We start from the raw sequence: 72,089 nt of genomic DNA, 5'->3' as shown, positions 1-72,089 counted from the left end.
TAATTTTGCTACTGTTAATGAATCGTAATGTAAATATCTGTGTTTTCTGATGGTCTTAGGCTCTACAGCAGCGGTTCTCAACCTGTGGGTTGCGACCCACAGGTTGGGACGCGACCCACAGGTTGAGAGCTGCTAGCAGGGTCGCCTAAGACCATCGGAAAACACAGATATTTACACTATGATTCATGACAGTAGCAAAATTACAGTTATGAAGTAGCAACGAAAATAATTTTATGGTTGGGGGTCACCACAACAGGAGGAACTGTATTAAAGGGTTGCGGCATTAGAAAGGTTGAGAACCACTGTCTTAGAGGAATGGTAGGGAATAGGATAGGAATTCAAAGACACATGTAACATAATGATAAAAACATCAAACAGATTCAAGACTGTTGACACTGAGCATGTGTCTACACCAAACAGGAGGCAGGGCCCAGGAGGATCCTACCATCTCCGGCTGAGACTAGAGGTGGCACAGTGCAGTGATTAGAGTGTGGGTTCTGGAGTCAGTCTTCATGAGTCCAAAGCCCAGTTCCAACACATATAAGTAATGAGGCAAGTTAGCTCCTCTGTGCCTGTTTTCTTACCCATGAAACGATAATTTTCTAACTTCAACGATTTGTCATAGAATTAAATAAACCAATATATAAGCCAAGCAGAGTGCCTCATACATGGTAAGTGTACGTTTACTATTACTATGTCACCCCATTTAATTGCTGGAATTAAAGCCCATTATTTAAACAAGGTTAAAGATTATGGGAAATCGATACAGATGAATGGCCTGCATGAGAGCAATGTACTCATGCAGCAAACTTCATTTGAAGCCATTATAGGAAATAACAAATCCCCAATAGTTATCATCAGCTGTTTCCTTAGCTGCAGAACGCATCTGTGCACCAGGGAGTCCCACGCGGTAATGAAGCCAGATGCTATGTCCTTGAAGTGCTGGTTAAGAAACAATCAGACACGAACGTAACTTCACTTTAACGACGGGCTGATTTTATTAATTTGCACATCAACGAAAAGCTTGGAGTATTAAATACTTGCATGGCCAGATGTGCTCTCTCTCTTCTGTTCAAGAGGACTTTCCACATTGAGTGCACACTCAATTCAACCACCTGTACTCTGATCATGGTTTTGAGGCTGAATGAAGTCGGGGACAGAGAAACCCATCTTTCCTGACATCCACCTACGTGCTTGAGCCCTTCCTAATGAGGGACACCTCGAGGGAGACGCTGCTGGGACCCCAGTTGTGCCTGCAGCTGGCAGTGCCGCCACCGGGTGCCGGGCGGGCAACAACTGCTCCCCCGGTGAGAGTAGGCCATTTGCTAAAGACCTGCACTAAGCCATGGTTTCCTTTAGTCTCCCAAAGTGTTCTTTACTTTTTTTAGGCACACGGTTCACAGCATCCCCCTGCCTATGAAGAGAGCGAGGGGCTCGGAGCAGCCGGGACCATCCCAGCTGCAGTCACGGCCTCGGGACGGTTGAAGAATAGCGGGCTCCATTCTGATAAAGCGGTGCCGTGAGTTTTAAAGAGGTTAGTTTTAATGCTGCTATATTTAGTGCAAAATCTCTCCTTCTGTTTTTTCCTTTCAGTGTCCGGACCTGCGGCCCACTGAGTGATATGGTTAAAATAGACTGGGTGTGGTAAACGGCTTTGAAAGTGGCTTTCTTTCAAAGCAACAGACCAGCGATAAAGAGCACTGACCACTGCAGTGTTACAAACGTCAATGCTTCTCTTAAGGCCAAGAGGTTTCGAGATTGGCTGCAGAAACGTACTGCCCCAAACCTCTGAACCCCTGTAAGTGTCTGAGGAGGAGGCAGGCCTGCGCCTGCGAAGTGGTTTGTGATTGATCCGGCTGCTGGGCGCCGGGAGGACAGGTTGCTTGTCACGTTAGCAGTGAAACGCACCAGCACCGCCACACACGGCCACGCCCGGGGCTCTGGAAGCTGCGCACGGGCACTTGACAGGTAATGGTGATTGGAAACACCTGCAGGAAATGGATCGCTTTTATTAAGAAACAGTGATTGCACAATCCGAGATAAAAAAACCAGTGTTCGACGAGTTGTTTCAGAAGGTAGAAAATTGCTCTTTATCAGAAATCACGGTAAAAAGACTCAGTTTATTTGGCAAGACATTTTATTCACGAAATCTCCCTTTCCTCCTCCACTCTGCTCAGCTCTGCAGGCTGGACGCTGATGTTCGATATTTACACAGCTCAGAGTTTGAGTACCTGCTAACGTCTTTTCGCTGTTCTACCTACTGCTCTCCAGTTCCCTCCTCCCCCAACTCGGTTCTTAAAATGTAGCACTGAGTGAAGTGATCAGAGCTGGATAAATCAAACCCTCGCCGTCCCTCCCCAACCCCTACAGGACTAGTCAGGAAATCCTACTTTAAAAACCATCCTTCTTTTGGGAAGAGGCTGTTCCCTGGAATGAAAGCAACTAGCAGAGAAATGACTTGTGGTTGCAACTGATGCACAGACGTTTTTACTGCACTGGGGAGTGACCGTGGCTCCTCTCGTGGTTCAGAGGAGTCTTCTCTACATCTCCGACGACATAAATAATTCAGTGTGCCCAAGGAATCATTACAGCCTCTTTTTTCTTAAAAAGTATGAGTCTTATTTCTTCCAGCTGTAGAGCAAGCTTTTCCCCCACGTATGTCGGCTACCTTGCAGCTTGTCTTACTTGATTAAAGTTGGAGAAATGTGGTAGGATGGTTAGCGATTTAAGTAGGTAAAGCTCAGAGGACGTGATACATGCGCACAGTGAGCTCCGGGCAGCATCAGTACAAACCAACTACCCCAGCTATGGAGACAGCCTGCTTCCAAAAGCCTTAAGAACCTTTAATGCTGCCTGGCTGGCATCTCCTTGCAGGGAGCATCACATGATGCGAGGTGCTAAATATATAATGCTCTTCCCGCCCACCATCAGAGAGCAAAAAGCCAGAGCCGATATCCCTGGTGTGGGTCCTCCTCTAGCCCTGCATTCCTTCTCCTGCTTGGATCTTAGGAGTGTTTCCTCTTCATTGCCTCCTAGCCGACAGCTGATGGAGAATGGGAACAGGTATCAGGGACCATCCGAAGACTTCTCAGACACTTGAGGGAATAAGCTAGCTTGGCGAGCGTGCATTCATTCCTGTAGCACCAGTCAGACACCATGGGGACCGGCAGTGCTGAACTGCGTGAGACAGGACCCTGGTCCCCCTTGGCACGTCTACCGCAGGGAAGCTGCTGGAAGGAGCACCGCCTACCAAGTCTCCCTCCCGTTTGGTACACACTGAACACATCCCAAAGCTTAGGGCTAGTTCTTTTACTTACAGATATTGTTTATACTGTTCTCAAGTGTCACACCGGTGATCATAATGGACTTTATCTCTTTGACAGTTCTTTCTACCCACCATAGGTAAGTCCCACTCACACTTTTCAGGATACAGCTGTTGAGACCCGAATGCTTTGCCTATCGAATTGGGGCAGACTTACTCCTACTTCTCTTTACTCCAAGCCAAAGAGAAACCAGCTCCACAAACGTAGTATCTTGATTTCAGACTCTGTGACGTGGTTCTTCTCGTGTGTGTTTGTGTATCTGCTCCGGTCTTTGCCACATTCTCTAGTGTGTCAGTGGGCCCACTGAGGGGCACCCCCAGTCCAGAGCTCATTCATCAGTTTAGAATCATCCCTGAGCTAATGCATTCCCTCCCTCTCAGGGGCATTTGACACTGTTGTGAAGTCAGCTAGAGGCAGGGTAAAAAGAGGGACAGGAGAATCGTTTTCCAAATATAGACAGAGATTAAAGATTCTCAACCCCCTCAGAGCTGTAACAGTATAGAAACATTTTTGCATTAACTTTCCATGTTCACACTCACCTACACATACATTCATACACTCTGCCTAATATTCTCACCTCTACTGCCAATGCCTATAACAATGTGTAACAAATTATATGCTCCACCCATACAAATACTCTGTGGAAATTCACAAAACATCCAGAACCCCCAAATAATGGAGACATGAACTGATAAATTATTATAGGTGTTGTTCAGTAGAAAACCACACAAGTGAATGGAGGTGGAGGTGAGAAAGTATAAAACAACAACAACAAAAGGGCAGAAAGTAAAAAACAAAACAAAACAAACCCCCACCAATAACAACAACAAAATGGGCAGAAGGGAGGAAGAGATTTATTAGATTAAGAAAATGTCAGGTAATCTTCCCAGAAGAAGCGGTGTGTTGTGGTTGCCTCGGATCAACTCAGCTTTCACGATCTTTCCTCACTCGTAGCTCTGACCAAATTAAAGTTCTGTAGCATTTCAGCTTGGATAACAGGGCAGGAAGAAGGAAAGAAACTTTGGATTGCGGCTAAATACTTTTGAACTTGATAGAAACTTATCAAGTGCATTAATGGTTGTTTTAGTTGGATGAAAAAGAAAATAAAGGATCAAAGATTACTAATAAAAATGGAAAAGTTAGCATTTATAATGTGATGATAGAATTGTGGTAAAGGATATGTAGACATTACGTTAATGTAATTCAGATATCCACCATTTTCTCCTGTTACCTTATCTATAACCCAGGTCAAGTGGTTCAATGGGCACACATGTATGTGTACACACACACACACACACACACACACACTACATTTTCTAGCTGGTGTCATCTATTTGATCTTTGCTCTCAAAGACAAGAAAATATATCTTTGATTTTAAAAACAGCTCTAAAGGAATCCTTACAGCATGCAAATACTCTGGCCATCGGAGCAAAACATGAACTTAGTCCATCTGATAAAAACATAATTCAGATCCAATTTTCTTTTTGTTTTTTTGAGTTTTGTATTTCTGTGCCTGGGACACATAAGCTAGCATTTTAAAATGAAAGTTAGGAAAGTGTGGTCTGTGGTGATCTGTATGTTTATATCTGTCTATGTATTTATGTTGTAGATATGGTATATTTCTACAGGTGGATGGTATTGCCAAGACTGAACTATAATTGCAGAATTGGGTTGTAAAGGAACTTACCCAATTGGCTTAAAACAGGCGTCCTCAAACTACGGCCCGCGGGCCACATGCGGGTGTTTTTGTTTGTTGTTTTGTTTTGGTTTGGTTTTTTTTACTTCAAAATAAGATATGTGCAGTGTGCATAGGAATTTGTTCATAGTTTTTTTTAAACTATAGTCCGGCCCTCCAACGGTCTGAGGGACAGTGAACTGGCCCCCTGTTTAAAAAGTTTGAGGACCCCTGGCTTAAAACAAATGAGCACTTATATGAAACAGAGAGAACAGACATGAACCCATTCACTTCCTAATGTGTGTGATCTAGTATGAGTCTTCAGTGAATGGAGTAGCTTAAGGTTGTTGGTTTAATTAAAACAAGCATTTCTTTAGAGAGAATGGCTAATCACTTTGAGGTCTCATGAAGCCTTTAAGAAGTAATTTAAAAGTAATTGCTAAAGGCAAATGAGATAAGTGGGATACATTTTTAGGTGAAATTTTGTCAGTTTCCAATAAATCTTGGGTCACTTGTGACAAAGCCTGATCGGGATGTTACAGTGACAGAAAAAGATTTCACATGAAACTAAGAGATTCATGCTTGGAGGAGAAGGTATGAGGAATGAAGACACATTTTGTGGAAGGAAAGAATAATTTTGTCCTGGACTAAAATGATTTTTCTAGAGTAAGAAAGGAAAAAGAAAAAAAGCTGAAAGGCTTATGGGAGTTGATGGAAAAGGAATCTTGAAATCATATGTATGGGTCAGGTTGGCTAGGATTGAAATGGGTTTATTTAAGTGAACTTTCTTTGATTTAAAAAGTCCCCTGATACGGAATTGAAATTTGGGGTTTTCTTGTACCGATGGTATGCTCTTGGTAGAGATTACAAAGGGAAAGGAAGGATTTTGTGTTTGGTAAGATTATTTCCTATGTTCTGTGTGATCTGGTCTTTGATTGCTTCAGTTACCCAGCCTTCTTAATATTAAAGGAGTTAAATTTTGCTCCTAATGACTTAACTTTCTATAATTGCTTGTTAAGTCTTTAAATGGATGATTAAATGGATAACTAAAATAAGGAAATCTCTCTTTATAAAAGGGAGAGATGAAACTAATTAAGCCTATTCGATATGCTAAAATTCTGAATTTTGGAAAGTAGGTTTTAATCCAATTGTCCCTTCCCAAGGATAAAGGTGCCCAGTGATGATTTATATGCATTCTCATTGGGTAGCATTCCCACCTTGAAGGGCTACAGTTGAAAAAATTATTAAAATACTTGCAGAAAGGGTTTTGTTTTTTCTTGCTTGGAAAATCACCATGGAGCTCCACAGTGATCAGGGAACCCACTTTACAAGACAAAGTCTACTACACCAGGGGTGCCAACTTTGGCCAATAGTGCAGCGTATCATCCCCAGCCTTCTGGTTTTACAGCACAAACATGTGAGATAGTCAAAATTCAGTTGGTGAAATCTGGTTGAATCTTTTAGTCTACCTTGGCCTCAAGCTCTTGACTTGGTGTTGCTTAATGTAAGATCTACTCCCTTTGATAAATGTCCATTGTCCCCTTTTAAAATCGTTTTCGGAAGACCTATGAGGCTATGTATGAGCCTGCCTTAAGGAGACCTTCTGACTTATTGCAAAGGACTTATAAACGCCCTTGAAATGAATTCACAGCTTGTAGAGCAATCTTTCCACAGCACACTCCCAACATATGAAGACATTGAAAGTCATGGCGCCCAACCTGGATACAGGTCCATCAGAAGACCTCCCAACAAGGCCTCTCTCCAGCGAGGCTGGAGAGACCATACCAGCTATTGCTAACTAATCCCTGCACTACAAAGTTAAAAGGTATTAACTCTGAATTCCTGTTTCTTATTTAAAAAGGCTTCCACACTTCCACCTCATCCACCTGATTGAACATCCCAGCCTATAGGCGACCTCAAGTTAAAGTCATCCAGAGTGGACAACCGCTCAGACGAGAAGCAGACGACCTTTCCCAAGATCCAGGACCAGGCCAGTAAAGTCAAATCCCGCCATGCAAAATCCTATGCTTATTTCATTTCCACCATAATGATTATATTCCGGGGTGTATTAGTAATCTTCATTTCTTGTGGTCACCTTACCTGGTCTAGTTATTCCTTATCATTAACCCTAAACTAGTGGTTGGCAAACTCATTAGTCAACAGAGCCAAATATCAACAGTACAACGATTGAAATTTCTTTTGAGAGCCAAATTTTTTAAACTTCTTCTAACGCCACTTCTTCAAAATAGACTTGCCCAGGCCGTGGTATTTTGTGGAAGAGCCACACTCAAGGGGCCAAAGAGCCGCATGTGGCTTGCGAGCCGCAGTTTGCCCACCACGGCCCTAAACTATTCAGTACACCCTACTTTTTGCTGCTTTAACCCTTATATGGGACACCTTGGCATAGAAATACAGGGTTTCCCCCCCCCCAAAAAAAAAATGTATACACACTTTAATATCTGATAGCTCAATTTTGAAAATGAAGTATATTTTAATAAACACTGCCGTTATAATTATTCAAAGTGTGTCTATACATTTTGGGGGCACCCTATATTATAGTAAGATACCCTCAAACCTTAGCTTCTTCAGGGAACTGGCTGGAATGCGGGATTTATCATCTGATGTCTGCCTCTACCTTTGGTAAAACTGATGATTCAAGTTGATTTTCTAAAACCCCCTCTAAAGCACTATGCAGTACCTTGCCTCTCTACCATCGAAGTTGATATTCCAGTAGTTTCAGACACCACCTAATGGGGAAATAATTAGTTATTAAGGAAAAATTATAGCCTTGTACATTTCCCTTGTACAGGAACTTGTTTCTGATCAATGAAGTCAAATTGGTATATCCCAGAATGCAGTTCTAGTACGAATTTAGGAAAGTACATTGTTTTAAATGTGAATCATTCCCTTCATCTTCCTAGAAGGATTTTTTAAGTTTTTCAGTTTTTTTAAAAATATGTTTTTATTGATTTCAGAGAGAGGGAGAGAGGGAGATAGAAACATCAATGATGCCAGATAATCATTGATGGGCTGCCTCCTGCATGCCCCCTACTGGGTATCAAGCCCACAATCCAGGCATGTGCTCTGACTGGAATCGAACTATGACCTCCTGGTTCATGGGTCGATGCTCAACTACTGAGCCACATTGGCTGGGTGCTAGGATTTTTAATCCCAGTATTACTATTGGTCAGTTTTTCAAGTGGAAAGGACTTGCATCTCAACTGAGGTGATTTAAAGAAACATGGACAGTAAGGCAGAAATGGATGGCTATGAACACTGTTGTGTACAATCTTAGAGTGTGTGTTCTTCTTTCCCAGGACTTAAACTGAAAGAGGTAATTTCAAATATAAGAACATTTCCTTGAGGTAGGACTAATATCTCGAAGCAGCCAGTCTGTCAGCTTAAGGCTGCAACCTTTCTTATTTCAGTCTTGGGGCTGATTATATTTCGAATCGAGTTCAGTATTTTGAAGACTAGCTCCCTTCATGAGTTCCTTATCTCCACCTCATGACAGTGTTAAAAACTGAGGTGCATTTTAAGTGATGGCAGAGAGAATAAGCCAAAATACCTATTCGTATGGATAACATTAAACATAACTTTTAAAAATTAATGATTCAGTTAATGGTATTATTGTAGTTAAAATATGCCATGTGATGAATTGGTGTTTATTTGAGGCAGAAGGAAAATCTGTCCTCAGATATCATCCACCAAATGGTACTCATGCCCACAACACTTTCATAGGTGCTATCAAGGATACAGGAAAGGAAGGCAACCTGGTCCTATCTACTAAGAAGTTTTAGTTTTTAATTATTCTGTATGTTTATTGAATTTATTGGGATGACATTGGCTAATAAAATTATATAGGTTTCAGGTATGCAATTATATAATACATCATCTATATACTGAATTGTGTTCACCACACCAAGTCTCCTTCTATCACCATTTAGCTCCCCTTTACTCTTTTTTACTCCCCCAACCCCTTTTTCTCTGGTAATCACCATGCTGTTGTCAGTGTCTATGAGTTTTTTTTCTTTGCTTAATCCCTTCACCTTTCTCCCCAAGTTCCCCAACCCCTATCCCCTCTAACAACTGCCAGTCTGTTCTCTGTATCTATGAGTCTGTGTCTGGTTTGTTAGTTTATTTTGTTCATTAGATTTCAACATACAAGTGAAATCATATGGTACTTTACCTTCTCTGATTGGCTTATTTCACTTAGCATAATATTCTCCAGGCCCATCCATGCTGTTGCAAAAGGTAAGATTTCCTTCTTTTTTATGGCTGAGTAGTATATGTACCATTGTGTAAACGCACCACAGCTTTTTCATTCACTCATCTACTGATGGGCGCTTGGGTTGCTTCCACATCTTGGCTATTGTAAATTATGCTGCTGTGAAAATAGGGGTGCATATATTCTTTTGAATTAGTGTTCTGGGTTTCTGCAGATATATTCCCAGAAATGGAATCACTGGGTCATAAGGCAGTTCCATTTTTAATTTTTTGAGGTAACTTAATACTGCTTTCCACAGTGGTTGCACCAGTTTATATTCCCAATCACCAGTGTGCAAGGGTTCCCTTTACATCCTTACCAACACTTATTATTGATGATAGCCATTCTGATAGGTGTGAGGTAGTATCTCATGGTGATTTTAATATGCATCTCTATGATGATTAGTAATGTTGAGCACCTTTTCATGTCTGTTGGCCATCTGTATGTCCTCTTTGGAGAAGTGTCTATTCAGGTCCTTTGCCCATTTTTTAATTGGATTTTCTTGGTGTTCAGTTTTACAATTTCTTTATAAATTTTGCATATTAACCACTTATCAGATGTATTATTGGCAAATATATCCTCCCATTCAGTGGGCTGTCTTTTCATCTTGTTGATGGCCTCCTTTGCTTTGCAAAAACTTTAGTTTGATATTTATTTTTTCTGTTTCCCTTGTCCGAGAAGATATATTGACAAAAACGTTGCTACAAGATATGTCTGAGATTTTATTATCTACTAGAGGCCCAGTGCACGAAATTCGTGCGGGGGGTGGCAGGGGAGGTCCCTCAGCCCCGCCTGCAACGACGCCAGCATCCTTCGCCCCGGCCTCTGGCCAGAGGCCCCTCCCCTCCTTCCATGCAGCTGAGGAGCGGACACTGGGCTTGCATTGCCGGAGCGATGCCGCCAGCATCCCGCCCCGGCCGCCGCCATCTTTGTCGCGGAGTGATGGTTAATTTGTATATTACTCTTTTATTAGATAGGATGTTTTCTTCTTGGATCTTTATGGTTTTGAGTATAACATATAAGTTTGGAATTCATTTTTTTAAAAATATATTTTATTGATTTTTTACAGAGAGGGAGAGGGATAGAGAGTTAGAAACATCGATGAGAGAGAAACATCGATCAGCTGCCTCTTGCACACCCCCTACTGGGGATGTGCCCGCAACCAAGGTACATGCCCTTGACCGGAATCGAACCTGGGACCCTTGAGTCCGCAGGCTGACGCTCTATCCACTGAGCCAAACCGGTTTCGGCTGGAATTCATTTTGAGTTTATTCTTGTGTATGGTGCAAGAAGGTAGTCTAGTTTTATTTTCTGGCACCATTTATTATTATTAATCCTAACCTGGTATATTTTTATTGATTTTTAGAGAGGGAGAAACATCAATGTGAGAAGCACCGATTGCTTGCCACTCATACATGTCCTGCCATGGATTGAACCCACTACCTAGGTATGTGCCCTGACCAGGAATTGAACCTGTAATCTTTTGACATATGGGACGACACTCCAACCAACTGAGCCACCTTTATTGAGTAGACTATCTTTACCCCATTGTATGTTCTTGCCTCTTTGTCAAATATTAATTGACCATAAAGACATAGGTTTATTTCCAAGTCCTCTATTCTGTTTCATTGGTCTATATGTCTGTTTTTATGGCAGTATCGTGCTGTTTTGATTACTATGTAGTATAGTTTGATTTCAGGTAGCATGATTCCTCCAACTTTGGTTTTCTTTCTCAAGATTGCTGTAGCTATTGTAGGTCTTTTGTGGTTCCATATACATTTTTGGAATAGTTGTTCTGAAATACACAATTTTCTTGTTCCTGATTTTAGAGGAAAATCTTTCAGCTTTTCACCACTGAGTGATATTAGCTGTGGGCTTGTCCTATTGATGTTAAGTTCCTTTTATACCCACATTGTTGAGAATTTTTATAGTAAAGGATGAATTTTGTCACATGCTTTTTCTGTATCTATTGAGTTGATTCAAAGGAATTGCATTGAAACTATAGATTGCTTTTGGGTAGTATGGACATGTTAATGATGTTAATTCTTTGTGTCCATGAACACATTATATACCTCCACTTATTACTATCTTCAATTTCTTTCTTCAGGGTCTTATAATTTTCTGAGTACAGGTTTTTTACATCCTTGGCTAAATTTATTTCTAGGTATTTTTTAAAATGCAATTATAAATAGAATTGTTTTTTTAGTTTCCCTGATAGTTGATTATTGGTGTATATAAATACAAATGATTTCTGGATATTTATTTTGTATCCTGATTGTAGGTTCCTTTCTCTTAGCACTTTAAATACTTCCTGCCATTCTCTTCTGGCTTGTAAAAGTTCTGCTGAGAAATTAGCTGTTAGTTTTTTGGGGTTTCCTTTTAATATAATTCAATGTTTTCTCCTTGCTTCCTTCAAGACTGTTTTATATTTTTTCCATTTAATTACAGTATATCTTGGTGTGGGCCTCTTTGGGTTCATCTTATTTGGAATTCTCTAATGTGGGTGTCTGCTTCCTTCCCTAGTTTTCGGCCATTATTTCTTAAAATGAACTTTCTCTCTTCTCCTTCTGGGGTCCCTATAATGCTGTTCCATAGGGCCCTCATACTACCCTTATTTTCTTAAAATTCTTTTTTCTTTTTTTTTGTTATTATGATTGGGTGATTTTCACTATTCTTCCTGGTTGCTGATCCATTCTTCTGTATTAACCAGTCTGTTGTCAATTCCATCTAGTGTGTTTTTCATTTCAGTTAATATAATCTTCAGTTAATATAATCTTCATCTCTTATTGGTTCTTCATTATATTTTCTTTTTTGAAGTTGTTCCCAAGTTCCTCTATTCTACTCTCAAATTTACTGAGCATCCTTATGACAGTTTCTTTGAATTCTTTATCAAATTAGTTTTCTCCATTTCATTAGGTTTTCTCTTGTTCCTCCATTTCATTTGACTTTCTGTGTCTGTTTCTACGAGTTAGATGAAATAGCTCTCTCTCCCGGTCTTGAAAAATTGGTCTTCTGTAAAGTGGCATCTGTGTAGACTAGATGGCTTTGGCAGGCTGGTTGGAGCTGGGGCGGGCATGTGCAGTGCCCAGGGTGCTATCTGGCCAGAAGGAGCAGGTTGGGTGTCCTGTTGTTTTGGTTGTTCACAGCTGCACTTGTGTGTGTGCTATAGAGCCCTTCTGGTTCTACTCTTGATCCTGGTGGGGCTGCCTGGTGTACAAAGGAGCACACCCAGTTGTTTTGATTGATTGCTGCTGGTCTGAGAATACCTGACCATGGGCACCACAGCACTCTGTTTCCCTCCTACTCCAGGCATAGCTTTCTGCTGTGCATGGCTCACCTTGTAGTTTGACTGACTGCTGCCAGCATGGGTTGGGGTACACTCTGCCAGCTCCCTCCCTCTATGTGCACGGCTCACTCTGGGGCCTCTCTCTGTGCACTCATAGATATGTCCTATTGCTTTGATTGATTGACATGGAGTTCTGAGCTGGACTGCCCGCTGGGCAGGAGCACAGTGATGCCCTGCTGAGTCCCTTTCACTCCAGGTGGGGTTATCCAGTGGGTGTGCACAGCAGTGGCTGAGCCTCAGTGCCCTTTTGGGCCCAGTGGCTCTAACTCTGGATTGGTGTGTAGGGGGCAGGGGCTGTGCATGCTTGCTATGCGCCCCTTCCTGCTGGAGCTAGTTATAGGAGGGGTGATTGGGGATGCACTACTGTGGCCTTGAAGGTTGGCCAGAGCACTTGGGTAGAGCTCTCACCACTGCTACCCAAGTGTAAGGAGAATGTGAACAGATGCTTACCAGCTCCTCTGATTCCTGGTGGGTTCCCCGATTCTGGAGAGCTCCTGTAGTTCCCCATCTTCTCCAGGTGGCCTCTCCCTCTCCTTTGTTGTGCAGAAGCTGTTCAGTTGTCGCTTAGAGACAACTACTCGAAATATAGATGTGCATTCAGTGTGTTCATGGGAGGGGCAAGCTCAGTGTCCCCTTATGCTGCCCTCTTGGACCTGCCCAAATTCAGGCAACTATAGTGACTTCCCCAAAGTAGCCCAGTTGTCCGAGGACACTTATCTCAGGCCCCACCATAGAATAACTCCAGGTATTAGAATATACATACTCTACTATGTGTGAACCCAGGGGACCCGTACAGCCACATGTCGATTTATGAACATAATCTGTATCCAGAAAAAAAAAAAAAAGGCCTTTGTGTGCAAAAAAGGAGTGCCTGGTAAGTTTAACCACCTACAGAAGAGCATGTACTCTGTGAGGTCAATTAAGGTCCAGGGCTAAGTGAAGAAAGAGGAAATGAAAGAACTCTGACTTTCATGCTCTTCTCTCAAAATTATCACACTTACCTACACACACCACACTGACATGGTTCCTCTGCCTCAAAATTATGCCATGGGAGAAAAACCAGATTAGAAAAAGGGGGAGGCACCTTTCCACATGTAATGAAACACGTACACCCCCCACTCTGCAACACACACACACACTAGAAAACTAGAAAACTCCAGGTAGAAATCACAGAGCATGCATGTCATCAAGAACATTAAGATACCTTATAGAAAAATAAAAACTTTCCATTTTAGTTGTGATTTGACCTGAATTTATACACCTACACCATACTTTAGTCTACTCCCTAGCCCAGTGGTTGGAAAACTGCGGCTCGTGAGCCGCGGTTTGCCGCTCTGTTGACTAATGAGATTGCTGACCACTGGTCTTGGGGCTTAATCACAAGGAACAACAATAGCCTGTAATTATTGGAATCCAGAGTCTAGGACTAGCCTATGACTGTATCAGAATTGCCAGGCAGAGTTCAACCTTCTTGCTTAAGAAGGCTTTCAAAGACTTCACCTATACACTTGGAAAGGGTTCCCACCTGTCCTGCTCCATTGTCACCAGGGCTCAGCTCACAGAGATCACTGCCTCATTCCCAACACGATGAGGAAGTCCAGCCCGTGTCACCACTTCACTTGGTCACTCAGTTGTGCCTGACGATGATGTCAGGAACATCTGACTGATTGTAAAGTGGAAGGTGACAGACCAAAGCACGAGGACACGAGATAATGGTGGTTATAAGCAGAGAATAATCAGAACAATAACAAAATGGATAGTCTTGTGCAAGACCACGGATACAAAACGAGTAGCTCTGGGACTCAATAAACAAGTACAGTACTGTATATTTTGGTAAACAAATGGTTGTTCAATAGTAGATAACTATTCTTTTTTCTAATTCAGGGTTGAGAGGTTTTTGTTCAGAGTCCACACATGTTGGTCTGTGAAGCCATGGAAATCTGAGAAGTCCCCTCCTCTGAGGATTCTCTGGTACGTGGTGGTTCAGTGCTGGGGGTAATTCTCATTAACAAAAGAGAAATGGCAGCCAGACCTGGTCTCCCAGGCAGGCCTCAGTTCTTCTTGTCCTCCTTCTGAGGTTGGCTTCGGATGATGCCCAGGTTGTTCCACACCTCTGTGTACATGAGGGTCCCAATGAAGACAAACAAGGTGCCCAGCCAGTGCCACACAGTGAAAGGGTTCTGGAAGTACAAGATGGAGATGATGAGGCTCACAAACTTGCGTAGAGTCACAACGAGTGTGACGGTGAGGGAGGTGCATTCTGTGGTGAGAATAAAGACACCCCGAATGCACACGTACCTGGAGAGACAGGGTTAAGGTAGTTTTCTGACTACTGAGAGGTCAGCGGGGGAGCACTTTCTGGCATGGCTCTTGGCTTAAATGTTCATTCTAAGAACCAGGAAACTCGGGGGTTGGCTATGGCAGCTCTGAAGCTCCTTGGTAGAACGTTCTGCAGATTCCTGTCCAGCCATTCCAATTGTAGGTCCCAACTCAAACTGCCTAAAACCTCCCATTATTCTTATTCTGGATTCTTCCCACAGTTCACAGTGAAGGCCACCACCCAAGGAATGACAGAGGGTAACACTCTCAGTAATGGTCATCACACCTACCTTTACTTGATCTGGTCCCCAGTCCTCCCACCCCTTTCTCCAAAAAAAGAACTCTGTAGGGCAAATCTATGAGGTGAAGCTAGAGGAATGAAGTCAATCTCATAAGTTCCAAGGACTTCACAGTTTTTATAATGGACTTAAGGTCGTTCAAAAGAAGCATTATTTTAGTTTTAATTCATTTGGAATTTCTTTCAGAATTTTGTGGCAGCTTGTGAAATGTCCCAGGATACTAGAAAACTCCAGGTAGAAATCACAGAGCATGCATGTCATATACTAATTCTTAATCACCCACTGACTTCTATACCTGCACCCCGAGCTCCTCCTTCACAGTGCCCTGTGGCCTGCTGACCTTGGCACCCACTGCCATCTCTTTGGCCCTCCACAGGGAGCTCAATGGATGGGCCTTTCTCCTACTACTGCAGAACAGATCAAAGCAGAAATGAAACTCATGTCACTGAACTGTCAGAGGAATAAACAATCCCATGCCAAAGAAGACCACGCGGCAGAGGAGTGCGAAGGATACTGAGTGATGACATTCATGAGGAGGTAGAACCACATGATGGGCATTGCCACACCAACAACCGGAACTTCATATAATTCTGCAGAGATTAAGAGGGGAGATAGTTGTATTACTTTTGACAGCTAAAGTTTTCATCTTTTTGAACAAACTGAACATAATAGAGATAACGACGTTATTTCCCTTGCAAATAGATTTGGACCAAACACCACTTTACTTGCCTTGATTCCAGGCTATATCAGCCGCAAAAGTCCTTGCATTGCTATCTTAAAGCAAATGAGAATTTATCTTAAGTTTAAAATAAACTCTTTACCATTCACCTAAACAGGACTCCACTTTACAGAGAAAGGCTGTGAATCACAGAGAAGTTCAAATGATATGGTCTTAACATCTCAATACAGAGAAAAGACAACCAGTAACTAAATGCCATTTGAAAATACTGTCAATCCTACTAGTAATCAAATAATTCTAAATTAAACTAGGCTGTAGCATTTTATATCTATTAAATTAGCAACTAAAAATTTACAAATAATATTCTAATCTGGCAAGGTAAAAGTGGAATTGGCAGCCATTCAGTTGATGGTAGTATAAATTGACTTTTTAAAAATCAATTTCACAATTCTTATTAAGGGGGCATAAAAGTATTGATACCCATTCTTAGGAAAAACTCTGAATTAATCTAAATGTCCAATGATAGAGCAATGTGTGTGTAAGCAAAGTTGTTCTGACTAGATGAGGCATTGTATGTACATTCTATTTAAAATATAAGGACTATATATAGTCACACAAAAAACTAAGAATGAAAGTGAAAAAGGAAATATAAATTTTATCTATACAAGGGTTACAACGATATAAGAATTTATGTAAATAGTGTCTGGAAGGAAACTGGTAAAATGAAATTAGCTGATGTGTAAGGTGATGGAAGTTAAACTTCTTTTTAAATACATTCTTATGTTTTATATATTTAGGTTTGTACACTGCACATCTGGAAGGAAACAAAATGCCCATGATTAACAAGAATAAGGACATAACAACCCTCTCAGGGTCACTTCTTTTATATTGCTAACTTGTTCTTTGAGTTTGAAATATACAGCATAACTTAGGAAATTCCGAAGGTGATGCTGAGTTCTGGTTAGGAAAAGAACATTAATTTTCTTTTGCAAAAAAATTAAAAGCCATCTAGATAAAGAGATAACTGTATGTCTGGACTAGTGAGAAATCCCAATAATCTGGGATTCTATTCTCTTTGAAACACTCAGCAAGTATTGAAATGAAAAGAAAGTTAACAAATGTTATTACTGTTTAATAACTTTAGAGAGCCACTGTATCAATTTGCTGAGGAAAGAGACAATCAGTATGATATAAAACATTTAGATGGATATTTGACTCTTTTAGAAAAAATCAAGGATAATAGGTTCCAGACGCTAAAAGTCAAGAAGAGAAAAAAATGTATATTTAACTTAGGGATGATTCTGAAAAAGTTAAAGGCAGATTCTAAAAAAATAAAAATGTATAAGTACCCAGCACTGCAACTTTTGGAAGAATCATTCTAGTTATCAAATCAAAATGAATTTGATAGTGTGTTTACTCAAATAGCTCTTTGCTATGTGGGGACTGTCAGAAACTCTGAAAACCATGTGTCAAAAATCAGCTGTATGTTAATCACACCTCAATAAAAAAATCAGAAATGGGTAAAACTTTCTCACACACGTATTTTTTGGGTGGAAAAAATGGGAGAGGCCACGTTGCAAACTCAGAGAGCAGTTCAACTTCACAGCTCATGCTCAGAGCAAGCAAATGTTTACTGGGCGCCTCCCACCATTCCACAAAGCACACTTTTAGAGGTGAGCACATCAAGCCTTATGTTGTAAGATGTTTATTTGTTCACTTGTCTATATAACACTGTCTTTTAGTAGCTAATCAGATCATATAAGTAATTTCTTTCAAGTTAACTGGCAATTGATAGCTAATTTATTAGTCACTTTAAAAAGTAATAGCTAACTAATGCTGTAGACTTTTGAATTAATTTTGCTTATTCCCTTAAGCTCTAACCTGTCACCATTTTTGCTTCCTCTTCCCCAAGGCTCCCATCTCTGCTGTGTGCTAGGACTATTTATTTGCATCCTTGAAAAGCAAACCTTCCACATTCAAATGCAAACACACAATTCCAAAGCAAAACAGAAAATTTGAAGATACATAGTCTCTTACTTCTCTTGCAAATCATTGAGAAACACCTGCAAACGCTTTTGCTGCTGCAACTACTGATTAATGGCACTATAGTCCAGGAAGGTAGAATGGGGAGGGTTTAAGTGGGCCTGTTGACTTGCATAAAAACATCAGTGGTCAAGTCCAGCGGAAAACTGAAACTTGCCTTGGACTTGGAAGCTCTCAGGCAATTCTACTGAGTAACCCCAAACTCACCAGACTTATTGAAAAGAGCTGCATGGTCATAAATGTCAGAAGCCAAGAAGATGAATCCAGGCAGTGGAAGGGCATGCTAGGGGAAGAAATATTTCACATAAATTGAAATGCAACACAGGACAGAATAATGAGTAGTTTTATAAGTTGCTTGGAAAGCAATCAAGTAAAGCAAATAAGACTAAGTTAAATGTATCCAGTGCTTCTAACGACCTGACACTGTCTGGCACAATAACCCCCAAATTACCGTACTTGCCCTATGGAGTTTGTGATGATGATCACACACACACACAACAAAAGGGAATACACACAGTCATTGTGTCCAAAGATTTGTTATGTTTTACTAATTTTGAGAATAGTTAAGCAAATATAATGGATTTAAAAATAATAAAGAACATGGGGCAGGTCCCGGCTGGTGTGGCTCAATGATTAGAGCGATGGCCCGAGCACCTCGATTTCCAGTCAAGGGCATGTACCTAGGTTGCGGGTTTGATACCTGCCCCAGTTGGGGCAGGTGCAGGAGGAACCAATGTATGTCTCTCACACTGATCTCTCTCTCCCCCTCCACTTTCTTTATCAATGGAAAAAAATACCCTCAGGTGAGGATTAACAACAACAACAAAAGGAATGTGGAGGCAGAGTTCAGACTGTTTAGAACAGTAGTAAGAAAAGAGATTGGAGAACAATACAATGTCAGGAAAAAAATAAATGAAGACAAGAATGAAAAGAGGTGGAAGAGGAAACAACACATAAGCAAAGAATAATGTACTTGACACCAACCCACCACCACAATAATTGAATAAGGAATCACGGCTAACGTTTACTCAGAAGTCACCATGTGCCACTTACTGTTCTAAAAGAAAGATGTGAACCAAATGGAGTGGTTATTTTTACATTCCCAGCCAGGTACTCTAGTTCCAACTAATAAGCCAAACTGCTTGTCTGCAGCTTCAGTACAAAAAGTTGGCAGTGAAGGAATCCCCAAGTTACCGAACCTCACCCTGACCTTGAGGGGCTTTGCTCTGGGCATTATCACAATAGGAGAGAGGGAGGAGGAAGAGGAGAAGGCTCTAGACCAGCAGTTTAAAACACAGAAGCCGAAGCATATATTATTGCTATTTAAACTCTCCATAAAATGACTGAAGCCCATCTGAGGGCCTCCTCTCGCCCATCTTCCCCAACCCTCTCAAAGGCCTGCCTGCACATATTCCCCTGGGCATGCAGTTTTTGCAGCTTAGTTTCCTTTTCCAGGTTTCCAGATTAGTCGGAACGTGGGTGCATCTGCAGGAACACTGGGGTCAGGTTCCTGGTCTGCACGGTGGCTCCTGGCATGTTCACGCAGACTGGCCGTGACCACCTGTGTAGAGGGCTGTGGCTCATAGCCCTTCACTGGATGATAAACTGATCCTTCAACTACCTCAGCAGGATGGCATGTAACATGTGAAATCACACATTACAATAACATAATAACTCAGTAATTTTATCCTCCCAGGTTCAAGAAATTGCTTACATTGTAAAACAAAGCCTCCTTGGAGTGCTTCCCAAACTGTTTGTATAGAGTCTCTTGGAAGATGCCCATCCTCGCGGACATCAGGAGCGCGAACGTCAGCGCCCCGATACCTACAAAACAAAGGCCGAGTTACAAGACACCTGCATGCGCTCTTTCCAGATACTTTGTTAAACAACATTTATTGACAGTTTACATGTACGACAAATATCACAAACTAGCTGTAGAATATGCACAAAACTTTAAAAAGAAATAAAAATCAACCATAATATTACCATCCAGTCCTTGATAGCTTTCTACATCTCTCTAAGCCAGGATCATAATGAGTACAGAGTTTTATGTCTTGCTTTTTTCAGAATCTTTTTCTGGATTTTTCTTCAGGTCATTCATTAAAATTTTTTCAAAAGTGTGATTTAATGGCTACATATTACTCTTCTCATGTGGATGTACTTAACTGTCTTACAATATGAGAATGGTTAGATGACTTCCAATTATTTCTTCATTAAAATCAATGTACATCTGTATATGTAAATCTTTTTTAAAATGTTATTTCCTTAGTATGAACTCTCATAAGTGGAATTACTGAGTCAAAAGTTATAGGCATTTTAAAAACTCAATACATACACTTTTTTCCAGAAAGGCATGTCAATTTATACTGTAAACAGTTTATGTGAAAATGGTTGTCCTATTGCACCCTCAGCAGCAAGGAGAATAATCATTTATTATCTTGCCATTATAATGGATCAAAAATAAAGATACTGCATTTTGGATTCAAGTTGCATTTCTTTGATTATTAGACTAGTTAGAGGCTGAACATAAAATTATAGGACATTAATATTTTCCTCCATAAATGGTACGTTCAAATCCTTTGCAAACTTCTCCTAATAGATGAAGTGTTCTTCTAATAGCTCACAGCGATCTTTCTGTGTTAGGAATGGCAATCTGAAGGGGGGTAAAGTTTCAAAGCCAAGAAGCAAGGAGAATCCAGTTCCTTCCCTGCTATTTCTCTTTCGCCTGGTCAGTCTCAACCTGTCATTGCTAGCCCTGAAAGCACCTGGGAAGAGCTTCCCCTCTGTGTCTCACAATGGGAGGGCCAAGCCCTACAGGAATTGTCTCATTACTTTCACAAAGAGATACAATTCCAGAGATTCTGCTGACCAGTCAAGTCTGGGAACACTGCCACATGGAACCCCTAACTTCTGAAGAAAATACATCTAAGATTTAGAAATGGGTCCCTTTAGAGTCCACTGCTACAACATGCCCTTCTGAAGAAGTCTATACTCAGTAATCCTATCTAATAAAAGGGTAATATGCAAATTAACCATCACTCTTGTCATAAAGATGGCAGCGCCCATAGCCACAAGATGGCGGCGCCCAGTCCGCTCAGCCCTGCCTGAGTCCCCCAGTCCCAGGGGGACGGCCGCTGAGAGTGGGCAGCGTGAGCGGCCTGGCGGGCACAGAGTGGCTGGTGGGGGGGCGGAACGCTTGTGTTGTTGCCCTGGCGATGAGGCAAGCATTCCGCGCCGAACCGTGGATGGGCCTCTGGGCCAGAGCGCCTCTGGGCAGCGGGCGTGGAGTGGCCAGGCCCCGCAGAGAGCTACTGGTGCACAGATTCATGCACAGGGCTACCAGTAGGTCATAAAGAGACGGATGACAGCCAAGCACCCACAGTGTGCTGGGCAAGCAGGCAGGTACTTTTCTTCCTAGATCAATGGCAACCAAGAGAAACATGGGTCCATGTCACAGAACACACCACCATGACCTCGACATTTCCTTTCTGTCACTTCTTGAACACTGCGGTTCAGATTTATGATCCCAGGTGCCTCTCTCCTGTGGCATCATTTGTTTAGCTAACGCTTCTTGCCAAGAAACATGTCCCTTAGGAGAAAATTCAGCAAACAGAACTGCAGAGGCAATTATCATTATTGTAATTAGCATACTTGCCTAGTAACCACCATGTAAATGCCTGGAATCCTTCATTCTCACTCAAGCTGGACTGGGACGTCTAGGGAATAAGAAAAAAACACTAGGTACAGAGACCAGAACCACGAGCAATGGGCCTGGACACAAGGGAAATGTTTGCTACCTTTTCCCCCTCCCCTCTTTGTATCATTAATAAGTACCTGGTACCCGGGCCCCATGGCAAGCAGTGAATATAAATGATTTGTAAACCGATTCTTACCACCTGCTTTGCTGACATGTAAGTGCAAATAAATATCCCCACAGACACCAGGGCAATGGAAGCATATTTGAATATGCTGTATCTGCAGAAATAAGAACAAGAACACATTAGGAAGGCACAGGTACCCACTGCCACAGGATGTTTTCAGTAGATGGTGCCCGAGAGTACAAATCAGCAGAACCCATGTAAGTTGGCATGTGCAAGGATCAGGGTGCCCACTGGTTGCTACACACACCCTTTCTTGGTGTTGCTTAAAATAGTTTCTAAACGTTTGTGGACCAACAGATTGTTTCATTAGAAAAAAAAAAAAAAGACATGACATTCCATTGGTGACAGTCACATAGAACAGTTCTGACACTTTTCATTCTATCTTCCTGCCATTTGGGCTTTATTCGGAATTTTCTTTCTACTAAGCACGATCAGTCCTTCGCTCATTGTGTTGCCCTGATGAACACCTTCTGTGACAGCACTGTCCCACACAACTATGAGGCTGGAAAGGCTCCATACTGGGCTCTCCCATACGGTCACCACCAGCCACATGTGGCTACTGGGCAATTAAGTTCTGACCAGTGAGACTGAGAAACTAAGTATTTAATTTTAAGTAATTTAAATGTTAAATGTGAATAGTCACATGTGGCTTCTGGTGACCACATGGGACAGTGAAGTTCTCAATCGACTGGCTTCATAGGTTAGGATGGATCTAAGGACTCAATGATGATAAGAGCTAATTCTACAGAGAAAACACTAATTCTACAGAGAGAACACTGGGATCCCCTGCCTGGTCAGCTGCTTCAGGAATGCACGTCACTGCCACAGAGAGAACTCAGAAACAAAGAGGGCCAGAAGCACACTCTCTCCAGTAGGAGAAAAGGAATCCACGTGCCCAGCTTATAGGTGGGGCCAAGAATATGCTTCCTATACATAAATTATAAAAGTGCATTGTTTACCTTTTCTTCAAAATGATAATTCCTAGAATCATGTTGGCAATTAGAGAACCCTGTAAAAGGAGACAAGAGAAAGTTTTAGTGCACTAGGGAAAGACAACATAATTCAAGGTAAAAATGAACATCACCAAGAGGGGAAAACAGCTGGGCAGGAGGAGATTAGGATGAATAATTAGTAAGGTCCAGGTGTTTTTATGATGGCAACAAGTATAAGCCATAAAAATCTATCCTGCAAAATAATTACGCCTTTTCAAAGATGACAATGAAGATAAAAATGATCAATTCTCAATAACTACTCATAGCTGAAGCTTACTAGAGGCTTATTTTTGTCAACTTTTTCATCTAATTTATAAGAGCTTTTACTGTTTCTCCTCCCCCCTCATTTTAATGAAAGAAGTTGTGCAGAGATCTCTCTCTTCTCTGGAAGGGTATCTGTCCATCATCAAGTACTTATTGAAAGTCTACTATGTGCTCAATGCTTTGAGGGTCATCTTAGTAATTATAATTAGCTCTGGAAAGTGCTTTTAGGAATAACACATTTGATTTCACAAAAATCTCAGACCACACTTAAATGTTACAATTCTAATCCTCACTCATTTTGTATTCTTCTGCGACCCTAACTCTATTTCCCTTGACGTCTTTTCTGCCCTCCAGGGAAAACTGTTCTTATATATATACTGAACACAGATCTCTCACCATACATGAGGCAAAGAAAAATCCTCTACTGCTTTGGAAGAAGCATGCCTCCATCAAGAATTGCCCTTTATTTAATTATCTCAAGTCTCTGATTAAAAAAAAAAAAATCAGAAAGGAGAAGGGTCTGGCCCTGGCCTGTGTTCTCAATGGTTAGAGTGTGGGCCCGAGCACTGAAGGATCGTGGGTTTGATTCCTGGTCAAGGGCACATACCTGGGTTGCAGGTTCAATACCCGGCCATGGCCGGGGCACGTATAGGGAGGCAACCAACTGGTGTGTCTCTCTCCCATCGATGTTTCTCTCTTTCACTCCCTCCCTTCAACTCTAAAAATCAATGGAAAAATATCCTCAGGTGAGGATTAACAACACACACACACACACACACACACACACAAACACACACATACACACACACACAAAGAAATGAAAGAAGGGTCTGTTTCATTTACTAGAAATTAATTTTATGTAAGAAAGAAAGTGATGAGAAATAAGTTAAAGAACATTCATAGCAAGTTTGAATATAAAATCAACCAGATGAAGGAAATTAAAAGTTAAAATCTGTTTCTCCGGAAAATGTTAACTTTCCTTTTATTAATCACCCATAAGACCTGAGAAAAATAAAAGTAAATCATCCACTTTCACATTTCTCTCTCTTTGCCTTCTCAGGTGACAGTCAGCCTGTGCTCACTGATCTGAACACAACTCCAGCAGCAGTACTCACAGATCTAAATATCATGTGCAGGGGCATGGCGATGTTGAGGTTCAGGGCATAGTTGTTCACCACGCTGACAGTGAAGAACATGGTCACCATGACGGCATAGTATCTGAAATGCAGAGGTAACAGCTCACCACACAGAATCTACTAGTTCAAGAAAATCAAATATAGAAGGAAATAAGTATCTTTAGTTAAAATTATTTTGCTTATTTCTTCTTTATTAAAATTGTATCACTATTATAATTTGAGTCGAATAATAAGTACCTATAAAAATACTGCACAAAGCCACACTAACATGGAAAAAGTTTAAATTATACAGTATGTTTCAAGAAACACTATTTTAATATGCTTCAAGTATAGATAGCAACTAAAAACTAGGCTTCAAAAAATGTTACCTAATAGACAGCAATAGGTTTTTAAAAGTAAATGGGGAGAGGTAACATCAGCATCATGGCAGAGTGAGAAGACTGCATTGTTTCTCCTCTTAAATTTATCTCAAGACAATTATAACTCAACGAAGATCTCCTGTTCAACACACAAACATGCCTGAGAGATTCATGCATTAGCACATCTGAAGGTGGGCATGTTGAAATGAGTAGGGGAGGTGGGATAGGGGAAGGACAGGAGGGGAGGTGGGATGGGGGAAGGGGAGGTGGGATGGGGGAAGGTTAGGAGGGGAGGTGGGATGGGGGAAGGACAGGAGGGGAGGTGGGATGGGGGGAGTGAGAGGAGGGAAGGTGGGATAGGGGAAGGACACAGGAGGGGAGGTGGGATGGGGGAAGGACAGGAGGGGAGGTGGGATGGGGGGAGGGAGAGGAGGGAAGGTGGGATAGGGGGAGGTCAGGAGAGGAGGTGGGATAGGGGGAGGACAGGGACGGTGGCCACAGATGCAGTTTGGTGCCCACCCTGGCTCCAGCGAGCAAGCACAATAGTAGGGGAGAAGTCGGCTGCAGCCCTCACACTACAACCTGGAGGGTCAGAGGGGTAGAAGCAGTTTCCTTCCTAGAAAAGGCATCTGCCTTCTGCCCTCCCCATTGCAGCAGAGCTGGGTTTAGAGGTGGCTGGGAAGCCATTACTGTAAGGGGTGGAGCAGAGCCCTAAGATCTCTACCTCAAATGCACACACAGAGAAACAATCCATCAAATACCATGAACAACAACCAGGGTAACTGAAAGAAAATGAAAAATCTCCAGAAAACAAACTCAAAGGCACGGAAGACTGTGGTTTACATGACAGAGAATTCAAGACTGCAATTATAAATAAACTCAACAATATACAAGAAAACTCAGAAAGGCAATTCAATACATTCAGGAATAAAATTAATGAGCAAAAGCAGTACTGTACCAAAGAGATTCAAACTATAAAAAAAAGGAACACATTCTGGAGCTGAAGAACTCAATCAATGAGATAAAGAATGCACCAGAGAGCATTGGAAACACAGCAGACCAGACAGAAAAAAGAATTAGGGAACTTGCCCGGCCAGCATGGCTCAACCTATGAACCAAGAGGTCATGGTTCAATTCCCGGTCAGGGCACATGCCCAGGTTGCAGGCTCGATTCCTAGTGGGGAGTGTGCAGGAGGCAGCTGATCAATGATTCTTTCTCATCATTGAGGTTTCTATCTCTCCCTCTCTCTTCTTCTCTGAAATCTACAAAAATAAACTTAAAAAAAAAAAAGAATTAGGGAACTTGGAGAAACCAAGAAATGACCCATGAAGACTAGAGAAAACTAAAATTTAAAAAATAAAAGAGCTCTCTGACTACATTAGAAAGAGCAATATAAGGATAACAGGTACGGTATATCAGAAAGAGAAGAGAGAGAGAGAAGGGAACAGAGATCCCACTTAAAGAAATAATTGACGAGAACTTCCAAGCCTATGCAAAGAACTAGGCATTAGAATAGAGGAAGCTAACAGAACACCTAATTCTATCAATGAAAAAAAAAAGATCTTCTTCAATTCTCATTTTATTCAAACTGTAAAAAATTAATGACAAAGAAAAAATTCTTAAGGCAGCCAGGGAACATAAAGATTAACTGAAAAAGGAAACCCCATTACATGATCATCACCAGATTTTTCTGTAATGTTTTCAGTAGAAACATTGCAAGAGAGAAGAAAGTGAAAGAAAATATTAAAAATATTGAAAGAGAGGATCCTATCAGCAAAGGATAAGATATTCAGCAAAGTTACCCTTAAGACATTAAGAAGAAATAAAGGCTTTCCCAGACAAAAAAAAGCTAAGAGAATTTACCACCGTAAGACTGCATAAAAGAAATGTTGAAACTGGAAACAAAAACACAAAAGTACACAAAACGTTGAATAAGATGATTAATAGATAGAAGCAGGAAACTGAAAATCTATTTCAAAGTAGTTTATTAAATAATTATAACATAAAGGTTAAAAGGGGGAAGGGCATTAAAATAATTGTAACTACTGGAGGTAACAAGTTCACAACATAAAGAGGGATAATTTGCGACAACAAAATGATAAAAGAGGAGGAAGAGGATTGAATAGGTACAGGTGAATGAAGAGGCAATCAGAAGAAAAAGCACTATATGTTTGAGACATTTTGCACAATCCTAATGGTAACCACAAAACAAAAATCCAGAGCTGAGATAAAACATTAAAAAAGAAGAAGAAATGGAGAAGAAAATCATAGAAAACTGTCAAACTAAAATAGCAGAAATAATTACAAGAGAAAACAAACAATGGAGATAAGAACAACAAGAAAACAGGATAAAATAACTGTGTTGCCCTAACAGGTTTGGCTCAGTGGATAGAGTGTCAGCCTGCGGACTCAAGGGTCCCAGGTTCGATTCCGGTCAAGGGCATGTACCTCAGTTGCGGGCACATACCCAGTAGGGAGTGTGCAGGAGGCAGCTGATAGATGTTTCTCCCTCATTGATGTTTCTAACTGTCTATTCCTCTCCCTTTCTCTCTGTAAAAAATCAATAAAATATATATATATTTTAAAATAAAATAACTGTGGTAAATCTTCATTTATCATTAAAAACCCTGATTATAAATGGATTGAACTCACAAATCAAAAGGTACAAAGTAGAGGTATGGATTTTAAACACGACCCAACTATAAGTTGCATGCAGGAAACTCTTCTCAATTACAAAGACAAACACAGGCTCAAAGTGAACGGGCGAAGATGATGCTTCAAACAAATGGCACCCAGAGAGAAGTGGGTGTAGCTGTACTTATGAGACAAAACAGATTTTAAGATTTAAAAAAAAAAAAGAGGTAACAAGAGACAAAGATAGACATTTATAATGATAAAGGAGACAATTCATTAAGAAGACATAACACTTATTAATATGTATGCACCCAACCTGGAAGTATCAAGATATATGAAGCAATTACTAACAGACCTAAAGGGAGAAACTGACAAAAATACAATTATTGTAGGCGACTGAATCCCCATTGACAGCAATGAATAGACCATCCAAACAGAAAGTCAATAAGGAAATATGGGCCTTAGATGACACATCAGGTTAAATGAACTTAATATTTATAGAATTTTAAATCCCAAAATGCCAGAATACACATTCTTTTCAAGTGCACACAGAACATTCTCAAGGAAAGACCCGATGCTGAATAATGAAACTAATCTCGATAAATTTTTAAGAAGACTGATATCATACCATACATATTTTCTGAGAAAATCACAAATATGCGGAGATTAAATGACATGCCACTAAACAACTATTGGGTCAAAGAAGAAATAAAAGAAGAAATCAAAAGATAAAGACAAATGAAAATAACACAATATACCAAAATTTGGGGGATGCAGCAAAAGCAATACAAAGGGGGAAGTTTAGAGCATTACAGGCCTACCTCAAGAAACAAACAAACAAAACCTCAAATAAACCACTTAGCATTACACATTTAAAAACTAGAAAGAAAAAGTCCAAGATGGTGGCAGCATAGGAGGTCTGAACTCAACCCCTCCCATGAGCAAACTCAAATATACCAGTACACATATATACAGAATAATTACTCCTGCAAGATAGCTAAGGGCTTAATGAACAGTTTCTCAACAACAAACAACAAAGGAATGGAGAAGGCTGGGAAAGCCACAGGAGCCCTCTGGGAGGGCAGGAACTCTGTGGCTGGAGGCGCCTGTGAACGCCTGAGGGCAGGCGGGATCTCTGTTCAGGCGCTTTGGCTTGCCTGCAAATCACAGCAGCTTTCCCAGCTCTGCTGCCCAATCCTTTCTGTCTCCAGCAAAGGGTGCAAGCTGGAACAGCTGGGTGATACAGACACCTGGGCTGGGCTCCAAGTTGGCACTAAAGCCTGCACAGAGGTCACATCTACATAAGATCACTTTCTGTACAACAAACAAGAGAGAGACTCTATAGAGAAGTCTGGGGAGCCACTGGAACTCTCTGGAGACTGGGAACTATCCCTGGTTGGAGGTGCCAATAAGCACCATTGCTTACACCACACTCTGCCTCCATAGGGTGGGCGGGGCTCTATCCAGGTGCTCTGGCCTACCGGCAAGGTAACTGCAGAGTGTACCTGACACATCACCCAAACCCATTTCAGTCCCAAACAACGGGAGCAAACAGGATCAACAGGTCATTACTACCTGCACCTGGCCTCCCCACCTGGAGCCATTTCAGCTCAGTGGGCCAGTGTCCAGGACACTTTACACCTGCTGGGCTCCTCTGGCTGACCAAAATCACCTGACAAACACAGCCTACACCAAGGACCCTGGTACATAAGGCCACGTTTTAAAGACTGGGAGAGATGGCTATGTTATCTAATTCATATAACAAACATAGACACAAACTAAATGAAATGATGCAAGAATTATCTCTCAAATGAAAGAACAAGAAAAATCTGCAGAAAAAAGAAAAACCTAAGGAAATGGATATAAGTAATTTGCCTAATAAAGAACTCAAAGAAATGGTCATCAAGATGCTCACCAAACTTGAGAGTGACATAGAAAAACTTAGGGAGAACTTCAACAAAGAGGTAGAAAGTATAATAAAGAACCAACCAGGTCTGAAGAATACAATAACTGAAATGAAAAACACATTAGAATGAGTTAGCTAATACAGAAGAACGGATCCTGAAGACAAACAATGGGAATCAACCAATCAGAACAGAAAAAGAATTTTAAAAAACGAGGATAGTTTAAGGGACCTCTGGGATAACATCAAGAACCCAGGTATTAGCATTATAGGGATCCCACAAGGAGAAGAGAGAAAGAACAGAAACTATATTTAAAGCTGAATTCCTGAGCTGAGAAAGGAAAAGACACCCAGGTCCATGAAGCACAAGAGTTCCAAACAAAGATGAACCCAAGAGACTTACACCAAGACATATTGTAACTAAAATGGCAAAAGTTTAAGATACAGACACAATCTTGAAGGAAACAAGAGGAAAACTGAATTACATACAAAGGAAACTCCATAAGGTTATCAGCTGATTGCTCAGCAACAACTTTACCAGCTAGAGGAAGTGGCAGGACATCTTTAAAGTTCTGAAAGAAAGGAAACTACACAATAATTTACCCAGCAAGGTTATCATTCAGAATTGAAGAAGAGATAGTTTACCAGACAAGCAAAAACTAAAGAAGTTCATCACCGTTAAACCAGCTTTACAAAAAATGTTAAAGGGACTTCTTTAAGCAGAAAAGGACAGGCCATATCCAGAAATAAGAATATATATATTAAAGGGAAAAATCTCACAGGTAAAGCCAAATATTAAATAAATACAGTGAATCAGACATTGAAAACACTACTAAGATCAAAAGAAAGAAGCATCAAACACAACTCAAACAATAAGTAGCCAGGATATATAAAACATAACATCAATAGCATATAGCAGGGATGGGGTAGTAAAATGTAGTCCTTCTAGAATATGCTCACCCTTAAACGCCTATCAACTTAAAACAGACTGTTATAGATATACATAGACCTCATGTAAACCACAAACCAAAAACCTACAAAAGATATACAAAGAAAAAGAAGAAAAAAAGTCCAACTACTGAAAACCAGCAAACCACAAGAAAGGGATCAAGAGAAGATACAGAGAACTATGAAAACAATTAACAAACAGCAGTAAGTACATACTTATCAACAATTATTTTAAATGTAAATAGATTAAATGCTCCAATAAAAAAATAGGGTGGCTGAATGGATTTAAAAACAAGACCCATCTATATGCTGCTTACAAGAGACTCACTGCAAATCGAAAGATGCAGACTGAAAGTGAAGGGATGGAAAAAGATATTCCATGCAAATAGATATGAAAAGAAAGATGGGGTAGCACTATCAGACAAAATATACTTTAAAACAAAAAAATTTTAAGAATACAAAGAAGGACATTACATAATTATAAAGGGTTCAATCCAAGAAAAGGATGTAGCAATCATCTACACTAATAAAAGAGAAATATGCAAATCGACCATACCTCCACGATGCCCAACAGCCAATCAGGAGTGAGTATGCAAATTAACCCAACAAATATGGAGGACTAATTTGCATACACAGGCGCAGAGCAGTTGGGGGCGGGGCAACTGCTTGCTCGCGTGCCAGCACCAAGCGGCCTGCATCCCGGGGACAGGCATCCTCGGGACCCAGGCCGCTGAGCCTGTAGGCCCGCACGTAGGCCCGGAGCAGCTGGGGTCCCGGAACAACCCCCGGCCACTCCAGGCCTACGCGCACAGGCGCAGAGCAGCCGGGGGCAGGGCGGGAACATCTGCTGTGTCGCCATGGCAACGCGACGGATGTTCCCACCCTGCGGCTGCTTATGCGCGTGCCAACGCCAAGCGGCCTGCATCCCTGGGACAGGTGTCCTCGGGAGCCAGGATGCTCTGAGCCTGTAGGCCTACACGTAGGCCCAGAGTGGCTAGGGTCCTGGAATGACCCCCCCCCCCCCCCCGGCCACTCTGGGCCTATGCGCGCGCAAGCAGCTGGGGACGGGGCGGGAATATCCCCAGGACCCAGTCGCTCCGAGCCAGCGAGCACGCAAGTGGGCAGGGGCGGGGCGGGAACATCCCCCACAGCGAGTGAGCAGAAAGCAGTCCCCCGCAGTGCCCCCACAGAGAGCAGACACCAGGGCCCTGCTTGCCCCTGCGGGGACAAGCCAGAGAGCAGACCACAGGGCCCTGCTTGCCCCTGGCCCCGGCAGCTAAGGGCAAGCAGGCCCTCACAGAGAGCAGACACCAGGGCCTGCAGTGGCATCAAGCAGGCAGGTCCCCAGAGAGCAGAGAACCATGGGGAGCAGGCCTAAGCCATCAGTAGGACATCCCCTGAGGGCTCCCAGATTGGAGAGGATGCAGGTCGGGCTGAGGGACCACCCCCTGCCCCCATGCACGAATTTCGTGCACTGGGCCCCTAGTAAATATCATAAATATCACACCCAACACAGGAACACCTAAATGTATAAGGAAATTATTAATGGCATAAAGGGAGAAACACACAGTATTACAATAATAGTATAGGATTTTAATACCCCACTCACATCAATGGATAGGTAATCCAGACAGAAAATTAATCCTATATAATAAAGAGGTGATATGCAAATTGACCATCACTCCCACACACAAGATGGCCGCCCCTATGTGGTCAAAGATGGCCACCACCATGTGGACACAAGATGGCCGCCACAAGATGGCCAGTGGGGAGGGCAGTTGGGGGTGACCAGACCTACAGGGGAGGAGAGTTGGGGGGAGGGGACCCAGGCCTGCAGGAGAGGGCAGTTGGGGGGGACCAGCCCTGCAGGGGAGGGCAGTTGGGGGCGACTAGGCCTGCAGGGAAGGGCAGTTAGGGATGACCAGGCCAGCAGGGGAGGGTAGTTAGGGGCAACCAAGCCTGCAGGGGAGCATAGTTGGGAGGGACAAGACCTGCAAGGGAGAGCAGTTGGGAGAGACAAGGCCTGCAGGGGAGAGCAGTTGGGAGAGACAAGGCCTGCAGGGGAGGGAAGATAGGGGTGACCAGGCCGGCAGGGGAGGGCAGTTAGGGGCAATCGGGCTGGCAGGGGAGCAGTTAGGCATCAATCAGGCTGGCAGGGGAGTGGTTAGGGCGTGATCAGGCTGGCAGGCAGAAGCGGTTAGGGGCAATCAGGCAGGCAGGCAGGCAGGCGAGCAGTTGGGAGCCAGCAGTCCTGGATTGTGAAAGGATGTCCAACTGCCCTGTGGGATCGGGCCTAAACGGGCAGTTGGATATCCCTCGAGGGGTCCCAGATTGGAGAGGATGCAGGCTGGGCTGAGGTACATGCACCCCCCCCCCATGCATGAATTTCGTGCACTGGGCCTCTAGTATGGAAATGATGGCCTTAAATGTCACATTAATCCAGATTGACTTAATATCATTTTTAGAATATTGCATATAAAATCTACAGAATACACATTTTTAAAGTGTACATGGAACAATCTCTAGAACAGATCACATATTAGGCCACAATATAAGCCTTAATAAATTCAAGAAGACTGAAATCATATTAAGCATATTTTCTGATCACAATAACATGAAACTAGAAATCAACTCCAACCTGAAAACTGAATGTATCAAAAAGGAAGTCAAACAGAACATCAAAAACTATCATAAAACAAATGAAAATTTAAAAAAACTACTTTTCAAAATTTATGGGATAGGTTAAAAGCAGTTATAGAAGAAAGTTCATAGCTATGCAGGCCTACCTCAAAAAAAAAAAATCCCAAATAAACAATTTAAGTCCATATGTACAGGAACTAGGGAAAAAAACACCCGAAGTAAACAGAAGCAAGGAAACAGTGAAGATCAGAGAAGAAAAAACAAAATGCACATTTTATAAATTGAAAAAATAATAAACTAAAACACTGATTCTTTGAAAAGATAAACAAAATTGCAAACCCTTAGCCAAATTCATCAAGAAGAGAGCCCAAATAAAATCATAAATGAAAGAGAATTTACAAGTGATACCACTGACATATAAAAACTCATTAAGAAGAATAATACAAACAATTATTTGCCAACAAATTCAACAAAATAGAAGAAATGGATGAATTTTCCAGAAGTACATAACCTTCCAAGCCTGAATCAGGAATAAATACAAAATCTAAACAAACTGATTACTAGCAATGAAACCAAAGCAATAATTTTAAAAAATTCCACACAAATAAAAGTCCAGGACCAGATGGCTTCATAAATGAATTTTACCAAACTTTCAAAGAATTAACACCTACTCTTCTTAAACTATTTCAAAAAACTGAAGAGGAAGGAATGCTTCCAAACTCATTCTATGAAGCCAGCATTATCCTGATAAAAAACTCAGACAAAGACATTACAAAAAAAGAAAATTACAGGCCAATATCCTTGATGAACACAGATGCAAAAATTCTCAACAAAATATCAGCAAACCAGATTCAACAATACATTAAAAGGATTATACATCACTATCAAGTGAGATTTATCCCAGGAATGCAAGGATGACTCAACACCCATAAGTCGATCATCATGATACATCACATTGACAAAATAAAGGGTTAAAACCATATGATCATCTCAATAGATGCAGCAAAAGCATTTGACAAAATTCAACAAAAACTCTCAACAAAGTGAGTATAGAAGAAACATAGGCTATATATGATCAAACCTACCCTATCTAATAAAAGAGTAATATGCAAATTGACCATACCTCCACTACACCCACAAGCCACGCCCACCAGCCAATCAGGAGCAAATATGCAAATAAACCCAACTAAGATGGCTGCGGCCACAGAGAACAGGAGGGAGGCTTTGGTTTCCCCGGCAATGGAGGAAGACAAGCTTTCCGCCTGCCCTTGCTGGCCCAGGCCTCCACTCAATGCTACAAAGTTTCAATGATAGAAGATAAATAAATCCCAACAAAAATGACGGCAGCCACAGAGCTGGAGAGAGCAGGAGGCTTGCGTTGCCCCCGGAGATGGAGGAAGCCAAGCTTTCCGCCTGCCCTAGCCGGCCCAGGCCTCCACTCCAGGCTACAAAGTTTCAATGATAGAAGATAAATAAACCCCAACAAAAATGGCCACGGCCACGGAGCAAGCAGGAGGCTTGGCTCCACTCAAGGCTACAAAGTTTCAATTATAGAAGATAAATAAATCCCAGATACCAGGGCCTCCGCTTGGGTCGCCAGGGGGCATGGCCAGCCTGCAAACCACCACAAGCTCCTCGCCCAGGCTGCCCCACGCCCCAAGGGAACCCCCACCCTGATCCAGGACACCCTTCAGGGCAAACCAGCTGGCCCCCACCCATGCACCAAGCCTCTATCCTATCTAATAAAAGAATAATATGCAAATTGACCATCACTCCAACACACAAGATGGCTGCCCCCATGTGGTCAAAGACGACTGCCCCCATATGGACACAAGATGGCCACCACAAGATGGCCAGCAGGGGAGGGCAGTTGGGAGGGACCAGGCCTGCAAGGGAGGGCAGTTGTGGTCAATCAGGCCAGCAGGGGAGGGCAGTTGTGAGGGACCAGGCCTGCAAGGGAGGGCAGTTGGCGGCAATCAAGCCTGCAGGGGAGGGCATTTGTGGGCAATCAGGCCAGCAGGGGAGGGCAGTTGGGAGGGACCAGGCCTGCAAGGGAGGGCAGTTGGGGGCAATCAAGCCTGCAGGGGAGGGCAGTTAGGGGTGACCAGGCCGGCAGAGGAGGGAAGTTGGGGGCGACCGGGCCTGCAGGGAAGGGAAGTTGTGGGGGACCCATGCCTGCAGGGGAGAGCAGTTGGGGGGGACCAGGCCTGCAGGGGAGGGCAGTAAGGGGTGACCAGGCCTGCAAGGGAGGGCAGTTAGGGTCAAACAGACTGGCAGGGGAGCAGATAGGTATCAATCAGGTTGGCAGGGGAGTGGTTAGGGGGTGATCATGCTGGCAGGCAGAAGCAGTTAGGGGCAATCAGGAAGGCAGGCAGGCGAGCAGTTGGAAGCCAGCAGTCCTGGATTGTGAGAGGGATGTCCGACTGCCTGTTTAGGCCCGATCCCGGTAGGATAGGGCCTAAATGGGCAGTCGGACATCCCTTGAGGTGTCCCAGATTGGAGACGGTGCAGGCTGGGCTGAGGGACACCCCCCAACCCCCATACACGAATTTCGTGCACCGGGCCTCTAGTAGGTAATATAATACTCATTAGTGAAAAGCTTAAAGCTTTTCCCTCTAAGATCAGGAATAGGACAAGGATGATCGCTATCACTAGTTCTATTCAACATAGTATTGGAACTCCTATCTACAGCAATCAGACAAGAAATATAAATAAAAGACATCTAAATAGAAAAGGAAGTAAAGCTTTCATTATTTGCAGATGACATAACCATAAGGACTAAAAGAAAAAAACTATTAGAATTAATAAATGAATTCAATAAAGTCACAGCATAGAATCAATACACAGAAATCAGTTGGGTTTCTATACACCAATAACAAATGATCAAAAGGAGAAATTAAGAAAACAATTCCATTTACAATTGCATCAAAAGCATAAAATACCTAGGAATAAATTTAACCAAAACCTGTATTAGGAAAACTGTAAGACACTGGAGGAAAAAAATTGAAGAGCAAATAAATGGAAGAATACACCTTGCTCATGGAATGAAAGGATTAATATGTTAAAATGTCCTTGTTAAAGGAATATGCAGATTCAGTGTAACCCATATTAAAATATTAATAGCATTCTTTCAGAATTAAAACTAATCCTAAAATCTATATGGAACCACAAAAGACTGCAAACAGCCAAAGAAATTCTGAGAAAGAACAAAGTGGGAGGTATCGCACTACCTGATATCAAACTATATTATTAAGCTACAATGCTCAAAACAATATGGTACTGGCATAAAAACAGATATAGATCAATGGAATATAATAGAGTGACCAGTAATAAATCCTTGCTTATATGATCACTTAATCTACAACAAAAGAGGCAAGGATATACAATGGGGTAAAGACAGTCTCTTCAATAAGAGGTATCAGGAAAACTGAACACATTAAAAAAACAAACAAAAAAACCTAAACCACTTTCTTATACCATATACAAAAATAACTCAAAATGGATTACAGACTTAGATATCAGACCTGAAACAATGAAACTCTAGAAGAAAACATAGGCAGTGAACTCTTTAACATTTCTTTTAGCAATTTCTTTTTAGATATGTTTCCTCAGGCAAGGAAAACAAAATAAACAATAAACAAATGTGACTACATCAAACTAAAAATGTATGCACAGCGAAGGAAACCATCCACAAAACAAAAGGGCAACCTACTGAATGGAAGAAGATATTCGCAAATGATACATCCTATAAGGAATTAATATCCAAAATACTGTACATAAGGAACTCATACAACATAGCACCAAAACAAAACAAAACAAAAAAAAACTAATCCAATTTAAAAATGGGCAGAGGACCTGAATAGACATTTCTCCAACGAGGACATACAGATAGATGGCCAACAGATATATTGAAAGATGCTCAAAATCACTAATCAGGGAAATGCAAATTAGAACCACAATGAGGTATCACCTCACACCAGTTAGAATGGCTATCATCAATAAATCAACAAATAAGTACTAGTAACGATGTGGACATGCACTGCTGGTGGGATTATAAATTAGTGTAAACACTATGAAAAATGGTATGGCAATTCCTCAAGAGATTAAAAGTAGAACTACCATAAGACTTATACATTGTCTTTTTGGGGAGGTATTTATCCAAAGAAAACAATATCACTAACTTGAAAGACATATGCACCCCTATGTTCACTGCAGCATTATTAGTAACAGCCAATATAGAAGCAACCTAGATGTCCATCAATAGATGAATGGACAAAAGAAAATATGTAGTGAATATATACAATGATATATTAGTCAGCAATAAAAAATAATAACATCTTGCCATTTGCACAACATAGAGGGACCTAGAATGTACTATGCTAAGTGAAATAAGTAAGAGAAAGACAAATACTGTATGATTTCACTTGTATGTGAAATCTAAAAACAAACCACACCAAATGAATGAACAAAACAATACAGACAGACCTATAAATATAGAGAACAAGCTGACGGTTGTTAAATGGGGCTCGGGGTAGTGGTGAGAGGGGGATATAAATAATTTTTAAAAACTAAATTTAAAAAAACCAACATGCTATTGAACAACTACTGGGTCAAAGAAAGAAAAAAGAAGAGATCAAAAGATGCACAGAGACAAATTAAAATGAAAATTCAACATACCAAAATTTTGGGGATGCAGCAAAAGCAATATTCAGAGAAGTTTAGAACATTACAGGCCTATCTCAAAATAAAAGAAATTTAAAAAATTAAATTTATCTTAGCAAGTAGGAAAAACACCTAGAAAAAGAAGAACAAATAAAGCCCAGAGTCAGTAGAGGAACAAAAATAATAATAACCAGAGCAGAAATAAATGAAACAGAGAACAAAAAAAGATAGAAAAAAATTAATGAAACAAACAGCTGGTATGTTGAAAAAATAAACAAAACTGACAAACCTCTGGTTAGACGCACTAATTAAAAAATGAAAACAGACTCAAAATCAGAAATGAAAGAGAAGTTACAGTGGACATCACAGAAATATAAATCATTATACAAAAACACTATGAAAGGCTATACACCATCACATTCTATAAACCTAGAAAAAATGGTAAAGTTCTTAGAAATATACAACCAACATAGAGTGAACCATGAATTGGAAAACCTAAAAGAGTGATGACTAGTAAGGAAAATGAAACAGTAACACTCAAAGAAGATTTAATACTAATCCTTCTCAACCTCTTCCAAAAAATTGAAGAGGAGGAACTACTTCCTAATTCATTTTATGAGACCAACATTACCCTGATAACAACACACAAAAAGGAATTACAGGCCAATATCTCAGATGAACATAAGATACAAAATTTCTAAACAAAATACTAGCAAATCAAATATAACAATACATTAAAAGGATAATACATCAAGATTAAGTGGGGTTGCCCAGCAAATGTGGCTCAGTGGTTGAGCAATGACCCACGCACCAGAAGGTCTTAGATCAATTCCAGGTCAGGGCCCATACCTGGTTTGTGGGCTCGATCCCTGTTGGGGAGCACAGGAGACTTGGTTGGACAGTTTGTAAGGAGGACATTCAGAGAAAAAGCGAAGTGTGCTGAAGGCAGCCTACTCTGTTTATTGGAATTCTGACTTAGGGGAGTGCCGAAGGCCGCGCCCGGATGTTTACTGGAAACCTTATGCTTAATCTTTGAGTGTCCTTGCTTAAAGGACGCTGCAAATACATGTGTCCTCCCAAGATTACTTACCCTACTGATTGTATCTAAAAGATGAACTTTATCTCAAACAGCTGCTACAATAAAAGCTTAACGAGGTAGATGATTGAGGCTGTCTGGTTCCTTTAGCCAGGCAGTCCCTTAGTCCTCTCTTTCACAGCAAACTTTGTGTTAGAGTAATCATTCATCCATCGCTCAGGGTCTGCTGGTCAGCCCCGGCAGATCCCCAGTAAGGGGCGTGCAGGAGGCAACAGATTGATATTTTTCATTGATGTTTCTATCCTCCACTTCCTCTCCCTTCCTCTCTCTGAAATCTATATAATAAAAGCCTAATATGCTAAGTGTCCGACCATTCATTTGACCGTTTGACCAGTCACTATGACGCGCACTGACCACCAGAGGGCAGACGCTCCAACCGGTAGGTTAGCTTGCTGCTGGGGTCTGGCAGATCGGGACTGGGAGAGACAGGCCACACATGCCCTGGAGCCCTCCCGCGGTCCCTCCCCAACCCCATTCGTGCACTAGTGGAGTCCCTCAGCCTGGCCTGTGCCCTCTTGCAACGCGGGACCCTTTCAGGGGATGTCTGCAGGCCAGGCCGAGGGATCCCACCGGTGCACAAATCCGTGCATTGGACCTATAGTAAAAACATATTTTTTTTAAAAAAAGATTAAGTAGGGTTCATTCCCTGGATGCAAGGATGGTTCAACGTTTGCAAATCAATCAATGTGGTAAATCACATTAACAAAATAAAAGATAAAAATCATAAGATCATATCAATAGATTCAGAAAAAGCATTTGACAGATATAACATCCACTTATGATTAATATATTCAATAAAATGGATATAGAAGTAAAGTACTTCAACATAATGCCAAATACAATAAAGTAGCAAGATATAAAATCAATACACAAAAATCCACTGTATTCCTATATGCTAACAACAAAATACCAGAAAAAGAAACAAAACAATCCCATTTACAATTGCAACAAGGATAAAATACCTAGGAAGAAACTTAACAAAGGAGTTGAAAGACCTGTACACTGAGAACTGTAAGACGTTGTTGAAAGAAACTGAAGAAGACACAAAGAAATGGAAAGACATTCCATGTTCATGGATTGGAAGAATTAACACTGTTAAAATGACCATTACCGAAAGTAACATACCGATTTAACACAATCCCCATCAAAAGCCCAATGGTATTTTTCACAGAAATAGAACAAAAAATCCTCAGATCTGTATGGAACCACAAAAGACCCTAAATAGCCAAAGCAATCTAGAAGAAAAAGGACAAAGCCTGATGTATCACACTGCCTGTCTCAAAATTATACTACAAAGCTAAAACTATCAGAAAAGAAGACACGCAGACCAAAGGAACAGAATTTAGAGCCCATAAATAAGCTCACACATACATGGGCGACTAATATTCGACATAGGAGACAAAAGCACACAGCAGAGAAAGGAAAGTCTCTTCAATAAATGGTGCTGGGAAAACTGGAAAGCCACATTCAAAAGAATGAAACTAGACTGCTATCTGACACCATAAACAAAAATTAGCTCAAAATGGACGAAGGACTTGAATATAAGACCTGAACTAATAAAATACATAGAAGAAAACATAGGCACTAAACTTGTGGACTTTGGTCTGAGAGGTGTTTTTGTGAACTTGACCCCAAGGGCATGGGAAATAGAAGCAAAAATAAACGAATGGGTCTACATCAAACTAAAAAACTTCCGCAGAGCAAAATAAACCATCAACAAAACAAAAAGGCAACCAATCGAGTGGGGGAAAATATTTTCAAATGATACCTCTGATTAGGGGTGATACCAAAAATATGTAAAGAACTCATACAACTCAACAACAACAACAAACACACCAAACAATCCAATTAAGAAATAAGCTGAGGCTGAACAGACATTTCTCTAAAGAGGACATGCAGATGAACAATAGAGAGATGAAAAGATACTCAGCATGACTAATCATCAGGGAAATGACAATTAAAACCACAAGGAAATATCATCTCACATCTATCAGAATAGCTATCATCAGTAAATCAAATAAGAGCTGGTGAGAATGTGGAGAAAAGGGACCCTCTGGCACTACTGGTGGGAATGTAAACTGCTGCAACCACTATGGGAAACACTGTGGATTGGTTCCTCACAATATTAAGAACAGAGCTACCACATGACTCAGCAATCCCTCTTCTGAGTATCCACCTAAAAAGCTGGAAAACACTTATTTATAAAGATATGTGTATCCCTATGTTCACTGCTCAAGAGCCAAGATATGGAAACAACCTAAGTGTCCTTTGATGGATGATTGGATAGAGAAGATGGGGTACATATACACAATGGAATACTACTCAGTCATAAGAAAAGATGAAATACTGCCATTTGTGAGAACGTGGATGGATCTTCAGATATTTATGCTAAGTGAAATTAAGACAAAGAAGGACAAGAACGGTATGATTTCACACGTATGTGGGATATAAGAAAAAACAAACCCCAAACTCTTAGAAAAAGACAACAGAATGGTGGTTACCAGAGGGGAGAATAAGTAGGGTAAAATATGGGGTGACAGAAGATTAGACTTGGGTGGTGAACACACAATAGAGTATACAGATGTTGTAAGTTGTATACCTGAAATTTATATAATGCTATTAATTAATAACATATAAATTTATTGCTACCTCAATATATTTAATTTTAAAAATAAAACAAGTGAATTTTTATTATTGTATCAGTTCTTTGTATAATTTTCATATACCTCTAAAGAACTTAAAAATGGTCAATTCTCTCAAATACTTCTTCTATACACTTGTTTATACTATTAATTTTCACTATTTCTAAAGAAAATATTTGCTAAGTCAAAGGTTACTTTCAGCCTAGCAACTGTTAATAATTATCCCACATTTGGATTGGCCTCCCAATTAATGAGGACATCATTTAACTTGTACAAATTTGTATTTAAAAACCAGGGCCCCAGGGTCTTTAAATAAAAAACTACAACACAAAAACTAAAAAGAAAATGCAGTAACCCTAGTACCTTAGAAAGATAAAGGAATAAATACAAATGGACAAATGAATTAAATAATTTTATATTTGTATGCCCCCATTTTGAATTACAAAATACTTTTACAATGCCTTTCATACATACCAGGTTGAACCAAATAAAATTAAGATGCCTTTCATACATATCACATTCAACCACATGAAACTACCATACTTTTGTAGGTCTAAAAAGGTTGAATATCAGTAATTTCATTTTATTCAACCTAATACATTCAATAGGAGAAAAAATTACACACACACACACACACACACACACACACACACACACACCCTAATATATAAAAAGCCTGTGGTCGTCACGCCATCATGCCGTAATGACCGATCAGCAGGAGGCTGCGTGCACAGGGTTGGCGGGACTGTGTGCGAGGCGAGGCACACACGGGTAGGGGGGGACTTGACTCTGGAGGACTTGACCAGCGGTGTGGGTGGGTTTCTGGATCCCGCCTCCTGTGGTGGCGGCGGCGGCGGTGGCAGCGGGACTCTTTCTGGGTCCTGCCCCCATGGTGGCGGTGGCGGCAGCCGCGGGACTCTTTCTGGGTCCCGCAGGACTCTGGGTCCTGAGTCTTGTGCGATTTCGCACACTGGGCCCCTAGTATATATATAAAAGCCTAAGCAACCGTTATGACCGAAGGACCGGTCGACCAGTCGCTATGACGCGCACTGACCACCAGGGGGCAGATGCTCAACGTAGGAGCTTCCCCCTGGTGGTCAGTGTGTTCCCACAGGGGTAGGGCTGCTCAGCCAGAAGCCAGGCTCACTGCTGGCAAGCACAGCTACAGTGGCAGGAGCCTCTCCTGACTCCGCGGCAGCACTACTGAGCAGCAGCAGCAGGCACAGAGGGCTGGGATGGGCGCGCATGGTGCCAGGCCCTGGCTCGGGCTCCTCCCTGGCTGCCTGCTGCTTGGCACACTGCTACATCCCTCAGGGGATGTCCGACTGCCGGTTTAGGCCCGATCCCCACAGGCCTCCTGTAGGGATTGGGCTAAACCGGCAGTCAGATATCCCCTGAGGTGTCCTGGATTGCAAGAGGGTGAAAGCCAGGCTGAGGTATCTCCCACCCACCCCCCCATGCACGAATCCATGCACCAGGCCTCTAGTTTAAAATAAATGGCTAAAGAATGCAGAAAGGTAAATAAGGAGCTCCATGTTTGCCATGAAATGATGATCTTTGAAGGACGGGGATCTCATCCTTCATCTTTGCACATCTGAAGAATGCGACAGCACCAAGTCTAAGCTATCTTCCCTATCAATGCAAAACAGTATCACACATATGAAAAAATTACTGGCAATAGCTGTGTCCCAGCTTTAAATCATATACCATTGGTGACTTGCCAAATTTTCTGAGTCCCTGTCTTGAAAAGATGCCATTTAAAGATAAAGTCAGTTCATCAAGGTCTTTCAGGAAATTAATTCCAACTATATTCCACATTGTTGCCAACATTGCACTGCCCAGAAATTGCTCATAGGAATGAATGACAGGAGCAAGATTTTCATTACAGCTTCATAGATAGGAAATAAAAAGCCAGCACAAATGGGACACTTGGAGTATGGTTGTTAGGGAAGGGTTATGGTGAGCCTCCAAGGGCAGGTTAGGGAATTTGGGCTTCACTCTGACCCTAATGGTGACCCCTGAGCACTTGTGAGAGAGGGTGCTACACTACAAAGGTAAGAAGTTGATATGGAGGATGAGGAGGTAACAGGCCGAAGGTCCGTGCAGGAAGGATCCTATATAATAAGAGGGTAATATGCAAATCGACCGAACGGTAGAACGAGTCGCTATGACGCGCAATGACCACCAGGGGGCAGACGCTCACCACAGGAGCTGCCCCCTGGTGGTCAGTGCGCTCCCACAGGGGAGCGCCGCTCAGCCAGAAGCCGGGCTCACAGCTGGCGAGCACAGTGGTGGTGGAGGGAGCCTCTCCCACCTCTGTGGCAGCAATAAGGATGTCCAACTGCCATCCTCCAAGGGCTCCCAGACTGCAAAAGGGCGCAGGCTGGGCTAAGGGACCGCCCCTCCCCCCAGTGCACGAATGTTGTGCACTGGGCCTCTAGAACTGTTATAAAAGTTATGAGGAAAGTGAATACGTTCCTGAACTACACTGGCAGCCAGAATGGAAAGAGAGAAAGGGTCAAAGAAATAAAAAATGCTGGAGCTCCCCATGATGTACATGCTGGACTTGAGAGCAAAGAATTTTATGCAGATATGAAAGCCAATAGAAACAAACAAAAATGTATTCAGAATATTTAGCATCACATTGGGAATTTTAAAATATGATATTAATAACAAAATTCAGCTAGGTTTTCTATAGTAAGATTACTCAGGAATACTGCAAAATAATACCAACAACAACTGGTTACTACCAGCCTTAACCAGTCCCCGCATATATTCATACCGGAAGGGCCCCCTCAGAGGGATTAAGTGACACTATCCTATTAAATACTGGATGGATTACATATTTATTTCAAGTCTCTGACAGCAAGAATACTCTTTTCGATACATTGTTTATTATAAGAACTGCTATTTGGCCCCGTGAGTACAATTATGCAAATATGGACTAATGGACAGAGGTCTGGAATCAACAGTTTTGCCTCAGCTTGCCAATCACTTTCTTTTAATTGAGGTGAAATTCACATAACATAAAATCAACCATTTTAAAGTGAACAATTCAGGGGCATTTAGTACATTCTCAATATTGTGCAACTACCACCTCTATTTTCAAAAGCCATTCATTTCTTAAAAGGAACAATGATACCACTCTTACCATATGTGATAACATGAGGATAGCATACATAACTATTTAAAAAATTGGTGAGATCACTCTAGGCCTTTAACTGATCACCTACCACTCAGACGCGCACACACACACACACATACACACACACACACACACACACACACACACACACACACACACAGTCTGTTGTCTCCATCACAGTTATTTAAAGCATTGCGACAGGAATTTTATTCTAAATACTAGAGGCCTGGTGCACGAAATTCGTGTACGGGGGGGGGGGGGGAAATCCCCTCAGCCCAGTCTGCACCCTCTCCAATCCTGGACCCCGCGGGGGATGTCCGACTGCCGGTTTAGGCTCAATCCTGCCGGCAGTCGGACATCCCTCTCACAATCTGGGACCGCTGGTTCCTAACTGCTTACCTGCCAGCCTGTCTGATCACCCCAACTGCCCCCCCTGCCAGCCTGATCACACCTAACCGCCTCTGCCTGCTGGCCTGATCACCCCCAACTGCCCCCCCCCCCCGCCCCGCCAGCCTGGTCGCCCCCAATAGCCGCCCCCCATCAGCCTGGTTGCCCCCAACTGCCCCCCTGCCAGCCTGGTCGCCCCATGCAGCCTTCTGTTCAGTCGTTTGGTCATCCCTCACTAACCCCCCTGCCAGCCTTGTCACCCCACACAGCCTGCTGTGTGGTCGTCCATCCGGTTGTTTCGGTCGTGACGGTCCCTGGCTTTTTATATATTAGGATAGCTCCTGGAGTTTCACAACATATTAAATTTAGAAAATGAATATAAACTCTACTATATCTTTGATACAAATCTTATAAATGGATGTCTCATATTCCTTTTACATAAGTACCAGAAAAGCTCTTAATTTTTAAAAAATTTATCTTTATCATTGAAAGTATTACAGATGTCCTATTTGTGTGTTTTTTGTTTTCCCCATTGACCCCCTCCAACCAGTACCCATCTCTCCCAGGTTTTCACCACCCCTATTGCCTGTGTTCTTGGGTTATGCATATAAGTTCCCCAGTTAATCCTCCCCTCCCACCCCCTAACCCTCCCCTTCCCACTGAAGTTTGTCAGCCTGTTGCATGCTTTTATGCCTCTGAATCTATTTTATTCATCAGTTTATTTTGTTCATCAGATTCCACAAATAAGTGAGATAATGTGATACTTATCTTTCTCTGACTGGCTTATTTAGATTAGCATAATACTCTCCAGGTTCATGTCCGCTGTTGCAAATGGTGAGTTCTTTCTTTTTTTTTACAGCTGTGTAGCATTCCATTGTGTAAAGGTACCACAGCTTTTTTATCCACTCATTCACTGATGGGCACTTGGGCTGTTTCCAAACCTTAGCTACTGTAAATTGCACTGCTATGAATAAAGGGGTGGATATATTCTTTCTGACTGGTGTTTCTGGATTCTTAGGAGATGTTATTTTAAAAGACAAAAAAAGTCTAAAAGAGATTTCCATGTACATACCTTATTGGGATAGCTGGCTGCTTCCTCCCAAAATTGACTTCAAAGAGCAAGCCTTCCACAGCAATAAATAAAAATTGTGCAAATGTCACAATGTTCCCGCATCCTGGATGCTTCCTGCATAGTGGGGGACAAAAAGAAAAAGGCACAAAAAACTGAGATAAAGGCCACTATGACTTGTTATATTGACAGTTCAGAGTAACAGGGAGATAGATTTCCATCACCCACTGTCCTCTCAGTTTTCATGTCCCATGGATCACATACATTTAGCAAATACCTCACAGAGAAGAATGTGAAGCCTTATTTCACTCTTCTGTAGGTATAGCAGGCCATCAGGAAGGACCACTCTGATATACTCTTCCTGAAATTATGACACAACCTTCTTGGTAAACTGTAGGAATTGGTCAGTCAGATGTTCTTTTTGAGATCTTCACTTAACCAAGAGGACTTTATTCAGGAACCTAGTCAGCCTACACAGCGTATGCTCAGGTCTCCTAGAAATGTTTATATATCCCCTGACCAGAAATCTCCAAGACTACTGTCAACCAAAGACTCATACCCGGAGACATTGCCTTAGCTACCCCACAGGGGCAAAAATTGGTTTTTGGGGTGGGGGGAAAGCTTACTATTTTGTAAGTATAAAGCACAGATATATGTACAGCACATAAACCCATATATAGTGTGTCTGTGGGGGGATGACTAGGAAAACGATGTCTAAAAAGGGGTTTTAGATGGGGGTGGGGAGAGGGGTAAGAAGCAATAATGAAAAGAATGAGGACACTGCTATAGTCTACTATTCTCCACTACCTTTAACACAAATATATTAGGCACTCAATGAATGTTCATGAAATTCCATCGAAGCTCTTCAGTGATCTATGTAAGGGATGGGGAATCTTTCATGGTGACTTAGGGGAAAATGTACAAGAGAAGAATTCCTTCTGGCATCCCTCCTGAGGCACTCTGAAAAGGAGTTACCGAAACGGTTTGTGGTTTTCTTGAGCTTGTCTTCCATGAGGCTCTGCTCAATCACTGGAGGAAGGTCAAAGTGAGCAGCTAGCTGCCTTTGTTTTCTGGAAGCTTCCCGGCTGCCCGTACTACCCATATTCCCACATTACAAAATTCAGCCTTCGAATCCTGCACCTTCACCTTCACCTTCACTCAAGACATTTACCCACAGCTAGTGAGTAGAGGGGTGTAATTATATTACTAAATATTAATACAATGCTATTTATCAAACTCCATCCTCTGTTAGTGGTTTTAATATTAAATAGCAGTGACAAGTATACAAATTCCAAAATACACGCATCAGGCATAAAAATAAAACAGCTCCCAGCACAAGCCTTTCTTGTACGGAGCCATGCTTGCACCTGAGGCAGAACTGTTGCTCCTCTTTAGGCTCCACTGCCTATGAAAACGACTGCTTTATATTCAATTCAGTGATTTCTTTTAGCACCTCTTATGTTCCAAGGACAGGGCTCAAGGTTGCAGGAACCCATAAATAATCATGTAAGACATTTACGTCATTGAAGGAGCTAATTAAAGCCATTAGCCTCACTATAAATTAGAGAAGGAACCTGAGCTCTAGATAGTTCTTGGCACCGTCTACACACCTAGGCTGCTCGTTACAACCATGTGCCCTGGGAGCCTCCCCTCCCAGTTCGGATTGGATTGGTCTGGGGTAGGGTCCTGTACTGTTGAAAGCTTCCCACTTGATTCTCATGTGCGGCCAGAGCAGAGAACCCTAAGGTAGGTCTGGGGGAAAGGCCGGGAGGGGGGAGGGTGCGTGTAAGATGCAGAGGTAATCTTCACGTGCTGACACAGGATTGAGAATTACTGTACTCCAGTGGCTAAAAATTAACATGCAAGATGCAGCTGTCATTACCCTGTGACATGGAAGTTGATTACATCTAGTTTTCTTATCTTTCAAATGGGAACACTATGAGTGCCTATCCCATTGGTTTTATTGCAGAGCAAATAAGCCAGTCCCTTAAACACACTTCCCATAGTGTCTGCCAAGCAGGGAAAAAGGCAGACGAGGACTCTAGGATGACCAAAATGTCGCATCTTGCATATCAGTAGGTCTCCAATTGAATATAGTAACCTTTTAAAATATATTTGTATTGACCGTTTTTCTCACCTATAAATCAAAAGGGACATGCTTTTAACCTAGTCCTGAGGATGTGATGAAAAAAATATACATAACGTGCCAAACCCAAGATTTAGCCCGAGGGCTCAAGAAGCTTCCTTGCTTTCCCTCCCATTTCTCTTTACCAAAAGCTTAGGTCAACTCAACTAAAGAACAATTAGGAAGTACCTACTGTGCGTAAAGTTAGGGGCTAGCTGCCAGGAAGCTCCCTTGTGAATGAGACCTGACCCCTGCCCCCGAGATGACAGGATGCAGGAGTATGAGAGAGTAAGGACTCAGTGCCACAGAGGGATGGCTAGAGGAAGGTGCCCCTACTCTCCGGGCAGTGTCTGGCCTTCACTCAGGCTCCTGAATGAATGTGGGGATGCCTCACTTTAAGCAACCATGATCTGGACTTAGGACACCTCCAACAACAAATCCCATACCCAGTAGGAGTCACTTCCTATCAGCCCCTTGACAACTCTAACCTCCGTTCTCTATTTCCATAGGATTGTTAAATTTCCCTAATGCACTCACATGATTCCATATTTAAAAAATGAACTTACAGAGCTTTTTAGGAACATACTGTTGTGTAGATACCAATAGAATTATTTATTTTAACTTAAATAATTCATTTCAAAACTTCAGAGTAAAAACTTAGAGCCTTTTCCCTAAATCACTTGTTTTGTTGAAATTCATTTATCAAGAATTATAATCATAACTGAAAACAGTTTCTTTGACTTTGAAGTCTCTTTGGCAAGGATCCAAATTTATTTCATTTCATTTTATTTTTTTATATAAATTTTTTTTTAAATCCTCACCCGAGGATATGCTTTTATTGATTTTAGAGAGAGACATACATGTGAGAGAGAAACATCGATTGGTTGCCTCTCGTATGCACCCTGACTGGGGATCGAACCCACAACCTGGGTATGTGTCTGACCAGAAATCGGACCCACGACCCTTCGGTGCATGGAATAATGCTCCAACCAACCGAGCCACGCTGGCCTGGGCAAAATTTTTATTTTTTTAAAAAGGCAACTTTGAAGAGCATGAATTGGGCATATATTTTATGCCTTTTGTTATCTCATATTCTAGATTTAGGAAACTATTCTATTTGATTCAGTACTAGGCACTTGATTGGAATAAAATGGAGGAAAGAAAATGTTTCAGATTGTTTTCCTCCTGTAAGACACACAATACCTTGCCTACTCAGTTAGCTGGAGCATATCCCCTCAGTCATTCACATCTGCTCTTTACACTGCATTGTGGCCTGTATTTTATTTTAGATCCTAAATATAGGCATGAACATCAGAAAGAAAAACCTACATTTGTTTTCCAATTTGGGAAAAATGATTTTAAATATTCGCTTCTCCCTGCAATTCACTTGAGCATTTCCATTTTTCTACTTGCCACTTATTACGGCACCCAATGGTTCCAAGGAAGCCATATAAAAAGCACAGCTCCTGCTCTATAAAGATTTATGAGCTGTGATGTCCCAAGACAGAGTCACAAATTCTGAGAAGGCCAAAACTAGAAAGAACTTTAAAGACCATCCAGTCCAACCAGCTCTTATTTTATTGTAACGTGAGAAGTCGTGAGTTGCCCAAGCAAATCAGGAAAAAGCTGCTATTCATCTGCTGTCCCATTCATTAAAGTCATAAATGTACTCCTCTCCTTATGAAAACCCATTGCTGTATGCAAAAACCTAGATTTACAAAAAAGGATAAATGAGCGACGATTTATTTACACATTATTCGAAGTGTTCTAAGTAGAAGCTTCCATAATGCATGAAAACATTCTGTAAAGTTACATTTACCCACAACTTCTCAGGAACAGACCCATAAAACAAGGTAGACCTGCACTGAAATAAAAGTCGTCAGAGGGGAGGGGAAGCCTCCTTCAGATCCACGTGAGGCAGGTGGCGCCATCACCTCCCCGCCCCACTTGTACTGTTGAGCAAACAGACAGGGGAGATCAAGTAATTTAGCCGAGTGCTCATAACTAGTAAGAGGGCCTTCAGCTGCTAGCATAACTGACATCACACAACCTTTCAGAAGATTTAATTTAATGGCATATTCAACACAAATGTGACACTATTATTCTCTGACCTTTATTTGGCTGCCCTGATTTTACCACATTTTTATATTTTAAAGTCAATTTCCATTTGTTAAGTTGTATGAGTCCTTATATATTTTGAAAATTAACCCCTCATCAGATATATCTGTGGCAAATATGATCTCCCCTACAGTAGGCTCCCTTTTCATTTGTTGATGGTTTCTTTTGCTGTGCAGAAGCTTTTTATTTTGATGTAGTCCCATTTGTTTATTTTCTATGTTTCCCTTGCCTTAGGAGATCTATCAGCAAACATATTGCTACAAGAGGTGTCTTAGATTTTTGTGTCTGCCTGTGGTTTCTTGTGGAATTTTTATGGTTATATGACTTACATTTAAGTCTTTTATCCATTTTGAGTTTATTCTTGTGTATGGTGTAAGTTGGTGGCCTAGTTTCATTTTTTTGCATGTGTTTGTCCAATTTTCCCAACACCAATTATTAAAGAGGCTGTCTTGACTCCATTGTATGCTCTTGTCTCCTTTGTCAAATATTAATTGAGCATAATGGCTTGGGTCGACTTCTGGGTTCTCTCTTCGGTTCCATTAATCTATATGCCTGTTCTTGTGCCAGGACCAGGCTGTTTTGAGCACAGTGGCTTTGTAGTACAACTTGATATCTGGTATTGTGATCCCCACCACTTTGTTCTTCTTTCTCAAGATTGCTGCGGCTATGCATGGTCTTTTTTAGTTCCATATAAATTTTGGAATATTTGTTCTGGGTCAGTGAAATATGCCATTGGAATTTTAAAGGAACTGCATTAAATTCAAAGATTGCTTACAAACAATCCCATTAAAAAATGGGCAAAGACCTAAATAGACACTTCTCCAAAGAGGACATACAGCTGGCTAAAAGACATATGAAACAATGCTCAGTCACTAATCATCAGAGAGATGCAAATTAAAATGACAATGAGGTATCATTGTCAGAATGGCTATCATTAACAAATCAACAAAGATCAAGTGCTGGCGAGGATGCAGAGAAAAGGGAACCCTAGTACACTGCTGGTGGGAATGCAGACTGGTACAGTCATTATGGAAAACAGTATGGAGTTTCCTCAAAAAATTAAAAATGGAACTGCCATTTGACCCAGTGATCCCACTTCTAGGAATATATCCTAAGAAACCCAGAACACCAATCAGAAAGAATGTATGTACCCCTATGTTCACAGCAGCACAATTTACAATAGCTAAGATCTGGAAACAGCCCAAGTTAGATGAGTGGATAAAAAAAAGCTGTGGTACATTTACACCATGGAATACTATGCAGCAGTAAAAAAGAAAGATTTCTTACCCTTTGGGATAGTATGGAGGGATCTGGAGAGTATGATACTAAGCCAAATAAGCCAGTCAGAGAAAGACAAACATCACATGATCTTACATGTGGAATGCAATGAACAAAATAAACGGATGAACAAAACAGATCCAGAGGCATAGAAGCATGAACAGACTGACTAATCTCAGAGGGAAGGCAGGGTGGTAGAGGGGGTGAGGGGTGGGAAGAGATTAACCAAAGAACTCCTACGCATATCTGCATAACCCATGGACACAGACAATAGTGCAGGGAAGGCCTGGGGAGGAGGATGGGGGCGGGGGTCCATGGGGGAAAAAAGGGGACATATGTAATACTTTCAACTGTAAAGATAAATTTAAAAAAATAAAAGAACAGAAATCATTAAAAAAAATTGATTTCCAAAGTAACCTTCCTTTGAAATGTACCAGCTTACAGCAGGATACATTGCTATATCCCTCGCCACCTGCTCTCAAGAAGGACAAATGGCCCTGGCCAGTGTGGCTCAGTTCGCTGGGCCTCCTCCTGTGCACCACAACGCTGCCAGTCGGATTCTAGGTCAAGGCACATGCCCAGGTTTCGGGCTGGATCCCCAATGGGGAGCGTGCAGTAGGCAGCTGATCGATGTTGCATTTTCATATCGATGTTCCTCTCTCCTCCTCTCTCTCTAAAAATCAATAAACTATTCCTTTTTTTAAAAAAAAGTACTTTATCCTTTAAAAAGAAAAGAATGACAAATGACAGGTCTTTATCAACACTGTCTGCATAACAAAATTTCAAGCTCAGTAACTGCAAAAATGAACCCCACACAGAGTTTACCTTAAATAAACTGGTTGCTTCAGAATGACTTAATCCATGGTATCAGGAAAATAAAAGACGTTTCTAGTGGGCACCACATGAGAAACTGGGTGACCAAAACCTATAGCCTGCTCAAGTTCAAAATTAACAGGGAGGTTGAAAAGAGTTATTGGACTAAGAGTTTAGATATCCTGGATTCCAGTTTTGTCTCTGCCACTTACAAGGAGTAAAAGACCATCTGACTTCTTGGGAACTGTTCCATTTTCAGTAAAACAGACATTCTAATTCTTGACCTATATTGGGCACAGATTGTCCTGATGGCCCATGGAGATAACGTGTAGACTCGGAAACATGATGGTAGATAGCGCCATAAATAGCATTTCACAGCAGGAGAAGGAGGTCCAGAGAAGCGAAATGATTTGAAAAGGTCACCCAACCCGGGTATGACAAAGCCAAGAATGAAGTTCATAATTTCGAGATTTTTTCAGTCCTGAGCCTTTTTCAGGACACCTGTTGTTTTTTCTGTAAGTTTGCACCCATTGAACGTTGCACATTATTACTCAACATTATTTGCATGCCATCCTAGTTTCCCTTTGGTAAAGCCATTCTTTTTATTTTTTTTTTAAGCTAACATTGCATAAGTTTCAGGTGTGCAACATTAAAATTTGACATCTGTGTTTAATACCTCCTGTTCACCACTGGAAGCTTCCATTTGTCACCCCCATTCTTTTTTTTATTTTATTAAGAGTTTATTGGGGTGACTCTGGTTAATAAAAACCATACAGGTTTTAAGTGTACAACTCAATAAAAACATCATCTGCACCCTGCGCTCACCACCCAAAGTCAAGTATATTTCTGTTCCCACTTACCTCGTCTCTGCCCACTTCCACCTCCCAAACCCCTCCTTTCCACCTGGCTATCACCATACTGTTGTCCCTGCCTATGTGTCATATATATTTCTATTTTTTCTTAATCCCTTCGCCTTTTTTCACCCAGCCCCCCAACTCTCCTCCCCTCTGACAGCTGCCAATCTGTTATGTAACTATGCTTCTGTTTCTATTTTGTTTGTCAAATGATTGTGTTGATTACATTCCACATATACCTGAGATCATGTGGTATTTGTCTTTCTCTGACTGGCTCATTTGACTTAGCATAATACTCTCCAGGTCCATCCATGCTGTTGCAAAAGGTAAGATTTTCTTCTTTTTTATAGCCAAGTAGTATTCCATTGTATAAATGCACCACAGCTGTTTTTATCCACCCCCCAATCTTAATTTACAAAGTTACGTCCCAAAACACATGCCTCCCAATTTAAAGACTAATATCTTAAAGCTGGAAATGCTCTCTTGGGTGAATTAGACGGACCATATACATAAATAATAACTGACTCACCTACATCACTGGGAGGTAATGTTTGGGCAAAGTACTCAGGGCCATCTAATCTATAAGGGTAACAAAACAAACGCTCTGCAGGCCCTTTAACACACATGACACTTTCTTTGCAGCGTGTACAAAATCAGACTGCATTATAAGTCGAAAAGCTTTGGTCCAGCGCTCCAGTCAAACGTGGCATTATTACCCGGTTGGAGAAAAGCGCTAGAGGAACCTTGGGTTCTGCCACAAGATTCTGCCAACTTGAGCCCAGTCACGTGAGAAATTCTCCCGGATTCAATCCCCCCAGTGTGTGAAAAAGGGGTGATGCCAGCAACACCCCGAGTGTTTCCTGCGAGGGATGCTGTGAAACTATTTGGTGGGGCCGCGGACGGAGCGCAGGATGGAGGAGTGGACTCTCAGGGTCCCAGGCGGCGCAGAGCCGACCCCGCGGGGCGTGGGGGTGACGCATGGGGACGCCCCTCCGGCTTTCTCGGTGCAGCCCCGGGAACCGCGGGGTCACTCACCTGACCAGCAGCTCCAGGAAGATCACGTTACTGCAGCAGCCTGCGAACACCAGGCCCACCGCGAAGAGCGGGCGCATGGTCAGCGCGGGGAAGGGGAGCGAGCGCGCGGAGGAAGCGCCCGCCTAGACCACTACCTCGGCGGTGGCACAGAACATCGTCCCTTCCCGGAGCGCTGCTCTTCCCCGGCGCCGCCACCAACGCTCCGGGCCAGAGGAGCTGTAGTTCACTGTCAGCCCCGGCCCCATTCATTCGAGGGGGCGCTCTGGTCCTAGCCAGACTACATATCCCAGGATGCCGCGCGCCCTTACGTCATGCTGGGACGCGTCCCGCCTCTGCCGTGACCCTCCACTAGAGAAGAGGGAGAAGCGAGGTTATCGTCATGCCTCTCGCGATAGGAAGCCGCAGGGTTTTTTGGGAAGTGAAGTTCCAATCCTGCCCGAGGTGGTTTCCGGCGAGTATGCCTAGGGCTCAGAGAGGGATGCGAGCGTCGCTGTCTCCACAAACACAGCGGGCGGCACTAGAGCTGCAGACCTGCGATTGATCGCTGGCGGCGTTCTAGCATCTGAAACAATTCTGAATGGAGTGAAAGCAAAAATTCCTCTGAACTTACTTTTCTACCTTTTGAAAGGAGCATTGGAGTCAGAAAGTGCTGGAATTGAATGTTGGCTCAGCTGCTAATCAGCTCTGCTATCTCGGGCAACTTCTTCGAGCCTGAGTCTCATTATTGGTAAAAAACGGGAGCAGTAATGCCCAGTTAGCAGTAATGCACATCTTACCGCTTGTGAGGGTTACAAGCTATGATCACCTGGGGATCTTGTTAAAATGTGGATTCTGATTCATTACACCTGCAATTTGCCCTGAGATTCTGCATATCTAACAAGTTCCCAGGTGCTGCTGATGCTGCCCGTCTGTGGGCCTCACTTAGAAGAGCAGATACCTATAAAACAACTGTTTCTGGAGACTTCTCTACCCCACCCCATTGACTTTGGGACCTCCTGCCACCCAACTGTTTCTTTTCTCCTTCCCCTTAGCCTACAGTCATGCTCAAAGTAATTTATCTTTCTCCTTCACTTTACCACCAAATATCTTTAAAGATTAATCTATATTCGTAGCCTTTTCTGATCAAAGCCAGATTTTTAAAAATAGTTTCATTTTGAGTTCTACTGACCTCTTAATTGTCAAAACCATATACAGCAAGTTTTTGAGTACTGTTTCACTTAATGTCGTTTAGTTATAATGTTTATAAGATGCCATTACAACTTAATTCTTGCTTGTATCAGCCTAGGGCAGTGGTCGGCAAACCGCGGCTCGCGAGCCACATGCGGCTCTTTGGCCCCTTGAGTGTGGCTCTTCCACAAAATACCACGTGTGGATGCGCACGTACAGTGCGATTAAAACTTCGTGGCCCATGTGCAGAAGTCAGTTTTCGGCCTGGGCGAGTCTATTTTGAAGAAGTGGCTTTAGAAGAAGTTTAAATTTAAAAAATTTGGCTCTCAAAAGAAATTTCAATCGTTGTACTGTTGATATTTGACTCTGTTGACTAATGAGTTTGCCGACCACTGGCCTAGGGCAGCGATTTTCAGCCTATGTGCCACAAGAAGTACGCTGGTGTGCTGCAAGAATTTTTTAAATGTGCAACACCTGACTATTTAGTCAGGACACTAACCTCTTTTCCTTTAGATCAGGGGTCCTCAAACTTTTTAAACAGGGGGCCAGTTCACTGTCCCTCAGACCGTTGGAAGGCCGGACTATAGTTTAAAAAAAACAAACTATGAACAAATTCCTATGCACACTGCTAAGTCAGCTGCTAAGCAGGACAGGCAGCGGCGGCAAAAACACCCGGCGGGCCCGATAAATGTCCTCGGCGGGCCGTAGTTTGAGGACCCCTGCTTTAGATTATCAAATTTAAAAAATGACAACAGCCAACACAACAATAGCTGTGTGGTGTGAATGTATCAAAATTATACTTTTTTTTCTCAGATTGGCAAAAAATATATATTTTTGGTGTGCCACAGAATTTTACTTATTAGCTTGTGTGTGCCATTACATTCATTGTTTCACTTAAAGTCACAGTTTCCAAGAACCTATCAATGATGTTAAGTGAGAATGTACTGTTCCAGTCTTACTTGGTCTTGCAAATGGCTTTTGACAATGAAACTCAATGCTCTGCCATTCTCTTGTCCCTCTGCTCATAAGACACGAGTCTCCTCTTTCTACTTCTCTGACTTACCTTTTTTCCGTTTTCTTTGCAGGCTTTTCCTTCTCTGTCCACTCGAATTCTCCTTTCAGAGTTCCATCACCTGTCCCTTCCTTTTTAGCCCAAACACATTCTACTGGTGATCTCATCTCTGCAACTTCAGCCATCACCATATGTAACTGTGAACCTACACATACCTACTCATATATGTACAGCCCCAATGTTCTTCATGTCTTAAATCAAAGTTTCCAACTGCTTATTTGACATCTTTGACAATGTGATATCTGAAGAGAGGAACTTTCTACTCACAAAAGCTTTCTGTGTGTAGCTTTTCAATGCATCATTCACAGCTTCTTCCTCTATAGCTCCAGCGCTCCATCCATCCCTAAACCACTCCAGGAATCAGATTGCATCGTAGTTATCTGTTTTCATGTCAGTCTTCCTCCCCCTCTAGCCCCTTGGTGGGCCAGAATCAAGAATAACTAATTCATCTCTAGATCCTTAGCATCATATATGCTGACGGGTATCGAATATGTACATACACTTTTTGTTGAGTAAATAAATAAGCTTGACTTCTTATTTGAGTAAAATAATTCACACCTCACAAAGTCAATAAATACGTAGTATTTTTCAGTCTGATGAATTTTTTAAAATGCAAACATCAAAAAGGCACTGGCAGGAAACAGAACCTTACCAGCATCTCAGAAGCGCCTTTGCCCCTTCCAATCACTCACCCCCTCTGGGAGTAAGTGCTTTTCTTTCTAGCACTAGAGATTAGTTTTGCCTGTGTGGGCAGTTTTATATAAATGGAATCATGCAGAATATTTTCTTTGGTTCCTGCTTTCACTCAGCATTATGTTTGTCAGCTCATCTGTGTTGTTACATGTATTTGTAGTTCATTTATTGGCATTGCTGTATAGCACTGACGTGAATGTACCTTGTATGAAAGTACCTCACTTTATTTGTCACTTCTTCTGGTGATGGAGATTTGGGCTATTATGAATAGTTCCACTAAGAAATTTCTTTGTTTGTTAATTGTCACCTGAGAATATTTTTTCATTAAATTTTAGGGAGATTGGAAGAGAGAGGGAAAGACAGAGAGTAGCATCGATGTGAGAGAAACACATCGATTGGTTGCCTCCTATATGAGCCCTGACCAGGGCGTGGGCCGGGGAGTAGCCTGCAACCAAAGTACCTGCCCTTGACCGGAATCAAACCCGGGACCCTTTGGTCCACAGGCCGACACTCTGTCCTCTGAGCCAACCCAGCTAGGGCTAAGAAATTTCTTGTACTTACCTTTTGGTGAACATATCCATGTTGGATAAGAATATCTTAATCAAGGTCCAGAAAACAGAAATGACCAGTAATTTGAAGAGCGAAAGTATAATAGGAAGAACTATTAACTAGTAGCAGAGGATTCGTTACTATGAGGGGTTAAGAAACTCCCAAGATTACAGGGAGAGCAGACACAAGGAGCAGCTACTGCCTAGGACTGAGACCGACTTCCCAAGGAAGGAACACATGTGGACAAGGGTCTTCTCCCCTTAAAGTGGAGATTCAGCCTTAGTGAGGGCCTGGCTGTAGCCCTCTGCTAGCAGTGAGGTGCTGATAAACCCTAGGAGCACCTCTGGGCTCCAGCTAGGAAGCTGGCTGGGGCTCTAGGACCTCCTGGGAACCACCTGTAAGGTGCTGCTGAGCTGACTCAGGTGAGCGCCACAAAAGGTCCAATGCGCTGCAGCAACAGGAAGAGAGGAAACACGCCAGAACCCAGAAGAGAAGCTGCCTCCTGTCCTGCTCCTACAGCGCGACTCCCTGACAAATCCCGGCATCATGCCACCTGGCGGAGGAGGCGTGCACAGGGTCCAGCTCCAGCATCCCAAGCAGGGCCGTGAAGGGTGGATCTGGAGCTGAAAGGCTGTAAATCCACAACTGGAAGACCCCAGTTGTCAATTTACACCCCAGCTTTGAGGGGTCATTTCAACTTCAGTGGTTTGTTTCACCATAAAACCAAAGTTATGAAGTATAGGCATGGCTTCAGCTCCCAGGCGTCTTTGTTCTTTCTCCTTTCCCTGAGCTCCAACTTCTAGCATCTTGGACAGCAGCCAGGCTCACCCTGTTTAAACCTTCGCACGTGCCCTTCGCTCGTGAGGAGGGACCCATCGCTCTAAGAGTGTTCCTCCTCTTTGCCCCGAGTTGGCGCTGTGACGGTTTCTTGCTTCTGCTTCCCGCCACGGAGACATATTTTGAATCATTTATAAAATCCACCTGGCCAAGTTGCAGACCAAAAAATTAAGTGAGATGACTCCCGTGAGTTACCGCTTGACAAGGGTCCTCACGTTGACAACCCTACGGAGATCTGTCATTTGGGGTTTTGTAAACTTGTTTTCCTTATCGATTACTTGAGGGTGGTTTTCTCCTCCCTCTGTCGCATAAACCGCGAAGTGCTTGGAGCTGTGCACAAGGAAGGAACACTATGAACAGGCCAAAGGTGGTTGTTGCTTGTTTCATGGGTCATGTTCAAGCAACGCCCCAGTGTACGGACAGGTTTGTAAAATCTAGCTTCTTCGAGGATGTCATAAGACAGGTTTTCTTTCTCAGAGTGCTGTGGTTAAGGCACACGGCGTTTTGGCTAGGAAGGAAATCTTCTCGACCAGAATGTTAGTGGCACAAGGTCAAGGACTTCATCTTCTTACCCACCGTATCCTGCAAATCTAGAAGCCGCCTGGCTCTAGTAAATGCGCAGTAAGTAATGGTTGGAAGGTAGGAAGAAAGGACAGAGGGACAGAAGGAGTTGGTGGGAGGAGGAGGAAGGACCTTTAGAAAAACCAGCTCCTTCTGTAGGGACTCCTACACAAACGGGAGAGGGTGGCCTGCCATGGGAGGACCTGTAAGTAGAATAACCACCTAAGGAACGGTGCTCAGCGCCCGGGCTGCGGGCAAGCTCCTGAACAGCAGGAAACACCTCTGCTCGGCCCATGTGCCTCGGGTCCCCCTGCACGGCTGCCGAGCTGAGGGGTGTTCAATTGTCTTCTTGACCCGAGGTGGCAAGTCTAACTCCAAGGAAAAGACACTGTTTTACCGCCTTGAGAGAAAGAACGATGTCAGAGAACCAAGTTCTTCACTTGTGTGACATGTCTCAGAGTTATTTACTGAACTCCCCCCATAACTGATAATAGTTTAATGGGGCGGGGGGGAACCAAACCAACCCCTGAGATCACTTGATGGTAATTTTCCTGCACTGGTTCGCTCACTTATAAAAGCCACATGGCTTCCGAAACCGGTTTGGCTCAGTGGATAGAGCATCGGCGTGCGGACTAAAGGGTCCCAGGTTCGATTCCGGTCAAGGGCATGTACCTTGGTTGCCGGCACATCCCCCATGGGGAGTGTGCAGGAGGCAGCTGATCGATGTTTCTCTCTCATCGATGTTTCTAGCTCTCTATCCCTCTCCCTTCCTCTCTGTAAAAAATCAATAAAATATATTTAAAAAAATAAAAAATAAATAAAAGCCACATGGCCTTTGCACATGCTGACCCACCCCTGACTCGGGTGCTGGTCAGGACCATTCACAGCTCAGGCCACCGGCTCTGGCACGAGACAGACCTGGGTTCAAGTCTCAGCTCTGACATCTCCTGGGTGACCTGGGCAAGCTTTTAGAATTTTTAAAGCCAACCTCACGTTCTTAACCTGTACAATGGGACAAACGATACTACTTCCCGCCCTCAGAGGCTTGTAATGAGGAATGAATAAGATGATTGGATGTGAAATGCTTAACACAGGGCCTGGCACATAATGAGTGGTTCCAGTCTGTTAGCCCCTGTGCACTAAGCCCTGTGCTGAGGTGGGGACACAAAGATACGTAAGACAGTCTCATGCCTCAGCGAGCTCACAGGTATAATGAGGGAGAGACATGGTGTCACTGTAGAGGTTTTTCTCGTGTTCCATTTGGGACAGTAGCACAACCTAGACCCTTCCTCCCCAGCCCCAGTCCTTTGTTAAACTCCCAAGGTGTCCTTCCAGCCCCAGCTGGGCCCCTGCAGACCCTCACGGCCTTCATCATTGCTGCTGCCCCGTTTTCATCCTATCCCGTGGCAGAGGGTCTCTGCTCACTTAAAGGTGCTTTGTGCTCTATCAGCTACTGTGCTGTAGAGTGTTCTTTACCTTCTATTGACCTGTGACCCCATGAGTCATCCGCAGCAGCAGCTTCCATACCATAATATCATCAAAAAGATCTCGGCGAAGTTGTTGGCATTTCATAGGGGCCTTAGTGACAATACTGCGCTGGCGGAAGGGTCTTATGAGTCATGCATATGAATATCATTATTCAAATTACTCTGGTAGATGTCGAAGATAAAAGGAAATGTTTTATTTTGTGTTCATTAAGCACTAGAGGGTATGTTTTCCCCCCCGGATGCCGGCTCCTTATGCCTGTAACGGTTAATGGGAGCTAAATTCCAACATCACATCAAGGGGAGAGATGATCCCTCAAGTATTTGGGACCGCCTTCTCCAAATTGCAAATCAAAGGTAGATTGTAAACTTCTGCGCTGTCTTGCTAATGGATTAAAGTGTATGTGGACTTTTTCCCCTCCCTCCAAACACTAACTTTCCCTCAATAGCGATGATTACGGGAGTTTTGTGGCAGGAGAGATTGTGAGGTCTACCAGGGCCAGCACCTAATGGGTTTTCCCTCCTGGGGAGGAAAACTAACCTTGTATAAACGCATGCTGTGCATCGGGCTTTACTTATGCCCTCCACGCTCTCACTGTGTTTCACACACCCCCAATGAGATGCTTCTATCTTGGGTTTGAGGAAGCTGAGGCCCGGGATGGCCAACTCACCTACCCCGAATCACATGGCTGATAGGAGAATGAGGCAACAAGCCCGGGGCTGTATAAAAACAGGCTCGAATGCACTGCGTGGGCCATTTCCCAAGAGTCTGCCAGATGCCTACTCCGTGATGAATGCGGGACACGGTGGGGAGGGCATGCAAGGTGCGGGGAAGCTAACAGAATCGCCGCGCAGGCAGTGTGCCTGGTGCAGGTGAACTCATATGAGCCATCTGACGGTGGTTTCCGCCCTCCCCTACGCCGGCTCGTGAAAAGAGGAATTAATCCCACTTCATGGTGGGTGAGTCGCTAGGAAATGCGCTGTAGGCGGCTCAGGGGAGGGAGGAGCCTGTGCAGAGGGGAGCAAGGCTAGAGCAACGGCCAATTGCAGGCTGTGTCCTCAGCGTGCGGTGGGAGGAGATGCCCGCCCCTGACTGTGCAGGAGGCTCCAGGGACTTCCGGAAGGAGAGGACCCCAGAAAGCTCAGTCTGAGGCAGGTTTTTAAAAAATACATGTTTCTGCTGATTTTTAGAGAGAGCAGAAGGGAGAGGGGGAGAGAGATCGAAACAGCAATGAGATAGGAACGTCATCCACCGGCTGCCTCCTGCACGCCCCCTACTGGGGATCAAGCTCACCCCCACCCCAGCACGCACCCTGACCGGAATGGAACCAGCGACCTCTCGGTTCCCGGGTAGATGCTCCACCGCTGAGGCCCACCAGCCGGGCTGAGGCAGGTTTTAATACCATTTAAAGACAACATGTTCCTGCTGCGGTGGAAATAAGACCCGTTTTGTCCTTGGCACTGACGTGGAGGAGAAAATGACCCCCGCCTTCCTGTGGCTGCTCCTGGGCTTTGTCACCTGCCCTCCCAGGAGCCGTGTTCTGGGTCTGGGTAACATTTGAGCTGTCCCCACTCCATCTGGAGTGAAATGGGGTCCCCAGAGGAAGTGGAAACGGATCAGCTAAGCAGCACCCGGAGTAGCGGGCAGCCCTGCTGAGCTCCCCCTGCAGGGCTGTGCTGGGCTCCGAGCATCTAACCACCTCCAGGTTCAGACAACCGCAGGGAGCATTTGGGGAAAAGCAACCACCGTGATGGAGGAGGAGCTGGATTTATGAAGAAAGATGGACGAGCTGAATAAGTAGAGCTCCGTAAATGATGACCGCAGGGAACTCGGGGACCCGCTGCGTACAGCTGCAGGTTGTAAACAGTCAGCGGAGTAAGAATTATTTTGGTGAGACCTGAGAAATATAACAAAGAGTAATGAAAAGAAATATATAATAATAATGGGCTGTAATTTCATACCTATTCCCATCCCAAGAAACTTCAAAACATTTTATGGCTCAGTATAATACACACACTACAGCGGGGCGTCCTCACGCTGTAAAGTGGCCTGTAATTCAGCGAACGCCCGTGCAAAAACAATACTTAGAGCGAGGGAAGTGGGCCCTTTGTGCACAAAGGCGGGGCCCCGGCTCGGCTTTGCCTGCCGCCCCCTCCCAGGCACAGTGTAGGCAGAGAAGACATTTCTGAGGTGCACACACAATTCAAGCCCCATTTTACAGAAAAAGGTCAAAGGATCTTCACAGCCGGAGAAATGCGGGTCTCAGAAAGCCATGAAGGCAGCGACAGCTTTGTCTCAGGTTGTCACCTACCTGATAAGAGTCACTGGGACTATAGCCAGACCTCCTGCTCCTGTCCACGCCCCGAAACCCTGCGTGTCTGGCGGGTTCTTCACCGCCCTGGCCCTCAGCTTTCTCGGCCTCTACCTGAGGAGCCAAGCCTTTGTCTCTCTGACTGGGATGCTGAGCCATAGTGAGCCTCGCATTGCCCTGTGCCCTCTGCAGGGAATGCTCCTTCCTCACATATCCACTTGGCTGCCTCCGCATCTCATTCAGGATTCTGCCGAAATGCCAAGTGGTTAGAGAGGCGGTGCCTGGTCGCCCTGCCTAAAAGAGGAGCAGCCTCCCACTTCATCACCCTCCAGCCCTTACTCCGCTGTACGTTGTAGGCATGCTTATCAACACCTGAAATTATATGATACTAGAGGCCCTGTGCTTGGGGGGTGGGGGGAGCCTCGACCCAGCCTGCACCCTCTGGCAATCTGGGACCCCTCGGGGGATGTCCGACTGCCGGTTTAGGCCCTATCCTGCTGTGGGATTGGGCCTAAACTGGCAGTCGGACATCCCTCTTGTAATCTGGGACCTCTGGCTCCTAACCACTCGCCTGCCTGCCTGCCTGCCTGCCTGATCACCCCTAACTGCTTGCCTGTCTGTCTGATTGCCCCTAACCACTCTGCCTGTCTGATCACCCCTAACTGCCTCTGCCTCGGCCCCCAACACCACGGCTTGGTCAGGAAGGTCATCCAGAAGGATGTCCAGAATGACATACGGAAGGTTGTTCGGCTGTCCTGTCTAATTAGCATATTACGCTTTTATTATTATAGATGATATTAGTTGTTTTTTTCTCTGCCCACTGACTAGAATGTACGCTCCTTAAGGACAGGGGCTTAGCTGTTCTGTCCACGGCTACATCCCCAGCATCAGCTAGACGACTTACTGGACACCGTAGTATCCGCTCAGTAAATATTACTACCAAAGTGAGTTTATTTATTTATAAAGATTTTTTTAAGTTGATGTTTAGAGAGAGAAGAAGGGAGAGGGGGAGAGGGGGAGAAACATCGATGTGAGAGAGAAACGTTGATCAGCTGCCTCCTGCACAGCCCCTACCAGGGATGGAGCCCACAACCCGGGCATGTGCCCTGACCCAGAATCTAACTGGCGACCTTCCAGTGGGGATGATGCTCAACCAACTGAGCCACACTGGCCAATTGGGCAGACCTCTGGGCCCTACTTACAAGGGGCAGAAGAACCAATAAGAGAACAAAAATTCTAGAGCCCATTGACTTCCTTCAATCTGCAGTTATTTCTTCTCTTTTAGAGTTGACCCTCCCACCCCATCTCCTTATAGAGACCCAAGATGCAATTTGGGAAGGTCACATTAGAAATATCAGAACAAAAAAGCCGGCTGCCAGTTAAAAAGTACCTTTTTTGAAAGGGAGTGTCCATGGAGCCAGCCCCTCAGACCCTGTGCAGGCTTTCCAGACGAGGCAGGTGATGATGGTGACCCCTCTTTTTTCTTTTTAGTCAAAGATGTTTGTTCAGCCCTTCACTTGGCGGTGAGGAGAGCTCATTAACGGGGCGAACACGGGGAGCCCATTTGGGCGTGTGCTTTAGAAAGGAAGGAGGTTCTTTTGCTGTTTGAGTCTACATTTTGTGAGGATTGGAGGGGGGGTGGGGTTACCCAGATCAATTTATTTTGGCTTCCGAAATGGTGAATGATGGTGTTGCATGCACAATGGCGCTGTCTCATTTGGGCGTGGAGACAGCCTCAGTGAATGGTCTTAGCCTGTGCCGGGGTGAGGCCTGGACCACATGCTCTCACAAAGGAGAGCTTCCCTCCCTTTGCACAGACATTCTACTGCCTACTGAGACGTCATGATCGTTTGTCCTTCCTGAACACACCCAGGAGCAAATCAATTCAGAGGTGCGGGTGCAGGGCGCGGGCAGTGTTTTGAGTGATGGAGGAGATGGGGGCGATGATTTTAACTGAGTTCAGTATGTGAGATTTTTCTTCTGTGAAAATGATTTTCTTGAGGTTCTCTCTACGAAGCCTTCATTTAGAAATATGTAAACGTGGTCTATAGGAGTTAACAGGCTTTCATGTTGATGAAAAACCCTGAAGAAAGGAAACCATATGGAGTTAGGGAAGAGGAGGTATTTTGGAATCAGATGGATCTGGCTTCATACCCCGACTCTGCTTCGCATTAGGTGTTGTGACCTTAAGGAAGTGATTTAAAAACTTTCAGCTTCAGTTTCTTCATCTAGAAGAGGGAAAAACAGCATCTGTCTGTTGTACCCTGAGAATTCAGTAAAATTACGCACCTGAAGCTCCTGGCACATGGGATGCACTCAGTGAACTTCAGGCTCCTTCCGCCCTCTGGCCCCTTTAAAATGCATCTGATTAAATGCACAGTCAAGGTTAATGGAGCCACGAGAAGCTTTGGGTTCAGGGGGACTTTGGGCAGCTGCTCCCTGCACACCGACTGCATTTAGAATCCAAGGCCCTTTAATGATTTGTTCCTCTTTGGGGAGGTGTGCAGGGAAAGTCAGCCTGGCCTGGGAGTGTGGAGCCTGGAAGACCGTGACATGAGAAGGAATGGATGGATGCAGCCTCCTCCGTGCCAGGAGAGCGAGGTGCGGGGTGCCCCGCTGCATTCTCAGAGCTTCTGCGGAAAGCTGAGATCAATGCCTGCCACTCGCATCTCTCGGTCATGCCTCCACCTCCTTCCTCCCCGGGTGAATATACTGAGCAGTTATTCACTCCCTGCGCTGCAAGAATAAGAGCCCATTTGCAAACCTCACCCTCCTCTTTCTCCTGCTTCCTCCTCCCTCCTTTCAGATGCTCCTGTAGGTTTTCTCCTTTAAATCAAGTTTTGACGAACACAAGTGGGAAAAAGCACTTCCCTCAAGCTAACAGCCTCCACAATTCTTAGAAATGCTGATAAATGCCTGGTGTGGCTTAACAGCAGCTTAGGACGCTCCCACAGGAGGTTTGCTGGTTTCAGGGAAAGTGAGATGGGGGCGCTGGAGGTGGTTTAGGAGTGGGCGGGCCAGTGTGAGAGCCAGAGTGGGTGAGGAGGATTTATGAAAAGTAGAGAGGTGATTTCACAGTGGTTACAGCTTCGGCCCGCAGATTGAAGAGTTGCAGGTTTGATTCCAGTCAAGGGCATGTACCTCAGTTGTAGGCTTCATCTCTGGTCCCAGTCAGGGTGTGTGTGGGAGGCAACCAATCGATGTGTCTCTCTCACATCGATGTTTCTATCTCTGTCCTTCCCTCTCCCTTCCACTCTCTCTAAAAAATCAATGGAAAAATATCCTTGGGTGAGGATTAACAACAACAAAAAGTAGGGAGACAGATCATAAATGAGAAGCTGGATTCTGGGGAGAGAGGGGTAGATACTGGCCAGGGAGCCCGACTCTCTCTGCCTCCTTAACACATTTACTAAAGACATATATTACCTTTGTAAGCTTTCTGTGGAAGAATTTGCATTTCTTTTTTTTAATGTCACAAAAACCACACATGTATGCAGTGTCCAAAAACATAGTTAACAATTGGGTTTTTAAGTACATTAGTCTCTGAAATCAAGTAGAAAACAAGAAGTGTAGCTATAAACCAAAATTACAATAGTACTAACATTTAACAGGGTACTAACTTTAACAGAGATATTTATTTCTTCATAAGGCCGAGTCACTGTCCAGTGTCCTTTCTTTCCAGCCTGAAGGACTTTCTTCATGCAGGGCACGTCTGGTGATGAAGAATTCTCTCAGCTCTGGTTTATCTGGGAATGTCTTCATTTCTCACTCATTTCTGAAGAAGAGTTTTGCCAGATATAGGATTCTTGGTTGACAGATTTTCTCCTTTAGTGCTTTGAATATATCAACCCGCTGCCCCTTAGTCTTAAGGCTTCAGATGAGAAATCTGCTCATGATCTTATTGGCCACAGGGTGTGGGGAGATCGGTCAGAGCCTGGACACACCGCTATGGTGGCGGCAGTGCAAGGAGTACAGCCTGTGTGTGCAGGGATCCCGGGGCCAGAGGACTTGATCCAGTGGGTTATGGAGAGGTGCCAACTGCAGGAGCATTCTCCACATGGGATTCACATCAGAAGGGTGCCTGGCATCTCCGTGGCCTTTGGGAGCATGGTACCCAAAATACCTGGTGAGCTTGCAGGATGCCCTGGAGCCATTTGAGGGGCAAGAGGAGAGGCCACCCTCGCTGCAGGCCCACCACTTGGCCCCAACTGGGTGAAGCTTCAGAGACTGGACTGTTTTCCCCGGAGCCCTTCTCCCTTCCCTGCTCTTCTTTTTCTTTTTCATGTTTGTGGGAGGGGGGCGGTTTTTATTAAAGTACTAGAGGCCCAGTGTGCGAAACTGCACGAGACCCAGACCCGCCACACTGGCGGGACCCCAGAGCCACCACGCCGGCAGGACCCATCAATGCACCTCCTGGTGACCGGTTGTTTGGTCGTTATGGCATTACGGTCACTGGCTTTTTATAATATAGATTTATGCTTCCAAATGTTGTGATAAGCTTGATGCTTCAGAAAGATATATTGGGCACTCTTTCTTTAAAAAGATATTTTTTAAAAATATTTTTATTTATTTCAGAGAGAAAGAGGGAGAGAGAGACAGAAACATCAATGATGAGATGAAATCATTGATCGGCTGCCTCCTGCACAACCCCCACTGGGGATCGAGCCTGCAACCCAAGCATGTGCCTTGACTTCCTGGTTCATAGGTCAACACTCAACCACTGAGCCACACTGGCCAGGCTGTATGGGGTACTCTTGTTCTGCATCCTCCCTGCACAGAACCGGGGCTGTGCCTCCTCCAGCTTGAGCAGCGTGGAGTGATGTGGTACTTGGACTTCATCAGAACCACTTTGCATGATCTGCTCCTCTTGCTCTTCTGCTCTCCTGGCTCAAACCCTCAACCACCTAGCCCATTTGGACTTGACGGCAGGATGGTGCTGGTGGCTCACACAGCAATCGGCCTTCTTCCTGTGGGTGCTGGGTCTGCAGTGGTGTCAGCAGGAAGCATCTCTCCTGCCCTCTGGCTCTGCTTCCTTCCCTCTGTGCTGGCGTCATTCTCAGGTGAAAGCAAGGTAGCCACCAACAGCCCAGGGCTGGCGCATCCCCTCTCTAGAGGAAATAGAGCTTTGAATGCAGCCCTGCAGCGAGACAGACCTTAAACGGCCCAGCCAAGTTCAGGGGCCCGGGGTAGTCAGTGCACGTTTCATGCACCCTGGTCACTGGGTGCAGTGGTCGGACACTTCACATTCATTTGCTCACCTGCCCCTTGCAGCAATCTTAGATTTATCCCCACTTCACAGATCAAGAAACCCAGGCTTAGCAGGATTGAAAAGTTTTAAATTAAACAACAAACATTTTATTTCTTACGGTTCTGGGGGTGGGAAGTCCAAGAGGCAGTCGCCAGCAGATTTGGTGAGTGAGGTCTCTCAGCTGTGAAGTGGTGGGGGTGGGGGTGGGGCTGGCTGGAAGCCTCGGAGTGTCTGGCTCCGTGAGTCATACGCTCTCCCTCTGCCCCGCTCTCTCCATCGCAGGATGTGCCACAGCTTTCGAAGAAGGCGCTGTGCTCGCCACTGCACCCCAACACTGTCCTGTGTCTTTGGGAATCTCCCCCGCACGGAGCCTAGCGCGGAGCAAGGGAATTACTGGAGCAGCACGAACCCAGTTAACCCACACAACACACCTGTGCTGAGCAGGATGGTGAGAGTCAACCCTCTTCGGCTTTTAAATTCAGGAGGCTTCCTAGGAATACGCTTCCGGGTTCAGTTACCCTCTGCAGCAAACAGCTTCCTGGCTTAATGCTTTCTCGGGAGACGTTCAATGCCTGGGAGGCGTGCCCACTCACGCAAAACTTGGAAAGGTGAACGTGGGCAAAGAAAATCAGCAAATCCAGGACACAGGTGCCTAATTGTTATTCAGGGACAAGAAGTCAAAGGCCATCAGGTTCCTAGATTTACTACGCACAGCAGAGGATGCTTCCGACAAGAAGCCCACTTCACCCCATCGATAAAACTGGGGCAACAGAGAATGCAGGTGGGTGAGCCCGTCACAACATAAGGACACTCCTGCTTCTGACATCAGAGAGCAGAGTCACGGAGAGGCAAACAGCAGAAACTCCGGACGGGGAGGAATTTCAAAGTCGTCTCGTCTGTCCCCATAAGTCATCCGAGGCAGGTCCGTTTTATTTTTGAAAACCCCCGGGGAAAATCACGCAGAAACCTCTTTTTGGTGGAGACTTTGTGTTGTTAACAACTCTCACTCGCTGGAAGTTTAATCCCCCTCATTCATCACCTGCCACGGCAAACGCGTGTTGATGGAGTCTATTTTCCAAAGATCTGCGCCTCTACCCACTTCCCAATGGGTGCACGGAGCCTGCAGATGGAGTTGGTCTCCGCGCCTGGACTCCAGGGCCATGGGCAGCGGAATTGGGGTGCGCCAAGCGGCGGAGAATAGAGAGTAGAGGGGCTGCAGCTGGCCTGGAGCGAACGCACTGTTTGCCAGTTGCTTTGAAACAATCCAGGGAGAGAGAAAAAACTGGCGAAAGTGATTCTGACCGAAGACTCGAAGACGGTCCGGTAGTGTCTTAGTTTGTAAGCCGTGTCACAGAGGGTCATTAAGGAAGATGGGGATCGATGGGGAGGCTCGGGTGAACCCTACCATCACGCTAAGGCTCCCCAGATACGTGATCTATGAAAAGACAAGTCCAGGGGGTAGCAGGAAGGGGAGACCAACTGGGAATGGGAAAACGTGTGGTTCTGGAGGCAGCAGAAGTGGGGGAGGACGTGGGCCACGGGCACGTCTGTCCACCCAGCCAGGACAATGGGCCTTGTCGCAAGGGGAGAAAGAGGCTGGCCACCGAGGGTAACACCACAGACAACAGTCTTGCCGGTCTTTGTGAAGGTACCACGCTGGCCTTGCAGGCATCGCTACATCAGAGTTTGTCATGCTGACAGGCTGAGAGAAAATGCAAATGTTGGAAGACACCGAGTGAGCCGAGAAAAAGGAGGCTTACAGGGTTAGAGCAATCAGCGGTGTGAAAACGCATGGAGAGTCATTAGGAAGCTAGACGTATTCCTTCTCATCACTCACAGGAAGATTGTTCCAATCATGCTGTTATTACTATTATTGCTATTATTTCTAACACGAACTCAACATAATTAAGCTTGGATCTCAGGTTCTTTAGCAAGACCACATACCAGAAGGGATATCATTATATGCACATGAAGCCAGCCTTGCACAATTCCTTCAGAGCCAGAAAACAAAAACCATTAAAGGAAAGGAAAAGTGAGAGGAAAGAGGACTGAGGGCTCCCCCTTGTGGACACTTGTATGCCCTGCCACTTAGTGGAAAAGGTGGAACTTGGATGGACGGTGGACAGAGGAACAGACAGACCGACAGAGGGATGGAGGGATGGATAGGTAGGTGGGTGGATGGCTGACTTAGAGTTATAGTTTAGAGCAGGGGTCCTCAAACTTTTTAAACAGGGGGCCAGTTCACTGTCCCTCAGACCGTTGGAGGGCCGGGCTATAGTTTAAAAAAAAACTATGAACAAATTCCTATGCACACTGCATATATCTTATTTTGAAGTAAAAAAACAAAATGGCAAAAACACCCGCATGTGGCCCGCAGGCCGTAGTTTGAGGACGCCTGGTTTAGAATAAAAGGTTACCTCGAATGGTTGTAAAACAGGAAAGGGCTGGATAGTGCCATCTATATAATGACACCGTTGGCACCGACAGCACTGTCCCCACTCGGGCCTGCGGTGCTGTAGGTTTAGGCGACTAGATCACTCAGCAGTCACCTCCCCGTCTTTCCTTGCTCTGGGCCAGCCTGCTCAGCACGTTTTCCTCCTTCCAGCCTCCCTCACAGACTTCCTGTGGATTTCCTCTACCTCAGCTCCTGACAGTTTGCATTTCACTCTGCACTTTCTCCTTGGTGAGTGACCTCATCCATTCTCCTGATTTAAAAACCCTCTGTGGCCTGCCCTAGCCTGTTTGTCTCAGTGGATAGAGTGTTGGCCTGGGGACTGAAAGGTCCTGGGTTCGATTCTAGTCAAGGACACATAAACTCGGTTGCATGTGTCTCATGCCAATGCCTCTCTCTCCCTGTCTCTCCCCCTCCTTTCCACTCTCTCTAAAAATCAATGGAAAAATACCCTCGGGTGAGGATTAACAACAACAACAACAAAAAAAAAACCCTCTTTATCCTGATGGTGCCCAAATTTATCTTTTTTTGGCCCATCCTCATCTGAGGATATTTATTCCATTAATTTTTAGAGGGAGTGGAAGGCAGGGAGGAAGGGGAGGTTGAGGGGAACATCGATGTGAGAGAAAAACATCGATCGGCTGCCTCCTGCCTCAGACCTCTCTTCTGAGCACTAGATTCACACACATAGTCCCTACTCTTCAACTCTATGTCACACCTCAGAGGCAGCTGACGCTTCACGTGTCTGAGACAGCCGTTTCCCCTTCGGCCCATCAGCTCCTGCTCCCGCCAGGCCTCTGTCTCTGTACCCGCACCTGCACACAGCCTGTTGCTCAGACAGGGAATCTGGGTGCATTCTTGCTTCTGCCCTTACCTCACCTCCCACCCCCCCCCCCCACACACACACATATAAAATACATCCCCAACACCTGTCATTTCTGCCTCCCCAATCCACCTTCAGTCCTTCTCTTCCTCTCAGCTGCCGTAACCTCGAGCTAAGAAGCTACCTAGCGCCTCCTCCGGACGCTCCCACGGGCTGCTAACTGCCCACCCCTTCCACTGCTATCAGTTCATGTGTCCCCAGGTTGATCTTTTAAAACGATCACAAAGAGGATTCATCTGCTGACCACTCTCCTTGTTCCCCACCGCACTTCCACTAAAATCCCGTCACCTGGCACTGAGACTGCCGAGGTGTGACCCCGGAGACCGCTCTAGCGCGGCCCAGTTCTCCCCCATTCACCCCCGGCCACAGGGGCATTTACGGTTCTCCAAGCAGCTCAGCTCTCCTGGGCCCTGGTTCACGGTGGTTCCCTGGCCTGGAGTATCCTTCCTCTTCCGTTTGAATGGCTCATTCCTGCTGCTCATTCAGGGTTCAGCTTAAACCTCACTCCTCCAGAGCAGCACTTCCCGGCACGCCCCCTTCCAGTCCATTCCGGCTGCTAATACAGAATGCGGACTGGGTGGTTTATAAACAACAGAAATGCACTTCTCAGAGGTCTGGAGGCTGGGAAACCCAAGTTCAAGACGCTGGCAGGCTCCGTGTCTGTTGAGGGCTGGCCTCTTGGCTCATGGACGGCTGTCTTCTCGCTGTGTCCTCACCTGGGGGAAGGGGTGAGGGCGCCCCCTGGCGTCTCCTTTACCAGGGCACTCATCCCATTCATGAAGGCCAGTGGTCGGCAAACTCATTAGTCAACAGAGCCAAATATCAACAGTACAACAATTGAAATTTCTTTTGAGAGCCGAAAACCGACTTCTGCGCATGGGCCACGAAGTTTCAATC

General features: G+C 43.8%; 1 protein-coding gene across 1 annotated transcript; it reads right to left on the bottom strand.

Annotated features, from left to right (window-relative positions):
• Positions 1-14,420: 14,420 nt before the first annotated feature.
• Positions 14,421-54,194, bottom strand: SLC35B4 (solute carrier family 35 member B4). The gene is made up of 10 exons (XM_079786327.1): positions 53,935-54,194; positions 45,715-45,828; positions 24,205-24,307; positions 22,793-22,842; positions 21,846-21,927; positions 21,608-21,668; positions 19,667-19,776; positions 18,160-18,235; positions 15,745-15,820; positions 14,421-14,910 (listed from the first exon to the last, which is right to left on the bottom strand). Exons 1-10 carry the CDS (start codon positions 54,009-54,011, stop codon positions 14,664-14,666), a joined length of 996 nt encoding a protein of 331 aa, XP_079642453.1. The 5' UTR covers positions 54,012-54,194; the 3' UTR covers positions 14,421-14,663.
• Positions 54,195-72,089: the final 17,895 nt, after the last annotated feature.

This window comes from Cnephaeus nilssonii (assembly GCF_951640355.1).
Source record: "Cnephaeus nilssonii genome assembly, chromosome: 12".
Taxonomy (NCBI): Eukaryota; Metazoa; Chordata; class Mammalia; order Chiroptera; family Vespertilionidae; genus Cnephaeus; species Cnephaeus nilssonii.
Note: the sequence above shows the minus strand (reverse complement) of the source record. Positions and strands in the feature narration are given on the sequence as shown.

What these genes read in the sequence shown, in the direction of transcription:
- SLC35B4 (XM_079786327.1), bottom strand. Translation starts at nt 54,011, where the DNA reads ATGCGCCCGCTCTTCGCGGTGGGCCTGGTGTTCGCAGGCTGCTGCAGT. An exon ending in TTCCTGGAGCTGCTGGTCAG is followed by an intron (nt 45,829 to 53,934) that starts GTGAGTGACCCC and finishes CCCACTATGCAG; the next exon opens with GAAGCATCCAGGATGCGGGA. An exon ending in AGGAGGCTTTGTTTTACAAT is followed by an intron (nt 18,236 to 19,666) that starts GTAAGCAATTTC and finishes TTCTTCCCCTAG; the next exon opens with CATGCCCTTCCACTGCCTGG.